General features: G+C 40.6%; 1 long non-coding RNA gene across 1 annotated transcript; it reads right to left on the reverse strand.

The window, feature by feature from the left end:
- Nucleotides 1–17,303: 17,303 nt before the first annotated feature.
- LOC124984577 (uncharacterized) lies at nt 17,304–23,692 on the reverse strand. Its single transcript, XR_007108711.1, has 3 exons — nt 23,542–23,692; nt 19,749–19,786; nt 17,304–17,511 (listed from the first exon to the last, which is right to left on the reverse strand). It is a non-coding gene; the product is annotated as an uncharacterized LOC124984577 (long non-coding RNA).
- Nucleotides 23,693–72,089: the final 48,397 nt, after the last annotated feature.

The following is a 72,089-nucleotide window of genomic DNA, read 5'->3' on the forward strand; positions in this document are numbered from 1 at the left end:
CATACATACTCTTGTATAATTTAAATCATCTCTAGATTACTATAATATCTAATACAGTATAAATGCTATGTAAATTGTTGTTACATTGTTCAGGGAATAATAAGAGAAAAAGTCTGAACATATTCAGTACAAATGTGATTTTTGTTTTCTTGGTATTGGGGATTGATCCTAGGTTGCTTAATATTTCAGCCCATTTTATTTTTATATTGATACAGGGTCTCACTAAGTTGTTTAGGAACTTGCTAAATTGCTCAGGCTGGCTTTGAATTTACCATCCTCCTGCCTCAAACTCCGGAGCCCATGTGAGCCAATGCATCAGACCAGATGTTACTTTTTTTCCAAATACTTTTATTATGCACTTGGTTGAGTAGCTGATGAATCTGTGACTACAGAGGGGTGACAAGGAGTCCCAGAGAAACTATTTTGAGAAATAGATAATTCAGACTGGCAATGTCACTTGTAGAGGAGGACTGGGAAGTTCCATTTTCTTCACTTCATCTGATATTGTGGTCAACAGAACCATAATTACCTGAAGAAGCAAGTTTCTGCAAAGCAGCCTGCTGAGGCAGGTGAAGTTTTAGAGGCAGGTTAAGATTTGTACTCTTCCTGGAGAGTGATACTTCTGTCATAGTTTTTCTCCATTTTCAGTTTTATCTTGAATATAAATTTGGACTGTTGGAAAACACAGAATCTCCTTCTTGACATTTATGTAACTGATTCTAGGTATGATCATCATCTGTGCTTTACCTATGGTGGGGGAAGACACAAAAATCTGATGCCAGTTAAATTTAATAAAGTTCATACGAGCAAGAAAACTGGGCAGCACTCAGAACTGAAGGTTGTTCAGAATGCACCAATTTTCACTGTAGCAAACTGTATTTATAACTGGGAAAACACAGAGATTAACGATTGGTGCAGTTTGGTGTTTACCTTATTTGGTCATAATTTGGTCATCTTCAGCCTGGGATTGGCTGAGAGTTCAGCTACTATGATTGGCTGAGGATCTGTTGCTTGGTTACCAGGGTACATTGTTTGTTAGGTTATCATTTGCTTGTCCCAAGAATTAAGTTGCTTTACCATGTATGGAGACCACTTGGAACAGAATTTTATCAGCCAGGTATGGAGACTGATTTATACCAAACTTAACATCTAATCTGGAGAACAATCCCACTATTCTCACTGCCTCCATTCCTACACCCCCACTCCTGTGGGGTGACAGGTACTATAGTACTCAAACTTTATTAAGCGGAAATAGGCATTGACTTGGGGAGCATGTTCATGCTTCCATGGTTTTTAATGATACTTTGATGGTGGCTGGTGAAATAAGTGTCTAAGGATCAGATATTTGATGCCACAGATGCCATCATACTCAGAGATCTCATTCAATGATTAATCAGGGCAATAGCTGCTGAGAAGTGGGAACCTTTCCCACGCAGGGTAGGCAATAACGCATCCATGAAATAAAGTCTCTAAAAGACATTGCTTGCCATTGCAGTAAGAGGGGTAATAGAGACGGCTTCTTTTTCTTCTCATAACTGTTCCTTTAGAATAACCTGCCCAGTTAAGCAGTGCCACTGGCATTGCCAGACAGAACCTTGTGCAAACATGGCTCTCAAAAGGTGAGCAGGCACCACCAAGAATGCTGAGGGCAACTTCCACATGATGAGAAACAGGCCTTCCACAGAGTCCTAGAGAAAAGTCTTGGAAATCCTCCTCCTGCTGCTGTCTCTATGACCCTCACCCTTTCCTTAATCCTTTGGCTGGAGAAACTGTAGGAAAAACCCTTCCTTCCCACAGCTCCTAGAAACCCACTTGAAGTCTGGTTCCTATCATTCCTGCAGTTCTGCCCTTCCTCTGGGAGAAACTGATTGAAGAGAGTGACCAAGAGATTTATTCTTAGGACTGAAACTAGAGATGAAGGAAAGACCTAGGAATACCATGGAGAATTAGAAGTTTCAAAATGCAACTGAATTTCACAAGTTGTATTTGTTCTTAGGTCTGGGGGGAAAGAAAAGATGCTTTTTCATTGGCTTCTGTTGCATTCAGCTGAGAAACCATACAGAGTCCCTCCTGCCTGGGGACCCAGGTAGCATACATGTCATTCACAGTCATAGAATCACCATTATACAACCACCAGCTGCCTTGAAATCTGCTTTCTATCCATCCTGTAATAAAAATATATTTTGTTCACATCAATATACAGTCTATTGAGTCTTTCCATATCTCATTCAATTAATTTACTAGGAAAAGTACCACATGAGATTCGGGGAACAAGACAGGGAATGGTAGTGAACAAGACAGGGATGGCTACCTTCTTCAGGAACTTGCAATCTAGTGAGGAAACAAGAATGAGCCAATCCAATAACTCAATGATAGTAAAATGCAGTTGTCCTTTGTTATCAGCAGGGAATTGGTTTGATATCCAACAGCTACCAAAATCCAAGGATGTTCAACTCCCTTATACAAAATGGTGTCACTTTGTGTAACCTACACATACCTTTCCATATACCTTAAATCATCTCTAGAGTACTTATAATACCTAATACAATGTAAAAACTCTGTAAACAACTGTTTGCTGTATTGTTTAGAGAACAATAACAAGAAAAAAGGTTGTGCATACTCAGTACAGATGCAACTTTTTTCTTAGTATTTCAGACCTGCACTTGGTTGAGTTCACAGATATGTACCATACAGACATGGAGGTCTGACTACAATTATACATTGTAGTAAGCATTATGAAGAAAACATGTAAAACTTGAGGTAGAGCATATTCTATTAATAATTATATTATCTGCAAATGAATATGATTCCCAAACTGAAAAGCAAGAGGGGAAATGTTGGGAGGGAGTGATTGATTTGTACATGGTCTCTTAAAAATAATGCAAAACTTTTGGAATAGTTAGAAGTGATATTTGTACAACCTGTGAATGTACTAAATGCTACTGAATTGTTCACTTTAAAATAGTTAAACTGAAGCACATTCTTTGATTGAGTTGTGTTACCAACTCTGAAGTAGGGAACTTCAGAGTCTGTAGGACACTGTTGATTAATAATGTACTGTACGATGTAAGTGATGCTTTAACTCTGATTTTACATTTTAAAGTTAAAATGTGGACATTATGTCAGCAAACTTAAGGGCATTATGTCAGCAAGTTAAAACACTTTTTCCCCTTTTGTTTTTCGTGTATGTCTACATAATCTGAGGGAGGACTTCAGGATTCAGAGAGAAATAGCTGAGGGAAAGGGGAAACATCTTGAGATGAAGCTTGTCCTTATGGTGATAGTTCAATTACAGATTAAAAAATTAGAAGAAAATTTCAGTGGATTAAGTGTATAGCTTTCATATCTACATTTCAAGAAATTACCATTGTAACTTGATAAGAGATTATTTATTTTTTACAAACATTGCAAAGCAAGGTGTAGAAGCTCAGCTAGTTTTATTACTGTGCATGAGAGTCCCTATCTCAATTATTCTTTTTCTTTTCCAATATAAAGTTTGATGAATATACAAGAAGAGTATATCACTTAGGATATAGAATTTTTTTAGGGGTTGTGGGGAGGGGCTCTGTCAGAAAATTGTTACCTGTAAACAAAGACTGTATTGATTTGATCCAAAAAAATAAAACTTGAAACTTCTTTAACATTAAAAAATTAAAATGGCTATTGTTTTAAAAAGATAGAAAATAAATAAATAAATAAAAACAGTTAAACAATGTTTTAGCTTATCTGTTCACATAACTGTGATCATCCACCATAATCACATACATTTACAAAAGAACTGCAAGTTTATGTATTGTACTACAAGATCTATTTATATTTGAAGTTAATCTGAAATCTTCTATCTTCAGTATAAATATGAAGTTTTCCTTAGGTTTCTTTTTCTCCAGGATAACTTACCCCAGTTCTTACTATCTTTTCTACCTGGTCAAGTTTCCCATCCCTTAAGCCCTCACTGTGATTCTCTCCAGAGCCCACCCCATGGTCTTCACAGAAGTCCCCTCCGGGGGCCCTGTATAGCATCCCTTCCTACAAGGGTACCCCTGGCGTACGTCAGATAGGCACTTGCACTGAGCACAGTGACTCCTCAATCATTGTTCTGCCATGATCTCTGACTCCCTCTTCTTCTGCACTCAGTCAGCACTTCTCAACTTTGGTTCTACATGTTCAATCAAGTTCCACACTTGTCTCTTATGGAATGTCTTTATTTCTGGTCTCTTCTCTGAACAAAGTACTTCAACTATTGATCCCAAAAGATACATGTCTTCCTCAGGAAGCAGACTATCTTCGTCCATTTTCTGTTGCTATAATAAAATGTCTGATACTGGGTACTGTCAAGAAAACAGGATCAATTAGCTTGAAGTTCTGGAGATTGAAGAGCATAGCACCAGCATCTGCTCAGCCTTCATGAGAACCTTGGGGCAGAGAGCATTGCACTGGTAAGAGCAAATGCAAGAGTGGCATGTGACACATGTGGAAGAGGAATTCAGGGAAGGTGCCAGGCTCCCTTAAAATAACTCATTCTCAAGGAAACTAACCTAAAGACCTGCGTTAATTCCTTCCAACAGTAGTACCCCATTACTCAATTGTCTTCTACCATCCATCCCCCACCTTTTAAAGGTCCCACCACCTCAACACCACAATAGAGACGAGGCTTCCAGCATGCAAAACTTTGGAGGCCAAGATAAAACCATATCTAAACTATAGCACAGACTCCATACAAACAATCCATCAGCAGATCATCAAGGAATTGCCCTGCATGCATCAGGGTTCCTGCCACGAGCCCCTGGCTTGAACATCTATCCTGGAGAGCCTCTTACATACCTCTATTTGATATCCCTCCTTTTATCTCCTTAATTTCTCATTTTTAGTTGACTTAATGCCCTTAGTTTCCATATCTGCTCTTCCTATTTTTTTTTAATGATCCACTGGAGGTTCTTTTCCTCGACTGAAGAATTCTTTTTTCTACATGTTTATTTCTTACCTTTACATGTTCCTCTGGTTTGAGTAAACCCTCTGGCTGCTTTGGCACATAAGAAGTTGACAGAGTTTCCTTTTCACAGAACAGTTTCATCAACTGAAGAGAGGAATTGAGTTATATACAGTCTTTGCAATATTCCAAAACAAACATGTTCGCCTAAGAAAATGAAAAAAACTCATTGATAGGTTGACCAGATCACAATGGAAGAGCTTAGAAAATGATTTCCAACAAATATTGATAGTTTGAGTTCTTCTTTACCTATTCGAATACCTTTAATTTCTAATCTCTCTGGCTAGAGTTTCAAGGACAACGTAGAACAGAAGTGATGAAAGAGGGCATCCTTGTTTTGTTCCAAATTTTAGAGGGAATGCTTTCAATTTTTATGTGTTTAGAATGATGTTGGCTTAGTATATATGGTTTAGTATATATGGCTTTAGAATGATGTTGGTTTAGTATATATGGTTAGTATATATGGCTTTTTATTCCTAGTTTTTCTAGTGTTTTGAACATGAACAGGTGCTATATTTTGTCAAATGCTTTTTCTACATCTATTGAGATGATCATTAGATTCTTGCTTTTAAGTCTATTGATATGGTGAATTACATTTATTGATTTCTGTATGTTGAACCAACCCTGCATCCCTGGAATGAACCCCACTTGATTGTAGTGCACTATCTTTTTAATATGTTTTTGTACGTGAGTTGTCAGAATTTTATTGAGAATTTTTGCATCTATGTTCATCAGGGATACTGGTCTGAAGCATTCTTTCCTTGATGTGTCTTTGTCTGGTTTTGGTATCAAGGTGATACTAACCTCATAGAATGAGTTTGGAAGAGTTCCCTCCTTTTCTATTTCATGGAGTAATTTGAGGAGTATTGGTGTGTTAACTCTTCTTTGAAGGTCTTATAAAACTCTGATGAGAATCTGTCCTGTCCTGGGATTTTCTTAATTGGTAGGCTTTTAATGGCATTTTCTATTTCATTACTTGAAGTTATTCTGTTTAAATCACACGTGACCTCCTGATTCAGTTTGGGTAGGTCATATGTCTCTAGAAATGTGTCCGTGTCTTCAATATTTTCTATTCTGAAGTATAAATTTTCAAAATAGTTTCTAATTATCTTCTACATTTCAGTTGTGTTCATTGTGATATTTCCTTTTTCATCACATATTTAGTAATTTGGGTTTTCTCTCTTTGTTAGTGTGGTAAGGGGTTTATCAATTTTATTTTTTCAAAGAACCAACTTTTTGTCAATTTTTTCTTTTGTTTCCATTTCATTGATTTCAACTCCATTTTTAATTATATCCTGTCTTCTACTATTTTTTGGTGTTTATTCTTCTTTTTCTAAGGCTTTGAGATGTAATGTTAGGTCATTGATGACTTTTTATTCTTTTTGTAAATGAGCTCAATGCAATGAACTTTCCTCTTAGCACTGCCTTCATAGTGTCCGAGAGATTTTGGCGTGTTGTATCCATATTCTCATTTACCTCTAAGTATTTTTTCATTTCATCCTTGATTTCTTCTACTATCCATTTTGTCATTCAATAGTGTATTATTTAGTCTCCATGTGTTAGAGTAACTTCTATTTTTTTATTTTATGGTTGATTTCCAATTTCAGTCCATTATGAACTGATAGAATGCAGGGTATAATCTCCATTTTTTTCTATCGACTAAGAGTTGCTTTGTGACATAAGATATGGTCTATTTTATAGAAGTATCCATGTGCTGCTGAGAAAAAAATGTATTCCCTTATTGATGGATGAAATATTCGATATATGTCTGTTAAGTCTAAATTATTGATTTTATTATTTCATTCTGTAGTCTCTTTATTTAGTTTTTGTTTAGAGGATCTGTTCAGCAGTGAGAGGGGTGTGTTAAGTCACCCAGTATTATTGTGTTGTGGTCTATTTGATTCTTGATATTGAGAAGGTTTTGTGTGTGCTGGCGGTATAGCACATCACGTAGAGTGCCTGACTCCCATGCTCAAGGCATGGGTTCGAGTCCCCAGCACTGTGGGATTGCGGAAATAACAAACAAATGAGAAGGTTTTGTTTGACATACATAGATGTTTCATTGTTTGGGGCATAAATATTCACAATTTTTATGTCTTACTGCTGTATAATTCCCTTCAGTAGAATTAAATGACCTTCTTGGTTCCTTCTGATTAACTTTGGCTTGAAGTCCCCTTTATCTGATATGAGAATGGAAACCCCTGCTTTTTTATGAAATCTGTATGAGTGAGATATTTTTTCCCTCACCTTCAGTCTGTGAATTTCTTTGCCTATGAGTTGAGTCTCTTGGAGACAGCATATTGTTGGGTCTTTTTTAAATCTAATCTCCAAGTCTATGTCTTTTGAATTCACAATGGGGGTGCAAATAGGAAAGAATAGAGTTACTTTATATTAGGTAGAAGGGAGTGGAGGGAGAGGAAGGGGTATGGGGTAGGAATGATAGTAGAGTGAAACAGACATTATTACTTCATGTATATTTATGACTACATGACCGATGTGATCCTGCAATATGAATAATCAGAAAAATTAGAGATTACACTCCATTTATGTATGATCTATTAGAATGTATAAATGCATTCTACTGTCATGTCCAAATTAGAACAAATTACAAAAAGGAAAAAAAAAAGAAAAGAAAATGGTTTCCCAGATGAATTATTATTATTTTTTAGCTGGACAAGGATGCAGACATTTCTCTCTTCTGTCCTTAAAGTTGATGACTTTCACCAGGTTCCCACAGATATGTGACCTGTACTGCGTTGGCACATGGTATCTTAAAACCCTGTGATGTGAATGGGATATTGTAACTGTTCTTTCCAACAGAGGCGAAAATAAAGGCCTGGGAAGTGAAAGGATTAGGCCTCTGTTATATAGGAATGCACGGTTATGGTTTGAGTCTGGTTGTTAGAAAATATTTTCCCAAACTTGCAAAGGCATTCTCCATTGCTCTCCATCTTCCATTGTTTTCTATCAAGTCAGCAATTCTGACCATAGTACTTTATATCTCTCCCCCCCAACCCCCATCTTAGAATCATCTTTTAATTTCTGAATGATCACAATGATGTGTTGATGTATTGGGGTATTTTTGTTGTTGGTTGTTTGTTTGCGTGTTTGAATTCATGATACTGTGGTCAGAGACTTTTCAGTCTGAAATCTCAAGGCTACTGGATCTGGGGATTTGTCAAGTATTATTTCTCCAATACTTTCCTCTCATTTGTTCTCTTGGTTGTTCATTTCTGAGGATTTTTCTTGGTTAAATATTGTTGTTCTGGATTAGTCCTCTAAGTTTTTCACCTTGTTATTCCCTATTAATCATTGTTATGTCTTTCTGTTACTCTACATATTTAGCTACCACCACATAGTAAAGTTTTTAAAAATTGTTTATTGGTTCTTTTTAGTTATACAAGATAGTAGAGTCCATTTTGACATAATTATAAAAGCATGGAATATATCTGGTTCTCAATCAGTCCCCAGCACCCCCTTTTCCCCCACTCCCTGTCATCTTCCCTTTACTCCACTGACCTTTCTGCCATTTGTCCATAGTCATTTTTTAATTAATTTCTTGTGGATGTACATGATGTGAAATTCACTGTGATTTATTCATATATGTACACAGGGAAGTTTTACTTCCCACATGGTAAAGTTTTAAAGTTTTTTCTGTTCAAGGTCTTTTTAATATCTGTTGTCTTTCCTGTTTGTTTAGTCACCGTTTTTTAGCAACTTGATTGATATACTGTGGTGAGATCCCTGACCAAGAGGAAGCAACCTGCTCTGAGTCTTGAATTCATAATTGGTTCATCCATCAGTTGAACAGCTTGAAGAAAATGAGTCAACACAAATTGTGTTTAGACAATTTCAAAACACAAAAACTAAATGTTCATGGAGAAGAGCTTCTTAGACTCCCTAGTACTCTGAAATTATTAATGATTATGAATTCCAGATCTTGTTATAATTATTTCAAAAATAAATATCTACTTAGAATCAATACTTAACTATTATTAATCTAATCACTACTTCCTATATCCCAAATCTTCCTCAATTTGTCAGTACTTTTGCTTTATTTTGCTGGAAAAGTTTCTCCTGAAATTTCTGATAGGTGTCTGATTGATAAACAGAGTAAAGGACTTAGGATAATTATTTTTATGTTGCACTTATTAATTAGAATAGAATTCTAGAATTCTAGTTCTAAATCACATATTGTAGAACTTTAAAGATACACTAACCATCTCCCCATCCATTCTAAGATCCCCAGTAAATGCCTTAAAACCTGGATAATACTGACCTTATATTCCATAGTTTCCCTTTTCCATTTTAACTAAACATTGTGGCTGTAACTTTTGCAGTCTGAAGTACAGCAGTGTGAATTCATCTTTCTTGTGCACAATTTCACAAATAAAAACTTGTCCTTACTATAGATCTTAGCAAGTCTAGCATATGACTTTTTGTTTGTATCCTTATTAAGTTAAAAACTTTTGCATTCACATTTAAAGAAAGCACTTCTCTTTGGCATGTCCACATTGCCAGCATGTCCCTCTAGTACATTAGAGGCATTATCACCTTACTAGAACACAAGCACTATGATACCATGATGGTTGATCTGAGATGTGAGATGGCTATTAAGTGCCTAGGGGGCAGGTAGAATATGTAATGGGGCACACTGAGTAAAGTGATGATTCACATAATTAATGGGGGTATAATGACAAAATGATGGGGTGGGATAAAGAAGGACCCATGAAATTCCATCATACTATTCAAAACAGTATGAAATTGAACACTTAGGAATTATTTCTGGATTTATCCATTTAGCATTTTCAGATCATGGATGACTGTGGGTAACTGAAGCCATGGAAAGCAGGGGAGACTGCTCTATATCTCTATTGCTTTCAGAGAACCTCTCCTGGTTTTCAGAAGGCTGACTCTAATCTGATGGAAATTATTTTCTGGATAATCTACATTCTCTTTATTTATTTGTTTTGTTATCTTTTAGAGCATACTTTTCATCATTGATTTTTCTGAAATATCATCATAATATGTGCATATGCTTTATCTGCTACATTTATTCTACTTAATACTCAGTGGGCTAATACAATTTGAGGGCTCCTATCTTCATTTATGAAAAATTTGTCTTCTGTTAACTTCTTTCCTTAAATTCTTTGGGTTCCCCAACACTCCACTTTTACAAGTTCAATTAGACATAATTGGAACTCTTTGATAAATCTTTTCTCACAGTGTATTTTTATCATTTTTCATCTCTTCATTCTTTGGGGCTACATTTTGGAAGAATTTTCTGTTGCCATCTTCCAGCTTACAAATACATTTTTCAGCTATGTTAATTCTGCTCTTTAACCCCCTAATTTTGTTTTATTTATCTCCAGATCTCTAAGTGTTTTGTTTTAATTTATATATAAAGTATTCTCATTTATTTCTTTGAGATTATTTTACCCTATGTTAACATGAATTATACTTATTCTAGAATTTCCTGATGCTCTCAATTTTTCCCTAAAGCAATATCATTTTCATATAATTTTTAATTTCAATGTAATTTAGCATTTTCCTCTGATGATGCTAATTTCTCTCCACTGTTTTGTTTCATGGCCATCTTCGTGTTGGTTTCTTTGACTTGGGGTGGAGGGGGGTGGAAGGAAATAGACATATTTCTGCTGGCTATGTTTGCCTCACATATCTATTGATATATATATATATGTAAACATATATATGTCTGTGTATATATATGTATTCCTACTTATATTTATGTCTTGAATGAATAAAAAAATGAGTCCTTGTCTTCTCAATACCTTATGATATCAGTGTGACCAGAAGGCAGTATCAGTATCCTGATATTTAAGTAATTTTTGGTGAGGGACTAACCAGTAACGCCAATTAATAACTCTCTGCTTTGTTTAAATTTTTGACCTCTGTGAACCTCAACTTTCCAACCTATAAAATGTGCATAACACAAGAGTACTGGGAGAATTAAGCATGACCTAGTAAATATGCATACTCATCATACCTAGCACAGAAAGCAATAACTCAAATGTTAATGTCTGTTTAGGTAGTTTAGATTAAATCCCACTAATGGAGAAATCAACACTCAAAAAAATGAGTCACTTGTGGCAGAATTAGCAATGTGAGGTGGACAAAACATTTTCATCCAGGAAATTTGAACCCTTCTCACTGCTGCCTCATGGAAACTTATCATTCTATCTGTGTCTCATATCCTGAAGGGTTTGATGGGAGGAGCCCTGAAAAACATCCCGTGTAACTCTGCAGTGTGGAGATGAGCACCGGAGGCCAGAGATGGACATGAGAACACTATACCCTTAGGAGTTTGCTGCTTTCTACAAAAGATGAGAACCTCAATGCCCCTAGGGAGTTTTCTATCCTGCAGGCCCATCTGGTCTTGTGTTCTTTATTTTGATTTCCACTGGTAGCTCTTGAGGACAGCTGAGCATCTTCTTTCTTCCTAAGAACTGAGTGAGACCTACTATAGCCAAAATCAGCAGCTGTTCTCTTAATAGGGAAACTATCTCCCAGAGCTGCCAAGGCTACATAATGGAAAGAGATTGGAGAAACTTGAGGCTCTTCCCAAGAAATAAAGAAAATTATAACACACACACACACACACACACAGACGCACACACAAAACTTTCACATGGCTCACTTCTTACCTTGGATCCTGGGTCGAGGACCCCCAACTCATTTTCCAGAAATACTGCCCAGCCATTTGTGGTGGACTATGTTGATCTGTCAGTGCACTGGGATGTTGTTTACTGCTTGTCTGTGCTCCTTCTCCATGACCACAGGCTCAATGGGACTATGTTCCAAGCTCTACTGACAGCAGTAGTGCACACTCCCCAGGCTGGACTATGACCTTTCTTAGACTTGCCATCTTTCCTACCTCTCCAGTCTCAAATCAGATCAATCTGTGGGCAATGGGTTTGCCAGACCTGGGACCTCTGGGGTCTTCTGAGAAGCAAAACAGGGAAACAGTTCTGGCGAGTTGAGCAGGTGGCCTTGAAAGTCATTTAAAACTACCTGATTGCAGCCAACCCCTCAGTTACAATTCTAGCAGATGAGAAACTAGGATAGGGCAAGTCATTTCCCCAGTCATCACATTCCAAATCCTTTTTTTAACACTCTCCCCTATTCTAACCACCCCATCCTGAAGGATTTAGCTGATCCAGATTCCCCCTGTCGGCCCCAACATCCCCCTCCAGCTGAGCAGCCAAGGGACTGTTAGGCCAGAGCAGACTTCCGACTCTGCAAGTGCTGGAGGGAGGGGAAGAGTCCAGCTGAGACCTCTACTTCTCAAGTGCTTCCAGCCCAGTCAGCCAAGACAGAGCAGGTCTACACACAGGGCGGATATGGGTCAGAAAGGAAGAGACATCTCTCTATAAACATCAACAAGACCCCCTGGAGCTGGGGCCTGAGCTGGAACCTGGCCACATTCCTCTCAGTTGTTCAAGAACAAGATCCTGAATCAGGATGAGAAGGAAGCCTCAGGACTGAGATTCTCCCCTGATTCAGGGGAGAGCCCAGGACTGCCCTGGCTGGATTCTGCTTGCCAGAGGTCAACCCTGCTTCCAAGCCAGTGCTAGTGTGACCATCCTCCCTGCTATGACCTCAACCCTGTTCCCTGGACCTTATCTTCCTATTTTCCCTTTTGGGCTTATAGAGAAGGACTTTTCCTGATAACTAGGGCATTTTCTGATGCTAATGACCATTTCAAACTCCCAACTCTAATTTTCCTCTTTGTTCCTTCCATCCAGACATCACCTCCATGCCCTCACCTGGATTTCATGAGTTTCCCAGGCTGCACTAGAGTTTCCATTTGATATCAGGTGGCAGAGAGCAGAGGAAGGAGCAAGGGCTTTGGAGTCAACACTTAGTCCAAGTCCTTGCTCTATACTACCTGAGATACCTTGAACATGTTACAACCTCTCAGAGCCCCAGGCCCCCCAGTTCTGAATGGGAGAAGGAAGCTGTGACAGTAGCTTCCATTTAGAAGCAGTAATTTCCATTCCTTCTCTGATAGGCTGGAGGAATAGGATGCTATTTTAGTTTGTTGAAGTAACAGAATATCACAAGTTACATAATTGATAAAGAAGGGAGAGATTTATTACTAAAATTCATGGAGGATGAGAGATGAAATATTGAGGTGCCTGCATCTGGTGGAGGTCATTGGGCTGCATCATAACATGATGGAGGGCATTACGTGGTGAGACAGAACAAGTATACTAATTGGGTCTCTCTTCAGCTCCATGTAAAGTGACTAACTGGGTTCCATACCCTGCACTGGGGGGAGAAAAGTCACTAATCTCATCATGAGGACCACTCTCATCTATCCTCATGACCTCATCTAACTCTGTTTATCTCTCATGGGCCCCCCTGGCAAACACCATTAACATATAAATTTGGGGATTAGGCTTCTAATACCTGAACTTTAAGAGACACATTGAAATCATAATAGATGTGCCTGAATCACTCTCTGGCATTTGCCTTAGTTCTGACTTCCAGCCAGGTGCTGATTGTGTCATGACATTCAGTTCCTTCTACTCTCAGTACCCCACTCTACAGTGTTTTGGACAAATCCGTTCATCAACAGTGCCTTCCTGATCCCAGCTCTGTCCAGGCTTTCTTGTTCTCTGAGCCAGATATGATCTCAACAGAAACTGTCCAGGGTTGGGCCTCCATGGACCACTTTTATCATAGGGCAAGTTGGTCTCCAACTGTAGGCTCCCAGAGTAGACACTGTGGTACACAGCTACATCTGAGGATTGCCTGTACATTTTATACCTTGTAGCTGCTCCATTAAGACTTGCAGGATTGACAGTAATTGGGAGGCATGGCAACATTTCAACAGCCCTGGACTGAGCATCAAGAGAACCTCAACTTCTCTCTCAAACTTTTTGCAGTCACCCAACACTCTGGCTTAAAAATGGTCTCAAAACTGTTCTTTCAGTTGTGTCTTAATAGGGAAACTCCAGCTTCCATTCGGTTATAAAGCTTTGACTTCATCTTCCACTGCATTCCTCCCTCAATCTATCATCCTTCCCGTCACCTTCTGTCATTCTCTATCATTCTCTCCCTCACCTTCTTCATTCTCCCTCTCCTTCCAACCAGTCTCTGTGTCCTTTTGCTTTTGCCTCACCATATCTCAGACTTGCTCACTCTTCTCTATGCCCATGATTTTGACCAACATCATCTCTTGTCTGGATTGTTCTAATTGTTGCTCTTTTTTCGAGGATTGCTTCATCTCCCACTCTCCACTCTCATATTCACACTTCAGTCAGAGTAGTCTTAAAACACAAATCTGAAAAAAAAAAAAAGACACAAATCTGATCATCATACTCATGTTTAAAGAACAAAAGCAAAAATGAAACTTCAGGGTCTCTCCATCACTCTATGGTGGACAACGAGCCCTTACCATGACTCCCAAGGCCACTTCCTGCCTCTGCCTACCCCACACCTCTCCCCACTTCATGTCCCCAAACCCTAGAAAGAATTTCAGTTTGGTGACCAAAGTAGAGGTCTCACACCCCTGGGCCTTCACCAATGTGATTGTCACCACCTATACCATCTCATGTCAGTAGAGATCCTGGACCTTAAAAGGGACAGTCATAGAACAATTGGTGGGATCTGCATAAGCTCTATAGTTTAGACTAGGGTGATCATGTTATTTCCCTGATTTTGCTCACTATATTTGTATGACCTAAGACTTTCACATCTGGGAAATCTTGACAAAAGGTACATGGAAATTCTTTGTACAATCTTTGGACCCTTTTCAGCAGAATAAAATTATGTAAAATACAAGTTTAGACATGAAAAAAAAATGGACGGAGTTAGAGAATATCATGCTAAGTGAAATAAGACAAACCCCAAAACCAAAGGCCAAATGTTTTCTCTGATATGCCAATGCTAATTCACAATAAGGGTGGGGGGATAGGGAAGAATAGAATTACTTTTTATTAGGTAGAGGGGAGTGAAGGGAGGCGGACGGGGCATGGGGAAAGGAATGACAGTAGAATGAAAGAGACATTATTACCTCATATACACGTACAACTGCATGACCCATGTGATCCTGCAATACGTATAATCAGAAAAATAAGAGATTACACTTTATTTATGTTTGCTCTATCGAAATGTATACATGTACTCTACTGTCATGTACAACTAATTAAAACAAATAAAAGTTTAAAAATAAGCATGCAGATTAATTAAAAAGAAAGCAAACTAACTTCAGGATTCCCTTGGAACTTGGTGTTCTTGGTAAATTCAACATCAGTTTTCATTTTCTTCTACTTTTACCTTTCCTATAAACAAAACAAAACAAAACAAAAAACCAAAACAGGATCTGTGTGTGAGGTGTAGGGAGGGATTCTTATTGCTGAGAGCCTGCTTATAAAGTTGTGATGTGAGGGTCAGCATCATCAGGTACCTGCTCAGCAACATCAGACTAGTGGATCAGCTGACAGTGGAATCAGTGAAGGTGGGCAGCATCGACTCAACCCTCCTGGTCCAAGCACCTTCAACTGATGGGGTCGGCCAAATGATTTCATCAGACTTGGGTAAACAGTGGTACTGCTTCCTACAGTGCTGGCTTAGCTTTTAACCTTCTGAGGACATTCCCTAGACATCCATGGGAATAGCTTTCACAAACAGAAAAGAACCCCAGGAAAAAAAAGCCTGACCCGGAGTATCTGTAGCTCAGAGATCATCTCTGCAGCCCCCTGCTTCTCATTCTCAGGCTAATGCGGCTCATTCTCCACCTAGTCCTTCCAGCGTAGATGAGACTGTCTGAGTCATGGGGCTGCAGTCTTTTCTTCAGATGTTAGCAGTGAAGGAGGAGTTGCAGTGAAACCCCAGCCTCATTCCAAGTTTGAGACACAAAGCTGAGCAAACAACCCCTGCGGGCCATGTTAGACCAGTGCTCTCCATGACCGCTGGTCTTCCTGCTTTCCATCTAGGCCTCAACAGCCATAAGAAGTGCTGTTGCCTCTTGCTTCTACAGCTGTAAAATCCTCCATGCTCAGAGGCTGGAAATCCAGAACTTGGATAACAATCTCCGGGAGAAGGAGAGGCAACCTTGACTTGGGCACTTGGGTGATGTGGTGACCATTTTACCATGCAGCTTAAAAAAAAAAAAAGAAAAAGAAAGAAAGAAAAGAAAAAAGAAAAAAAGAAATATTCTTTGGAAGGAAATGTAATCTGCCCCCTGCAACTTCCACCTACAGATCAAAGTTCCACCCTATGGTGATGACATAGAATTGGTTTGTTTTCTCTACCACATTGAAGTCCTTTAAACATCTGGAGAAAGCATCTTCTTCCACCCCCAAACACTTTTTCTTTCCTGCAGATTAGGCAGACCGTTCTGATTAGACAATTCTTTGAATCATCTTCATAAGTGACTTAGATCCCTGAAGATGTTAATTACTGCTTCACATATTCATTTTCAAAGTCCTTTCTACAATGCCACAGACAGAATACAATGTTCAGACAAAGTAACCAGCCCCAAAGACAACAGGACTATGATCTCCTTCCCTGATCCACACTCCATTTCTCTTGACAATGCAGCCCAATTGTCTAGTAGCAATGTGTGACATTGCTGGCTCCCATTGAAGCTGCAAGACACCAGAAACATTCACTCTCTGATATTTGTGTAATTAACTATTGAATGCGAGACATTTTATGGTAATCACTATCACTTCTTATTCTTGACTGTTGATTTTGTCTCTGCTGGTAAACACACAACTTACTGACTCTTCCTGGGATTCCCAAGAGCTTTGAAAGGTCCTTTCTAATGATAAGCACTGTTTTAATCTGTATTTTTTTTTCCCTGCTATAACAAGATCCCACAGACCGGTTGCTTTTTAAAAGAGAGATAGAGAAAATATTTATTTCTCAAAGTTCTGGAGTCTAGGTAGTCCAAGGTCAAAATTTGTGCACCTGGTTTCTGCTGAGGGCTTTCTTTCTGTGTCCTCATATAGCAGAAGAGCAAAAGGAGGAGAACCCTTTACCACCACCCTTTTTATAGAAGCATTATCCACTCATGTGATGGAGTCCTCATGACCTAATGCTTCCTATTGGGCCCCACCTCCCAGTATTGTTTCATTGGGAATTAAGCACTAATGGGAGTTTTGTAGGGTACATAAACATTCAAACCACAAGTGCTATGATGGATCCATATACATTGCTTGAGATGGAAGGACACAAAAAAAGGTAAAGTATTAATAGGGATCAACTTACTTAAAGGGCTTATTTATTCCTAATGAAATAAAGTGGAGAAGACACCAAAGCACAGGAACATGGAGATAAGGTAGTGTGAAAGCAGTGTCTGCTCAAGAGGGAATCTGAGAGGATGAGAGAGACACTGGAGGTGAAAGATACCCCTGGATATGTAGGTACTTGAAAGTCAACTGGGAACTGGCAAGTCCATGCACTGGAGGAAGGTCCTTGCAACACTGACATCCTTCCGCATCTCCATCTGCAGCAGTTAATACAAAGGCATTGCTCTGGCTTAGCTGGTTCTAGAATAAAGAAAGACAAGAAGGTGATATGATGGTATACTTAGAGGAACCAGGAAATTCCACCAGAAAACTTTTAGATCTCATAAGTGAATTCAGTAAAGTAGCGGGATATAAGATCAATGCACATAAATCGAAGGCATTTTTATATATAAGCGATGAATCTTCAGAAAGAGAAATTAGGAAAACTACCCCATTCACAATAGCTTCGAAAAAAATAAAGTATTTGGGAATCAATCTCACAAAAGAGGTGAAAGACCTCTACAATGAGAACTACAGAACACTAAAGAAAGAAATTCAAGAAAACCTTAGAAGATGGAAAGATCTCCCATGTTCTTGGATAGGAAGAATTAATATTGTCAAAATGGCCATACTACCAAAAGTGCTATACAGATTCAATGCAATTCCAATTAAAATCCCAATGATGTACCTTACAGAAATAGAGCAAGCAATTATGAAATTCATCTGGAAGAATAAAAAACCCAGAATAGCTAAAGCAATCCTTGGCAGAAAGAGTGAAGCAGGGGGTATCGCAATACCAGATCTTCAACTCTACTACAAAGCAATAGTAACAAAAACGGCATGGTATTGGTACCAAAATAGAAAGGTGGATCAATGGTACAGAATAGAGGACATGGACACAAACCCAAATAAATACAATTTTCTCATACTAGACAAAGGTTCCAACAATATGCAATGGAGAAAAGATAGCCTCTTCAACAAATGGTGCTGGGAGAATTGGAAATCCATATGCAACAGAATGAAACTAAACCCATATCTCTCACCATGCACGAAACTAAACTCAAAATGGATTAAGGATCTCGGAATCAGACCAGAGACCTTGCATCTTATAGAAGAAAAAGTAGGTCCAGAGCTTCAACATGTCGGCTTAGGACCAGACTTCCTCAACAGGACTCCCATAGCACAAGAAATAAAAGCAAGAATTAATAACTGGGATAGATTCAAACTAAAAAGCTTTCTCTCAGCAAAGGAAACTATCAGCAATGCAAAGAAAGAGCCTACAGAGTGGGAGAAAATCTTTGCCAATCATACTTCAGATAGAGCACTAATCTCCAGAATCTATAAAGAACTCAAAAAACTCTACACCAAGAATGTAAATAATCCAATCAACAAATGGGCTAAGGAAATGAATAGACACTTCACAGAAGAAGATATACAAGCAATCAACAAACATATGGAAAAATGTTCAACATCTCTAGTAATAAGAGAAATGCAAATCAAAACCACCCTAAGATTCCATCTCACCCCAATTAGAATGGCAATTATCAAGAATACAACCAACAACAGGTGTTGGCGAGGATGTGGGGAGAAAGGTACACTCTTACATTGCTGGTGGGGCTGCAAATTAGTGCAGCCACTCTGGAAAGCAGTGTGGAGATTCCTTAGAAAACTTGGAATGGAAACACCATTTGACCCAGCTATCCCACTCCTTGGCCTATACCCAAAGAACATAAAATCAGCATATTACAGAGATACAGCCACATCAATGTTCATAGCTGCTCAGTTCACAATAGCCAGATTGTGGAACCAACCTAGATGTCCTTCAATTGATGAATGGATAAAGAAAATGTGGTATATATATACAATGGAATATTACTCAGCCATAAAGAACGATAAAATTATGGCATTTGCAGGCAAATGGATGAAACTGGAGAATATCATGCTAAGTGAGATAAGCCAATCTCAAAAAACCAAAGGAAGAATGATATCGCTAATAAGTGGATGATGACACATAATGGGGGGTGGGAAGGGTTAGTGTTGGGGTTGGAGTTGGGTTTAGGGAGGGGGGCAGGAATGGAGGAAGGAAGGACTGTATAGATGGAGGGGAAGGGTGGGAGGGGAGCGGGGGAAGGGGAAAAAATGGCAGAATGAATCAAACAACATTACCCTATGTAGATTTATGATTACACAAATGGTATGCCTTTACGCCATGTACAGACAGAGAAACAACATGTATCCCATTTGTTTACAATTTTATAATAAAAAAAAAAAAGAAGATAGAATGTGCAAAGGACCTGACTTACTGCTCCTGAAACAAACACTGAAATATTCAAATATTCAAACTCCAAGAAGGGCATCTATTCACTTTAGTGCAAGACAACAACATGTCTGCTCTGGAACTTTAAGTCAAATTCTGGAGTAAATATCTCTCCCAGGAATGTGGCCCCAAGAAAATGCTCTCTACAAAAGACAAAGAATGCATTAAATAGATCACTTACAAACACATCTCAACTGGGGGTATTTCTGCAACAGCAAACTGTCAAAAAAGGAAGATAATGTGTTAGATTTCCTTTCATCACATAAAGGAAGTCTATAATGTGGAGTACTAGGATTTTACTAGCAAATTCAGCAGCAGCAGCAGACACAAGGTAACCTTGACCTCATGCAGGATTTCATAGATTTCAAAGTGTGTATGAATTGAGTCAGCTGCGGTCAAGTGGTTCTATAGTTAAGCCATCCTCGAATTAGAACATGGCTAGTCCGAGGTTCATGGGGCACAACTTCTGGGTGGTAATTAAAACAGTTTGGAGATTTAAGGTACAGCCTGTGTCTGAGAAGGTGTGTTTAGGCTCTTGGCACATACAGTACTCAGTTGTCTCACACAGACCCAAAAGCGTGGTATTTGGCAGATGTTTTACATCATTTCTGCTTTGAAGTTGTAGAAATTTGTTATTGAAGATATTCATTTTCTCTTCTCTTTTACTTTAGGTTTTTGTTGTTGTTTTCAATAATATTCAAAACTTCTTTAATCATAAATCTTGGTGCCTTGATTTTATTTTTCATTAATAAGAAAACAGCATATTTCACATAGAACAAATGTATATTACTTGGGGGCTGGGACTGTAGCTGAGTGGTAAAGCACTCAGCTAGCACATGTGAGGCACTGGGTTTGATCCTTAGCACCACATAAAAATAAATAAATAAAAGTATAAAAAAGGTATATTAATTAAAAATCTGAGGACATCCTTAATTGAAAATAGAACTTTCAAACAAAGCCAGTAAGAAAAAGAGAACCAATAAAAATTTAAGAAATATTGAAAATTTTTGGAAATAAAGAACCAATAATAATAGCACTGTTCTAAACAATATAAATATTAAATCATTTAATTTTTGGACAATTCTACAAATTTTGCTTCCTAATAGGAACCTTAGGTTGGAAAAGATTAAGTGAGTGTTTTTATGGTGACCCTTCTAGCAGTTTTAAGAGCTGAAATTTGAACACAGATCCCAAATCTTAAATAATATGCTATATTGCTTTCCCTTTGATATAAAGCATATTAAATAGAAGTCATAAAATTATATTGTATAAATAAAACTAAATATGTCACATCACTGATTACAGTGACAATTACTACATAAAAATTCACTTTTGAAAGGCATAGACTATCATCATGTCAAATCAAATGCATAGCTTACTTAATACAAAAACCACATACAGGCCAGGTACATGCCTGTAATTCCAGAGACTTGGGAGGCTGAAGCAAGAGGATCATGAGTTCAAAGCCAGCCTCAGCAATTTAGTGAGGCCTACACAACTGCAAGGGCTGGGGATGTGGCTCAGTTGTTGAGTGCCCCTGGGTTCAGTCCCCAGAATCAAAAAAAAAAAAAAAAAAATCACATACAAACACAGATTAAAGTTAAGATACACAACAGAATCAAAATTGTCATGGAGTCCTACAAGTCTTGCTTCTTACAGTTCTAGAGATATTAAGGGAGTTGTTCCAGTCATTGGTTGGTTTCCCTTTCTATTCTCTCTTGTGCAGATCTCTATCCAGGTGGGAATTGTTTAACTAATGAAATACAGAAATGATAACATCTAACATATCCCAGTAACCCTGTTGATGAGTTCCCTACATGAAAATTCAAATGGTCGGGCACAGCAGTGCAGGCCTATAACCCCAGCTAATTAGGAGGCTGAGGCAGGAAGATTGCAAGCTCTAGGACAGTCTGGGTAATTTAGCAAGACTCTGTCTCAAAAGCAAAGAACATATTAAAAAGGGCTAGAGATGTAGCTCAGTGGTAAAACAGCCCTGGGTTCAATCCTCAGTACTACCAAAAATAAAAAGGTAAGCAGGAAGGGGGGATATCTTCTACTTTCCCTTGTGTCTTATAGTACCTGTTTGTGCTTTATGACTACAGGCTTAGCACATTTCCTCTCAAAGGCCAAACTGGTGTTCTAGTCCCGTGTGACTGGCTTTCTAGTCTTTATTTAAGTAACTTGGTCATTTGAATCTATAGAACTAAGACTCTCCATTTCAGGGAAGAAGAATAAGGAAAGTTCCATTTTACTTCTAGCACAAGACTAGTTCTGAAAATAAAGCCACTGTTGTTCTTGGGATTCACTCAGTTCTCCTCACAGTGCTGATTAGGATCCCAAGAGAGAGAATGTGCATGTACTTAGCTCTCTCTAAGTGTCAAAGTCAGGGTGAGATGGTAACAAACTTACCTAGGAAATTGAGAGATCAAGAACACAAAGGATGGCATTTAAATTAAAACCCATTGTTCCATAAAATGAAAAGGCACACAACAAGATTCCTCACCATCCTTTCTTAACTGTCTTTTCAAGTCACCTCTATCTCCTTTCAGAATATATTTAACATATGTTGGGTTTTTCACATTTCATTCTCCTTTCCCATCTCTATCTCTATCACTAACTCTATCATTCTTAATTTGAGCTGTAATTTTGGGCAGTTTCCTAAGACTTATCTTTTTGTTTGCAAATTTTCTGTTTAGTCTTTTCCTAACTTACTATTTAACCTATGTATTGTAATTAAAAAATTTCAATTACCATGTTTTAATTTTTAGAAATTCATTCTGACTCTTTAAAAACTCTTCCTGGTTTTCAGTTTAACAGGGTCATTTTATTATATTTTAATTTCTTATTTTATGTTCAATAAATGTATGCATACTTAATAAAACTTAAACGTGATCATATGGCTAGAGATACAAAATAAACAAAGATACGGAGATGCTATTTCTACCAAAAACAATATCATTTTCAAAAGTGAATTGAAATTTTATAAAAATTTATTATATACTTTGCTTAATAAAGTTTCAATGAACTTGGAAGAGGAAGAATTGTAACAAGTCCAGATACAGACCAGCCCAGGGACTAAGGATAAAAAGTAGCATTTCTGACCAAAATAAGGTTAGCATTTAAAAATATAAAACAACTTGAAAATAATATTTTGATTAAAAAAGAAATAAATGGTAAAAAGTAAAGAATTTTAAAATATGATTGTAATTCAAAACATAATCAAAATCTCTGATGGATATGGTGGCATATGACTGTAATCCAAGGTACTCAGGAGCCTGAGGCAGAAGAATTGTAAATTCTAGGCTAGTCTTTGGCAACTTAGAGATACCCTGCTTCAAAATAAAATGTATTTAAAAAGGGCTGGGAATGTAGCACAGTAGTAGGGCATCCTTGGGTTCATTCCCTAGTATTAAAAAAAAAAAAAAAAAAATCTAAGATTTGGCCAAAAAAGTACTCTGAGGAAATTTTATAGCTTAAAGTGTTTTGACTTTAAAAAAAAATACTAAAAATAATAAAATAATAGTCAATTCTAAAAAGAACTCCAAAGAAAAACAAAAACAGCTGATTTTTTAAAAGCCAAGGAAGGAATTCATGAAGTTAAAATGTAATTTAATAAAGCAAGAATGATATAAAATAAGAATGAAATGAAATAAGAAGATGGTAAAATAATGAATTCTCTCTGAATGGAGGTCTCACACCTACCTCAACCCTCACAGTGTCCCCTCTGAGATGGAGGTTTCAATCTTACCAATTCACAGGAGTGCTCCCTCAAACTTAAGGTTCAGACTCACCTGACACATAACAATAGCTTGGTGTCAAGTCATGCTCTCGGATTCTGAACTCCATATCTCAGCAGCAGCTCACTCTATTTTTCCCCAACCCTACTCAGAAAGTTCTTCCTCTAAATGCCACATTTTGGCAATACTTCAAGTGGGAAAAAAAGTTGTGCATGTGGAAGAAGTAGTCTTTCTTACCTTGTGAGAATGTGACCCTCAGGCAGTGGCCACTCCAGAGCGACCAGAAAGGAGGATGCCATTCCATAGGAATTGACTTCTGGGTGCCTGATTTCCCATCAGCACAGTTCAGTGGCAACCAAAGTCATGAACATTCACCTTTCTCTGCCAACACCTTATGGAGGAAGTACCTGTGAGTTCTGAGTTCTGAGTTCTGGGTTCCCCTGTTGAGAAGAAGAAGGGACAACAACAACCAGGGTCTGCTTCTTCAGGCAAAGTCCCCACTGAAAACAACCCTACACATGGAAACTGGTCACACTCTGACCATTGATATGGCCTGTATTGTGTCTCCCAAATACAAGTTTGGCCTGCCCACTCCATTGTGACTATAATTGGAGATAAGGCCTTTAGGAGGTAAACAAGATTAAATAAGGTCATAAGGATGAGGCTCTAATCAAATGCAACTGGTGTGCAATAAGAACAGGAAGAGACAACAGAAGTGCATGTGCACAGAGCAAAGGTCCTGTGAGGATATAGCAAGAAGGCGGCCATCTGCAAGCCAAGAAGAGAGGCCTTACAGAAACCAATTCCAACCACATCTTGATCTTGGACTTCAGAACTGTGAGAAAACAGATATCTGTTGTTGAAGCCACCACATCTGTGATACTTTGAGCAGATTAATACAGGTAAATGAATGCATAACAAAACACAAAAACTTCTTCTAAAATATTCAAGATTTTTCTCTTTGCATATCATTTTTTAAAAAAATAAAAAAGAGATTTGATGGGCTCATACCATCTCAAAGCTAACGAAAAACTGTATTGACCTTTTAAATTGTAACTTGTGCTCAGCAAGTCTAAAAGACTATAACTCACAGAATGTCAAAGTTAAAGAGAATGGTCAAAGACATCAGATAGGGACCCTCACTGGATACCTGAAGCCTGAATGGGAAGGAAGATCTGACCCAAGGTGATGCCACAATAGGTGAGCCGTAGCACTGATCCCAGCTCACCACCTTTCCAGGCAAACCATGTCTTCCATGGGTTTGTAGAATCCAGTTTTTGTGGAAGTCACTCCAGGGTTTATACTTTTTGAGAACAGTGACATCTCCCTCATTCCTCTTGATCCACATGCCTGACACTGTATGGTTCTCAGGAGCTAGCAAGGCCCTGAGAGAACTGCCTAGAAAGAGGATCCTCAGTTCCAAATCAACACAGGGCATGTATGAAACCAGAGGGAACCCCATCCAGATGAGCAGCAGAGCAGCCCCTCAGATAGTGTTGGCCCAGTCCAAGAGGACAGTTCAGGCATGAGGATCAGGGAGAATAGGGCCACCCAAAACTGAGCTCAGGTGCTCTCCCTGCTGCCTGGTCCAATGATCCCTTCACAAAGCAAGTAGAACCTTCTCTGTGTGGTGAATGTATCACTGGGCCCATCACTTAACAGTGTAAGCAGTGACTACTTCTGTCTGAACCTCCATTCTCACCTCATTCAACAAATGTTTGAGCAGTTATTTGATGACAGATCCTGCAGATTTGACACATATTTTTCCTTTGCTAATATAGTATATCTTACATGTGTGCACACACACACGCACACACACACACACACAAAACCTCCATCAAATGAGTGTTAATTCTGAAAGATCTGGCAATACGCACACTCTAAATTGTTAGCAGTGGTGATTTCTGCAGAGGGAAGTCAGATTAGGAGGATAGGTAGAAAAAAGGGTTTGGGATCAATGATCAGACTAACCAAGGCTTTTGGTCTTGCTGGAAGAAGAAAAGCCTTGGCCCCTGTCATCTTTGGGGTCTCCAGTGCTGTGATTCTGTGCTTCCATATTGTGATCTTATAGTCCCACCTGCCCAACAGCCCTGCAGACAACACCAAGGGGTTGCAGGACTTTGGCCTCATTAGGGGAGGAGGACTCTGGCCTCCGTAAGTATCTGTGCTTTCTCTGCTCTCTTCACAGGAAGAATGGGACTACATTTAGCTGCTAAAGACTCTTCCCCCATGAGCTGAACATTAAGAGATGAAGTCCAGCTAGATAAATAAACCAAGTCCCTGCAGCAGAGACCCTCACCAGCTTCCATAGTCAAGAGAAGTTTCCCATACATGGACAGCTCTGCAGGGCAGCTGAGAGGCCTCCTCATGTTTCAAATTTTGGGGGAGGTGGGGCCACAAAGGACAAAGTATGATCAGTCCTGTATCATATCCCAAATCACCATTTCTCACTGTGCTAAAACCACAGGAGACCTGGGGATTCTCATTTGCAAAGGAGGACAAGTGTTTGCTCACAGCTGGCTGGATCCTGAAGAATGGGAGAGGAGGAGGCAGAGGATCAACCCATGTGGAGACCCTAAGAGGCCCCGAGCAGAGGCCACAGGAAGGCCAAAGCCTGGCTCTGTTACTAATGTGCATACAGAGCTGTTGGGGAAAGACAGACCTGTCTCAGGGGAGGACAATATCTCAGCAAAGGAGACAACATATTATGTCTCTCTTGGCTCCTGACTGTCTGACAAGGGAAAGAAACTGAAGGGGAGGGTCAAGGTCATATCTTGGTATAAAATGATGGCTTTGTCAGATGTGTGTGCCATCATTTCTTAAGATGGGGACAGGTGGCAAAATAAGCACCATTTAAGAATGAGCCTCAATCCAAGTTCTCATTGTGCTCTGCAATATGCACACTCTAAATTGTTAGCAGTGGTGATTTCTGCAGAGGGAAGTCAGATTAGGAGGATAGGTAGAAAAAAGGGCTTGGGATCAATGATCAGACTAACCAAGGCTTTTGGTCTTACTGGAAGAAGAAAAGCCATGTCCTCCTTCCAGAGGCCAAGCATGGTGGGTTTGTGCCACAGACCTGCTAGGAGGCAGAATACATCCAGGTTCTGTGAGAATCAGGAAAAAACAAAATTGTCAGCTTTCTGCATTACCCCAGGACCCTGGTGGGTGCCACTTAGTTGGAAATATTATCAGGAAAGACAGGCAGATGGAAAAATGGAACAAAAACAACAGAGAAATATGGAATACACGATTAGAAACAAGAATGGCTTACAAACCCTGTTCAAATATATTGAATTTATACTCCTACTCTGGGCCCCATGATAAAGCTAAGGAGCTGCTTCCTGAACTAAATCTCCATGCCCAATGTCTCAGCAAGGTCTGCATCCTCTGCTCCTACAGTGAACTCACACCACTTTCTCCAGGTTGTTCTTCGCATGAAGGCAGGGACCTGCTTGCAGTCTTCACTGGTCCAGTGCCTGGAACACAGAAGACCCCAGTGAATACTGGTTAGAATGAATTAATCTGGACAACTATGGTAAAGGACAAGAACAGTATCCCCATTTTTGGATAAATAAACCAAGGCTATGATTTTTTTTTTCCAATCATAACTATAAAAACGGAAGTGGTAGATCTTCTTATTCTAAATGTCTTTCGTGTACTACATTTTCAAAGGTAAGTCAGATCCTAAATTGGGTAAGTCTTCCTTGATCACTTTTGATTGGTCCACACCAGAAGTATGAGGTATGAGGTATGTTCTGGTTCTGCACCAAACAACAGCAAAAGGAGTGAATACCCTGCTGAGAGCTCTTCGGATGGGGCAGTCCATGGTCCTAGCTCCTCAGCACTTGTGAGTGTAAGCTAGGAGCTATGAGGTTTCATGGCATTTTGAAACATTGGATAAGAACCTGGAGGATCCACATTCACTATGTGCAGAGCATCCTTCGGTGCACTTGACAAATGGTAAAAAGATAAACTGAGGTTGAAATTCTAGAATTTAATTGAACATATAGCAATTCATAAATCAGGCAGCTCCAGGTCAGAAGTGGCTCAGGATCTCCACTGGGGGAAGTAGAGATGAGGAGGTTTTCATGAGACAAACACAGAAATAAAGCAAAGAAAACAACTAATTGGTTAGATATATGGTTTCCTTATTTGGTCTAGCCTACTCAAAATACCCTAGTTATATAAATTTATTGGATGCTTCTGACTGGTTGAATTTAAGGTCTGTTTTTCTTTAATGCAGGCATTTACAAGAAATAGCTCAGGATTCGTTTCACCAATATGCAAAGCAAACAAGGTTAAAGTCACTTACAAGGAATAACTGGCTTTGCCTGCTCAGGAAGTCTTCAGGCCTGGTGCCCATTTTCTTTAAGAGGAGATTGTGGTAGCTGCCTCTGAGATGACCCCTATGATCCTCTCTCCATGTGTCAGGGTTTGACTTCTGATGCTACCTTATCAGAGACATCTCTGCTTCTCCTTCCTCGCACAGTTGTTGACTCACGGGGGTGGAAGGCTGATGCTATTCTAGGACTACACTCAGGCAGACCATTGAGAGACCCCTGTACAACTTGCCAACCACATGAATGCACCACATGGAAGAGGAGGCCAACATTTCTGCAACAACACGAGACATATAAAGCAAGAATGCCCTGCTGAGCTTTGCCCTGTTCTCTGACCAACAGAAATCATGAAAGTTCATAAAGTTACTCTTGATATTTTAAAACCACTAAATTTAGGGTATTTTTTATGCAGCAATAGATAACAAATGCACATTAGTAAATGATCTAATCATCATAAAAAATAGGATAGACATATATTATCCCTTGATAAATAAAGAAATTGGGGCAAAAGGCCAACATACATTTGAATGAGCCAAGTTTGGGATCCATATGATTTGTTTCTCATAGGGCTACCCAAGACAGTAGTCAAAATTCTTTTAAAATTTTTTTAAATGAGAAGTTCAGTTTATTAGTCACACTCAAACATTTAGTGTGGTAGAGGTCACCATGGTAAAAAGAATGAGTATAGGAAATTTCCATCACTGCAGAAATTTTGACTTGACATATCTTGTATAGAGCATGTGCTATCAATCAGTAACCTACCAACTAAAAATCACTTGAGATACTTGCTTGACTTGACTGACAGGTTTACCATTGTTAGTTGATCCGGGAAGTGTACCCAGCTGGACATTACAGAGAGGCCTCTGGGCATTGAAAGTTTCATTCCCCAATATGGATTCATTAAGATGGACAAAACACACACCTCATGGAGACCCTCCACCTCGTTTCCATCATTCCTTGAGTTCTCTGGCTTTTTTCTTGTCATACAACCTACTAAAGCTCAGTATGGCAAAGACCAACCACATGCTGGGGCACTTTTCTCTCAAGCCCTTCTGTTCTTGGTTTTATGTCCATTGAGTACAAAGCCCCAGATGGAGCCCTCACTCAATCCATGTTCAGTGGTGCTGTCATGCAGACACCAAGGAAAATAAGATGGAGCCTCTTGCTTCACGGACTTCATAGTCCATTAGGAGGTTCCCGCAAGGTGGTACCATGTTCTGAGATTGAGGAATCTCCAAGGAACTATGGAAAGACAAAGACTGGATCATGAAACTAGCATCTGCCTAAAATTTTTCAGAAGAGCACATCAGAAGATGCCATTTAAACTGGTAGACCATTCCAGAAGCACTAGAAAACAGTAGAGAAATGTGGGAGCATTTTCCACACAAGAAATGACTACATAGAATACAGTTCATTCCAAAAGCAATGATGATTCTGAGATGTCACAATGATGAGATAGAAAAGGAGACTGATACCAGTCTACTGGAGTACCAACACACATTAAGAAATATGGACTTAGTATAGGAAATAGGCAAGTCACTTTTGTATTTGTCTTCATTGAGGGACTGCATTCTGGGTCTAACAGATACCTGGTAATCAATACACAGGGCAATTGAGGTGGCCAGCATTATTTTGATGTGTTTTTTTCACTCTCCGTCTTGCAGGACTAGGACAAGGATTGTCAACCTGAATGTAGATGGACTTTGGTAAACTTACAGAGGAGCTCTAGGTCAGTTCACTGAAAATACATCTGCCAAAAGTCAATTCACAAATTGTCAGATGAGTATGTTAAACAGGGGAAGGTAGATTGCTGTTTTGCTGACAGAGGCAAAAGGGTAGAAGTCTGGGCAAAGGCAGCACCAACTGCAGAGCCAGGAAATAGATGCACAGAGGACACAATAGCAAACTGCCTTCAAGGGAAATCTCACCATTCCAGAGCATATGCAAAATGCAGAGGGAACTAAATCTTAGAATAAGATCTTCTTTGAATAATTGAGTAGACCATTCAGTGATATGAAGTTTCAGTCCCTTGATTCTCAATGCGCTAGTCATTGGCAAGATGTTTTTCAGTGAATTGATCTGCTTCCCAGAAAAAATCCCCAAGCAGAGAAATAACTATACTGTAGCTTCCTGAGCAAATGCATCTACCCAGGTGTAAGAAAAAATTTAAAGAAAACTGAATGCATTTGCCTTTCCAAACTTCCTCTCTTTTCTCACCTCATGGCTCAAATTCTCTGAAGGGAAAGCTGAGGTCACTTTCCATGGCATGTTTCAAGTTTTTTTTCCATCTTCAGTAAAAATGTCCTTTCTTCGGGATTCTTTCTCTCATTCCCTTGCTCTTACCCTCTCTCTTCTGCTCGCTTCTGCTCTTTCTTCCTATAAACAATGATATAAATCACCACTTAGCTTGAACTGCTTAGAGTATTCCCTGTTCTTTGTGGAGACGGCATGCTCCTAATGGATCGCCTTTGTGCAAAAGAGCAATCCCAGTAATCAGGAGCACTTTGATGGGCAGCCCAAGCTCTATAACTCAGAAGATCATAAGCATTTTTACTCTGGTGAAGTTCAGTTTAATGCAAAAGAAACATGTGTTTCCTGTCCCTTATTCTAAATCGATTGAGCCATTTGTCTAATTTAAACACTCTATAAATTACACACATCCTCCAAAGATAGGGATGAGGTTGAGGTACTTGATATATGCTTTTTCACATGGCTTGAATCCATCACTGTCTCCTGCAAGGCCCCTTGGCTTTCTCCTGAGTGGATGGAGGCCCCATAATTCTCTGATCTACTCTATTTTCTCTGACACCCCTTAGAATCCTGTTCAGACAATTTGGCTAGAGAATTATAGCTGGTTTTCTGAAGGCCTGGGTTGAAAGCTAAACTCTATACTGCCTTCAAGGGAAATCTCCACTATCCTACTTGTTCTTAGCACAACCAGGGAATTCTTCCCAATTTCTCTTCTGACCTAGTCCATTCTTGTAAGAGATTTGACAAGTGAAAATTCAAAGTGGATAGGTCAGGTATGGTACTTGTGACATGCAATTATGCACCATTATTGATCAATTTAGTGCAACTGAGTATTAGAGAGAAAATACTCTCTTGTTTCAGTCATCACTTTCTGGTACATCAGACTTCAAGAAGGGTAAAGACCTCTTTAGCATCTCTTGACTTCACAGATCAAAGTTCTCTTGGCTTCTCAAATCTTGCTAGAGAAAAATGTAGTCTATCAATTAGACTACATTATATTATCAATCAATCAGACTCCATTTCTCAAAGTAAATATTTCTTTGCTCTCATGCTCATCTGTTCAATTATATCTTAATAGAATATTTGAACTGAAAGAGAAATTAGAGCTCAAAAAATTCATGCCTCTTGTTTAATAAATAGGCAGAAAATGGCAAGAGGTGGAAACTAAGATGGAAATAGAACTAAGATCCTTGAATGCCAGTTCAGCATGTAGACAACATAACCAAGTGAGAAATAAGACAATTCTCTAATCAGTGCTACCCTGTGGCATTGCCTGGAGGCTTTAGCCAGTGCAGTCAGAAGAATCAAATCTGTGATTCTGAACACAGCCAGAAAAATATATTTCCAAGTTGAAAAGGTCAGGTACTTAGAATACAAAAGAAATAACTAAATATTAAAACTATACTAGGGCTGGGGAGATAACTCAGCTGGTAGAGTGCTTGCCTTGCAAGTACAAGGCCCTGAGTTCGATCCCCAGTACCAAATAAATAAATAAATAAATAAATAAATAAAACTATACTAGCATTCAGTAAGGTGGGTTTTAACAATATCATAGAGAAGTCAACCATTTTTATTTAAAAATATAAGAAAAACCCTCTTTTAAAAATTCACGATTCTAAAAATCACCAACAAGAAATGTGCATGGCATATATAAATAAAGCAATCATATATTATTGAAAATTATCCAACACCTGAGTCAGTATAAGACAACCATGTTTCTAGCAGAAAAAGAAATTCATACTATAAAATTATCAATTCTGCCAAATCCATTTGGAGATTCAATACAAATAAATAAAAATTCTCACAGGATTTTGTCATGAAATGTGACAAGCCGATTCTGAAGTTCTTCTAGAGTAGAGAACATAGGTAGAAACAAAACAACTTTGAAAAGAACAGTTATGAAGAGACATTTGCTATTTCAGGGACCAAAATATATTCTGAATCATTTCTAATACAGGTATTGCTCATTAACCAATGAAGCAGAAAAAGAGAAGAAATGGATCCATGTTCACTGTATTATAAATATAGTATTTCCAAACAGTGAGAAAAGAATTAACTTTGGTTAATGATAAATGAACACATTTCTATACAACCAGCAGTCCAATTTTGGGGAAAAAAAAGTGAACACATTTTTGACACTATTTGCAAATGTAAATTGCAGCTTAAATAAGAAGATAAACATAAAACTATCAGTAAAATTAAAGTATATGTAGGAGATTTTTAAAATAAATTTTGGTGGAGGGATTCTTGAGCAAGGCACATAATCACAAAGAATGAAAGATTTTGTTATATAAACTTTAAAATTTCTGTAAGGCAGAAGATACTCAAAATAAAGTAAAAAGACAAGTAATGGAGTTATAGAAAGGAGGGATATTTGCAATATTATTACCAATGTACACTCATAATTCCAAGAAGAGAGACGGAATACATACAAAAAAGAAGAAACAATGTGATATAAACATGTACTGCAAGCAAAACCTCTGAATATCAAATTCATAGTAAAAGGTACTAATGGCCAATAAACATATGAAAAATATAGTATTGGAGTAAATTTTAATGAAAATAATGTAAATAATGACCTAGAGGTAGAAAACAGGAGTGAAAAATTTTTAAAAAAAACTGTATTAGTGTTGAGACAAAATATCATCCACAAATGGAATCTTCAGTACCAGTGTCCCTTGATTTATGATGGGTTACATCCTGGTAATACATTGGTAAGCTGCAAATATCCTAAACTAAAAATGTATTTTACACACCCACCTAACCTATCAGATATCATAGCTTAGCAACACAGGACATGTTCAGCACAACTGTGAGTCTTTGATTTTCTCCATTGTCTTTTCTGCATCCTTCTCCCTCCACCAGGTGAACATCTCAGACCTTTAGTCCTCTTGACTGGTGTAAAAGCCTTGAACCCAACTTCCATGGGTGGGAAAGCCTGCTGTTGCCTTATCTATCTGCAGGTCCCTTCGACTTTACCTGAAAGGGCGTGTGGGCTCCACCTCTGGCATTTGCTCTCCTAGACTGAGAAATCTCTCATCCAAGAGATTACACATTAGAAACTACATTCTCTGTTTCTTACACTTCACTCTGGCCACTTCACACAGCTCTGGTCTCTAGTTGATTCTCTAGTTTTGCTAGCTGTCTAATGAATGCTGCTTCAAATTTCTTATCCAGTCTTCCTGGCTGTGAGAACAAATGACACCTCTACAGATGCATGCTAACATTGCTGTCCTCCAGAAACAGAAACTTTCAGAATTTTAGGTCCATGTGCATCAGTTCCACTTAAATATATCATTAGTGCCATGATGCCAAACTCTCTCAGAGCTTTTCATCCTTAAAGGTAGAAGATACCCAAAGTAAAGTAATGGTATGGGTGATGGGTATTTACTGGGTATCTTCTCCTTTGCCTCAGAAAAAGAAACTGCCTTTAATAAATTGGGAGATTGAATATGGTGAAAATATTAACCCCCCAATCCATGTCTGTGGCTATTTACTGGAAAAATTCCAATGGATTAACCAATGGCCTGATAAAGAAACTACTGCGACAAAAACCACCCCAAAATACTGGAACTCATCTTGGATTCCCTACAACCTAATGACTCCCAGAGGTAGGTTGTAACCAGCACTTGAGAATGAGAGCAGCACCAGTAATTGGGGCAAGCCAGGGGTCTCTCAGTAGGTGTGGATCATCTCTCAGAAATGAGAGATGCCTCGCTGTTTCTGTTTTAACTTCTTATGCATCTAACTGGAAAGCAAAGTTTGGAAAGTAAAAATCCACTTTCCTAAACTCTCTCACAGCTGGTATTCTGGATGATTTAGTTTCTGTTAACCAAATGAACTTTCATAGGACTCCAATTTGAAAAGAGCAAAGTAGTATCAAGAGGAAAAAAATACAGAGATTGGCAGAGTAAATTTTAAAATATAACTCAAATATATGTTGTCTGTAAGAAACTCACCTCATAAAAAGATAGGAAACTTGAAATTAAAATGATGGAAATATATGTGTGTGTATAATGCAAGCATTAATAAGCAAAAACAGGTTCCAAGATGGCGGCCTAGAGGGAGACTGCACCCCCTGTCGCTCCAGAACCCAGGAGTTAAGAAGGGGAGGCATTGAGAGACTCGGACTGAAATAGAGCCACGGGTGAGTCTGCCCACTGGGTAAAGCTCGGCCCGGGGGGCAGGCCCAGATAGAGGTGGCTTATCGGAGCCGGGCAGGGCAGCTAGAGTCATCCACAAGCAGCCCTGCGCACTCCGGCGGTGGGCCCCGCCCACACAGCCAGCTTCTCCAGGTTCTCGGAAAGGAACTGGCCCGCTGGTGAGAGCCTTTCCGACCAGAACAAGCTCCGAGTCCCGGAGCCAGTGCAGCTCAGCGTACTCTGGCACGCAAGCAGATTCAGGGTCCAGACAGGGCAGCCAGAGACTTCCCCAAGTAGTCTGGACCCCTGCGGTGGGAGGTGCCGTTCAAGGCTAGCCTCTCGGAGCTGACCGCCCAGTGAGAGACTTTCTACATAGAACCAGCCACAAGCCCCCGAACCAACGGAGAGCCTCGATCCGCAAACAGCCTCTGGGATCAGGGCAGGGCAGCCAGACACCTCTTCAGGCGGCTCTGCCCACTCCGGCTGCAGGCTCTCTTCTCGGGGCGATCCAAGATGGCGGCCTAGAGGGAGACTGCACCCCCTGTCGCTCCAGAACCCAGGAGTTAAGAAGGGGAGGCATTGAGAGACTGGGACTGAAATAGAGCCACGGGTGAGTCTGCCCACTGGGTAAAGCTCGGCCCGGGGGGCAGGCCCAGATAGAGGTGGCTTATCGGAGCTGGGCAGGGCAGCTAGAGTCATCCACAGGCAGCCCTGCGCACTCCGGCGGTGGGCCCCGCCCACACAGCCAGCTTCTCCAGGTTCTCGGAACGGAACTGGCCCGCTGGTGAGAGCCTTTCCGACCAGAACAAGCTCCGAGTCCCGGAGCCAGTGCAGCTCAGCGTACTCTGGCACGCAAGCAGATTCAGGGTCCAGACAGGGCAGCCAGAGACTTCCCCAAGTAGTCTGGACCCCTGCGGTGGGAGGTGCCGTTCAAGGCTAGCCTCTCGGAGCTGACCGCCCAGTGAGAGACTTTCTACATAGAACCAGCCACAAGCCCCCGAACCAACGGAGAGCCTCGATCCGCAAACAGCCTCTGGGATCAGGGCAGGGCAGCCAGACACCTCTTCAGGCGGCTCTGCCCACTCCGGCTGCAGGCTCTCTTCTCGGGGCGATCCAAGATGGCGGCCTAGAGGGAGACTGCACCCCCTGTCGCTCCAGAACCCAGGAGTTAAGAAGGGGAGGCATTGAGAGACTGGGACTGAAATAGAGCCACGGGTGAGTCTGCCCACTGGGTAAAGCTCGGCCCGGGGGGCAGGCCCAGATAGAGGTGGCTTATCGGAGCTGGGCAGGGCAGCTAGAGTCATCCACAGGCAGCCCTGCGCACTCCGGCGGTGGGCCCCGCCCACACAGCCAGCTTCTCCAGGTTCTCGGAACGGAACTGGCCCGCTGGTGAGAGCCTTTCCGACCAGAACAAGCTCCGAGTCCCGGAGCCAGTGCAGCTCAGCGTACTCTGGCACGCAAGCAGATTCAGGGTCCAGACAGGGCAGCCAGAGACTTCCCCAAGTAGTCTGGACCCCTGCAGTGGGAGGTGCCGTTCAAGGCTAGCCTCTCGGAGCTGACCGCCCAGTGAGAGACTTTCTACATAGAACCAGCCACAAGCCCCCGAACCAAGGGGAGAGCCTCGATCCGCAAACAGCCTCTGGGATCAGGGGAGGGCAGCCAGACACCTCTTCAGGCGGCTCTGCCCACTCCGGCTGCAGGCTCTCTTCTCGGGGCGATCCAAGATGGTGGCCTAGAGGGAGACTGCACCCCCAGTCGCTCCAGAACCCAGGAGTTAAGAAGGGGAGGCATTGAGAGACTTGGACTGAAATAGAGCCACGGGTGAGTCTGCCCACTGGGTAAAGCTCGGCCCGGGGGGCAGGCCCAGATAGAGGTGGCTTATTGGAGCCGGGCAGGGCAGCTAGAGTCTTCCCAAGGTAGCTTTCCACACTCCGGCAGTGAGCTCCTTCCACACGGCCAGCTGCACGGTGCAGGCCCACAGTGAGAGCATTTCAGCACAGAGCCAGTTCCAAATCGTGGAACCAGTAGGGGGCTAGGGGCAGTTTTCTTCGGATACGCTGCTTTATCTGATTCCTCCAAGACATCAGGCTACTGAAGGCTGGGAGGTGATACACTGGAAATCTACCGGGACACTATAAGCCAATAGCGGAAAACTGCAATATCTCAGGGTCCCATTGACAACTGACCAATATGAGAAAACAAGGGAAGAAAATGTCCCAAACAAACCTAGATACTACATCAATAAAACCCAATGACAGCACAGCAGAAGAAATGTCAGAAAGGGAGTTCAGAATGTACGTAATTAAAACGATCAGGGAAGCAAATGAGGAGATGAAAGAGCAAATGCAGGCATTGAAGGAGGAGATGAAAGAGCAAATGCAGGCATTAAATGATCGCACCAATCAACAGTTAAAAGACCAAATACGGGAAGCAAGAGATCATTTCAATAAAGAGTTAGAGATACTGAAAAAAAAACAAACTGAAATACTTGAAATGAAGGAAACAATAAACCAAGTTAAAAACTCCATAGAAAGCATAACCAATAGAATGGAGCACCTGGAAGACAGAACCTCAGACATTGAAGACAAATTATTTAATCTTGAAAGCAAAGTTGGCCAAACAGAAAAGATGGTAAGAAATCATGAACAGAATCTACAAGAATTAATGGATATCATGAAAAGGCCAAATTTAAGAATTATTGGGATTGAGGAAGGCTTAGAGAAACAAACCAAAGGAATGAACAATCTATTCAATGAAATAATATCAGAAAATTTCCCAAATCTGAAGAATGAAATGGAAAACCAAATACAAGAGGCTTATAGAACTCCAAACATACAAAATTACACCAGACCCACACCAAGGCACATTATTATGAAAATACCTAACATACAAAATAAAGACAGAATTTTAAAGTCCACGAGAGAAAAGAATCAAATTACATTCAGAGGGAAACCAATAAGAATATCAGCAGATTTTTCAATCCAGACACTAAAAGCCAGAAGGGCCTGGAACAACATATACCAAGCCCTGAAAGAAAACGGATGCCAACCAAGAATCTTATACCCAGCAAAACTTACCTTCAAATTTGACGATGAAATAAGATCCTTCCATGATAAACAAAAGCTAAAGGAATTTACAAAAAGAAAGCCAGCATTACAGAACATTCTGAGCAAAATATTCCATGAGGAAGAGATGAAAAACAACGATGCAAATCAGCAACAGGAGGCGCTAGCCTAAAGGAATAGCCAAATAAAGGAGAAACCAAATCATGTCAAAAACAAATATGAGTCAATTGACTGGGAATACAAATCATATCACAATAATAACCCTGAATGTTAATGGCCTGAATTCATCAATCAAAAGACACAGACTGGCAGATTGGATTAAAAAGAAAAATCCAACAATATGCTGCCTGCAAGAGACTCACCTCATAGAAAGAGACACCCATAGACTAAAGGTGAAAGGATGGGGAAAAACATACCATGCACACGGACACAGCAAAAAGCTGGAGTATCCATCCTCATCTCAGATAATGTGGACTTCAAACCAAAACTAGTCAGAAGGGATAAAGAAGGACATTACATGCTGCTTAAGGGAAGCATAAATCAGCAAGACATAACAATCATAAATATCTATGCCCCGAACATTGGCTCATCCACGTACGTCAAACAAATCCTTCTCAATTATAGAATTCAAATAGACCACAACACAATCATACTAGGCGATTTTAACACACCTCTCTCACCACTGGATAGATCGTCCAAACAAAAATTGAATAAAGAAACCATAGATCTCAATGACACAATCAACAATTTGGACTTAACAGACATATATAGAATATACCATCCAACAAAGAACGAATACACTTTCTTCTCAACAGCACATGGATCCTTCTCTAAAATAGACCATATTTTATGCCACAAAGCTACTGTTAGCAAATATAAGAAGATAGAGATACTACCTTGTACTCTATCAGATCATAATGGATTGAAATTAGAAATAAATGACAGAATAAAAAACAGAAACTTCTCCAATACTTGGAGACTAAATAATACACTATTATATGATGAATGGATAACAGAAGACATCAGGAGGGAAATAAAAAAATTCTTAGAAGTAAACGAGAACAAAGACACATCATATCAAAATCTCTGGGACACTATGAAAGCAGTACTTAGAGGAAGATTTATTTCATGGGGTGCATTCAAAAAAAGAAGTAGAAATCAACAAATAAACGAGTTAACACTACAGCTCAAAGCACTAGAAAAAGAAGAGCAGACCAATACCAAAAGTAGTAGAAGACAGGAAATAGTTAAAATCAGAGCCGAAATCAACGAAATCGAAACAAAAGAAACAATCGGAAAAATTAACAAAATAAATAGTTGGTTCTTTGAAAAAATAAATAAAATTGATAAACCCTTAGCCACACTAACAAAGAGAAAGAGGGAGAAAACTCAAATTACTAAAATTCGGAATGAACAAGGAAACATCACAACAGACACGAGTGAAATACAAAACATAATTAGAAGCTATTTCGAGAATCTATACTCCAACAAAACAGAAAACCTCAAAGACATCAACAAATTTCTAGAGACATATGAATTACCTAAACTGAACGAGGAGGACATACACAACCTAAATAAACCAATTTCAAGCAATGAAATAGAAGAGGTCATCAAAAGCCTACCAACAAAGAAAAGTCCAGGACCAGATGGGTTCTCAGCCGAGTTCTACAAAACCTTTAAAGAAGAGCTCATTCCAATACTCCTCAAACTATTCCATGAAATAGAAGAGGAGGGAACCCTCCCAAACTTGTTCTATGAAGCCAATATCACCCTGATACCTAAACCAGACAGAGACACATCAAGGAAGGAAAATTTCAGACCAATATCCTTAATGAACATCGATGCAAAAATTCTCAACAAAATTTTAGCAAATCGCATACAAATATATATTAAAAAGATAGTGCACCACGATCAAGTGGGTTTTATCCCAGGGATGCAAGTTTGGTTCAACATTCGGAAATCAATAAATGTCATTCACCATATCAACAGACTTAAAGTTAAGAATCACATGATTATTTCAATAGATGCAGAAAAAGCATTTGATAAAATACAGCATCCCTTCATGCTCAAAACACTAGAAAAAATTGGGGTAGTGGGAACATTCCTAAACATTATAAAGGCAATCTACGCTAAGCCCATGGCTAATATCATTCTAAATGGTGAAAAACTGAAAGCGTTCCCCCTAAAAACTGGAACAAGGCAGGGATGCCCTCTTTCACCGCTTCTATTCAACATCGTCCTTGAGACTCTAGCCAGAGCAATCAGACAAACCAAAGAAATTAAAGGGATACGAATAGGAAAAGAAGTACTCAAACTATCCCTGTTCGCTGATGACATGATTATATATTTAGAGGAACCTGGAAATTCCACCAGAAAACTTTTAGAACTCATAAGTGAATTCAGTAAAGTAGCAGGTTACAAGATCAATGCTCATAAATCCAATGCATTTTTATACATAAGTGATGAATCTTCAGAAAGAGAAATTAGGAAAACTACCCCATTCACAATAGCATCGAAAAAAATAAAATACTTGGGAATCAATCTCACAAAAGAGGTGAAAGACCTCTACAATGAGAACTACAGAACACTAAAGAAAGAAATTCAAGAAAACCTTAGAAGATGGAAAGATCTCCCATGTTCCTGGATAGGCAGAATTAATATCGTCAAAATGGCTATACTACCTAAAGTGCTATACAGATTCAATGCAATTCCAATTAAAATCCCAATGATGTACCTTGCAGAAATAGAGCAAGCAATTATGAAATTCATCTGGAAGAATAAAAAACCTAGAATAGCTAAAGCAATCCTCAGTAGCAAGAGCGAAGCAGGGGGCATTGCAATACCAGATCTTCAACTCTACTACAAAGCAATAGTAACAAAAACGGCATGGTATTGGTACCAAAATAGACAGGTAAATCAATGGTACAGAATAGAGGACATGGACACAAACCCAAATAAATACAATTTTCTCATACTAGACAAAGGTTCCAAAAATATGCAATGGAGAAAAGATAGCCTCTTCAACAAATGGTGCTGGGAAAACTGGAAAACCATATGCAATAGAATGAAATTAAACCCCTATCTCTCACCCTACACAAAACTCAACTCAAGATGGATCAAGGACCTCGGAATCAGACGAGAGACCCTGCATCTTATAGAAGAAAAAGTAGGTCCAAATCTTCAACTTGTTGGCTTAGGATCAGACTTCCTTAACAGGACTCCCATAGCACAAGAAATAAAAGCAAGAATCAACAACTGGGATAGATTCAAACTAAAAAGCTTTCTCTCAGCAAAGGAAACTATCAGAAATGTGAAGAGAGAGCCTACAGAGTGGGAGAATATTTTTGCCAACCATACCTCAGATAGAGCGCTAATTTCCAGAATCTATAAAGAACTCAAAAAACTCTACACGAAGAATACAAATAATCCAATCAACAAATGGCCTAAGGAAATGAACAGACACTTCACAGAAGAAGATGTACAAGTAATCAACAGATATATGAAAAAATGTTCAACATCCCTAGTAATAAGGGAAATGCAAATCCAAACTACCCTAAGATTTCATCTCACCCCAATTAGAATGGTGATTATCAAGAACACAAGCAACAATAGGTGTTGGCGAGGATGTGGTGAAAAAGGAACACTCATACATTGCTGGTGGGGTTGCAAATTAGTGCAGCCACTCTGGAAAGCAGTGTGGAGATTCCTCAGAAAGCTTGGAATGGAAACACCATTTGACCCAGCTATCCCACTCCTTGGTCTATACCCAAAGGACTTAAAATCAGCATACTACAGAGATACAGCCACATCAATGTTCATTGCTGCTCAATTCACCATAGCCAGATTGTGGAACCAACCTAGATGCCCTTCAGTTGATGAATGGATAAAGAAACTGTGGCATATTTATACAATGGAATATTACTCCGCAATGAAGAATGATAAAATTATGGCATTTGTAGGCAAATGGTCGAAATTGGAGAATATCATGCTAAGTGAGATAAGCCAATCTCCAAAAACTAAAGGACGAATGATCTCGCTGATAAGCGGATGAGGACATATAATGGGGGTGGGAGGGGTTAGCATTAGGTTTAGGGTTAGGTTTAGAGTTAGGCTAAGGAGAGCGGTAAGAATGAAGGAAAGAAGGACTGTATAAAGGGAAAAGGGTGGGAGGGGTGGGGGGGAAGGGAAAAAAAAGAAACATCATTACCTATGTAAATGTAAAAAAAAAAAAAAAAAATAGTAAGTTATTCTTTCATTTCCTTGGATTCTACTGGAAATTTTTTAATTAAACAATAGTTCTTCTGGAAAAAAAAAATAAGCAAAAACAGAACTAGTATAATGTCAGAGTTCAGAGAAAAAAAATAATAACCAAGACAGACACATTATATAATGATAAAAGGATCAGTTCACTAAGACATAGGAATGCTAAAGATATATGCACCAAATGACAGAGTTACAAAATGTGTGAGGCAAAAACAGGTAAAAGTGAATATAGAAATAGATAAAAAAAGAAAACCCTCTCCCCCAAACCGATAGAAACAATTAAAAAATCATTAAAGGATATGCCATGACACAACGGGAACCACTAACACATATAGAACACTCAACACCCGAATCCACATTGTGTTCAAGTTTTCCCCAGAACATATGCCCAGAAAGACACTATTCTTAGGCTACTCTTACTGGGTAGTAACTGGAATAGGTAGTCATTCTGGGTGTGCCTTTGTGGGTATATATATTTTGTTCCTGGTGAGCCGAGCATGGTCTCTCTCTGCTTCCTGGTGCCATATCCTAGGCTGCTTTCCTCTGCCAGGTCCTTCACCCATGATTTTATGCCTCACTTTGGGCCCAGAGTAATGGAGTTGAATGTCTATGGGCTCTGACCTCTAAAAGTGTGAGCCCCCAAATAAACTTATCCTCCTCTAAAATTGTTCTAGTCAGGTCTTTTGGTCACAGTGTCAAAAAGTGATAACTAAAACAACTACTAAGGATATTTATGATTTAAAATTGCCCCAAATAAATATTCAGGCCCAGAATTCTACCAAATTCTCCAATTCCACAGGAGAATTCTACCAAATATTTAAGGAAGAATTCAAACTAACTCTACATAATGTTTTTAGAATACAGGAAAGGACACTTGATCAAAATTAAAAACGTTTGTTAAGAGCCACAGAATGTGATAAGTTAGTTGCAAACCACACATTCAACAAAAGGCTAATATCTAGAATATATATATATATATATATATATATATATATATATATATATGCTTTAAAATCCAACAGCCAAAAAAAAAAATCCAGCTAGGAAATGCATAAGACACAAAGAAACATTTCAACATAGAGATTATAAAATTGTAAATAAGCACTTGAAATGATACGTATTAGCCCTTAAAGAAGTGCAATTTTAAAAAAATGAGATATTATGATATACCTATAAGAATGACTAAATTAAAAAAGTAAGAACAACACAAAATCCTGTCATGGATGCAGAGAGACCAGATCACTCATACTTTGATGGTAGGAATTTGAAATCATTCAACTGCTCTGTAAAACATTTGGGCAATTTTTAAAAAAACTAACCATGAAACTACTACATGATTCAGTGATTACACTCCTGGGTATTTATACCAGAGCAATGAAGACACAATCACATAAAAACATGTTCTTAGATATTTGTAGCAGTTCATTTCTAACAGTTAAAAAAATGAAACAATTCTTATGTCCTTCAACAGGTAAATGGTTAACACAGATTGGGTATAACCATACCATAAAACAGTATTCATCAGTAAAACATAAACTATTGGCATACCCATTAACCTAAAGGGATCTCCAGAGAATGATGCTGAGAGAAAAAAGCCATTCCCACAAGATTACACATGGAATGATTCCATTTACATCACATTCTCAAAATGACAAACTTATAGACTTGGAGATCAAATTTCAGGAGTTAAGCAGGATAAGCAGGAGAGAAAGTGGGTGTGCCCCCAAAGGCAGCATGAAGGATCCTGTGGAGAAGAAATTGTTCTGATCTTGAACATGTCAAGGTCAATATCCTGATGCTGTTTTGTACTGATGTGGTATCATGAATTCATTAGAATTGGTTTAAATATTGAAGGAAACCCGGTAAAGAATATGTGGGGTCTCTGTGTAACATTTCTGATAACTGTGTATGAATGTACAATTATCTCAAAATAACAAAAGATAATTTTAAAAAAGGAAAAACTATTTTAATCTAAATTTTTAATACCATTGGCAGATAGAAACAGAAAAAAACTTTAATGAATAAGTGAATACTCTGTTCATTCTTTTGGCTTACAAATAGTCCTTTGTGAACTCTTCAGGTTCCTTCCTGAATGGAAATTTCTAATTTTAGCCAAATAATTCACTTCTTACACTGAAGATGGAATCAAGGTGAAGTTATCACCATCTTAATATACCACACGCTGTACAATCCACCTCTACCTATGCCGAGGACAACCAATGTGTGATCTCAAAAGCTCTGTGCCAATGTGACTTCAGGCATATCATTTCACTACTGATCACTAAAATAATAAACTCCATGAAAACTTAATTGGAAGCAAAATATAATGTTTGATATTATTTGTTGAAACCTCTACACAAGATTGCCAATTGAAAGTAAGAAGGAACAGTCTCTCAGCAACTCAATGTTCCAAAATAAAACTTACTTCACTTTCACGCTTGTCTGAATAGGATTCAGCTCTCCTCATGCTCAGGTTCCACATCCATAGATTCAACCATGAATCAAAAATATCCCAAGAAAATTGTACCTGTGCTAAATATGTGCACATGCTTTTTTTAATCATTATTACACAAACAATATAGTGTAACTATTTAGTATAACAATTTACATAGCGCTTACATTGTATTAAGTATTGTAAGTAATGTAAAGATGCTTTAAAGCATACAGGAGGCTGCATATAAGGTTATATGTAAACACTACAAATATTTCATATAAAGGACTTGAGTATTGATTTGAGTTAGACTCCAGGGGTGTCCTGGAGTCTATTCCCCAAGGAATTAAACCTGATTCAGGTTTTGGACACACTGTATGTGTGTCCATGTACCACAGCAAATTTAAAAATTGATCTATATTCCCACTTTCTGCTGATGACAAGAACCATCAGAGACCTACGAAAACAGCTGAACCTGTGGGCTAACTATGCTTAGAAAGAAGAGTAAAGCATTAATCTGGCTGAAGCCTTTCTATTGCTCCTGGCAGACATTCCATAGGCTCCTATTCAGTGAATCAGTGGTTTCCATATGGGGTGTCTTTGCAGTCCACAGAACCTGTCAATCCTAGTTAGAGACAAAAATCAGAAATCCTAATAGGGCCAGTCAGTTAATGAATTCAAACCTTAAAACTTCAGATTGATATCATGTCTTCTAAGCTCTGTGGATACAATGCCTTGATTCTCAATCAAGTACTTGGCTATTCATTTGAGTTAACTTCAAAGTTCTTCCCCCAGAAACTATCTTTCATTAACCTGGAGGCCCCACAATGGCCTGCTTCCCTGCAGTGGTGGACCTGTTTCCATTTGGAGATGAATCTGTCAAAATTAATAATTTCCAAAACAATAAATTAGACCCCTGAAGGTGAAAATGTTAATGGGCAGGTCGAACCCTGAGTCTAGAGTCAATGACAATGAGGCATGGCAGGTATTTCAGTATCAGCTCCCCCAGCTGAAAGGTGCTGCCTTAGGGTCCTAAGCATTAGGCCCCTAAGACCCAATCCAGCACCTGCCTAGCCATTGTGTTGCACTCACCACCAAGTATGTCCACCAAGACTGGGTTTCTGGTCTGCCTCTCATTTGATATTCTAGTTCCCAATCGGCTGTGACGCACTTTTTCTGGCCTGTCCACACCCCTCTTTTGCCAATAGCTGAAATCTGATTCCTTTACCTCCCAGTTTCTGACAACTCAAGATGTTATCACTCACCTCAGTTTCACTTTTTCCAGTTCTCAAAGATTCCAGATCATGTTTCTAGGTCAACATAAGACAGAAACTCCTGATTTTTCCACATTCAATTAACCAGACCCATCCAAAAAGAAAGTGAGAGACTAGTTCTGAATCAGATGCATCTAAACAATCAGGATAGTCAATACAATTTCATTCAATAAAAATGTCTTGAGTTCCTCCATGTGTCTGGCACTTTTTCAGCTGTTGGAATTACAGAGGCTAATATGACATAGTTCCTGTTCACCTGTATATTTTGGGAAAATATACATAAAAACCCAGATCTAAAATCTAACATGATCACTAATGACATGGCTGAATGACCTAACAGAATATTAGAGTAGGACTTACATCCTCCCAGAGAAAAATAGGAGAGTTCAAGGGAGAAGGGAAGCAGTGAGAGAGAGCATCCTTAAAAAGGATTTAGCAGGTGTGAGTATGTAAGTAGTGGGCACTTGCACTAAATCACTTGCAGCACCCTGGGAGGTAATAGGATCTCTGAGGAGACTGCTTGCACCCAGGCTTGCAGAAATGTGACTCAAAACTGATTTTAATCTATTTTATAAAAATAAAGCTCTATGGCTAGTTCCCCCCTCCCACCTCTCTTTCTCAGATAAAAAACCCTCTATGATGATAAGCAAAAGACACAGAAGAAATACAGAGTAGAGCACTGAATATATTCATGAAATAATTGTCCAGTGAAATATTTACAGAGAAGTTGATGAGTAAACTGAGTCTTGAAGAATGAGTTGAAAGTAATGAGGTAAAGATGTAGCATAAAGGGGAGCCAAGTGAAGCAAAGCGTGAGTGGGCAGAGGGTTATCTTAGGAGATGAAGAAAGGACCATCAGCCAATTTGCCTCTGGATCCATGTAGATCCATGTCTATAGTCCTCTTAGGTTTGACCTGGGCCCCCAACTTCTATTTGCAAACAGCCCCTTATACCTTATTATATGTGCCTGGCTTACTCTGATCCTCTGTTTTCTATTCAAGAACTACCCCAAAACTATAAACAGCAACATTTCCACTTGCTTTACCATTCATTCCACCTTCATAGTCTTTTATCACCACTAGGATGATAGAACGTACATAAATGGCAGCTTAGCAATGACTTATCTCAAAATCATCTTATTGCAGATGGGTAAACTGAATGCCAGAGAATGGAAATGACCTATTAGTTGACATGTTCTAGAAAGTGATGGAACTAAACTCTGCCTCCAGTTTCTAGGTCTTTGCTGGAGGATTAGCAGCTTCTTTGTATAATTGGAGGGGGGAAATATTCACCCTGTATCCTACGGATGGGCTCCTCAGTTGATTGTATGAGTTATGTGGTGGGAGGGTCCTGAGTTCTGATTGCACTGTACCACACAAAAGGTAGCAGACACTGGTCATGAATCACAGCAGCTTCTTTAAGGCAATCATGCCTGCCATATTGGACATTCATGAGAATGTGCTGCAAAGTTCACCTCAGGGGTTGAAAGTGCCCAGTGTCAGGTGAACAGCAAGTGACCTCAGAAGTGAGCTTAGCAGGGCAAAGAATCAGAGATGACTCTGTTTCTAACAACAGCCTCCCTCTCCACCCCTTACCCTGTCCAATTCTCTGCTACTGCCATCTAGAGGCCATGAGTCAGCAATGCACATGCAGAAGACCACAGGATATAAGCCAAGGACAGAAAATGTGATTCTTTTTCACCAAAAAAAGCATAGGCCCAGAGAGGAGAGGCCCTTTAACTGCTTCCTGGGCACAGTTGACAGCCAGCACCCCTGGACAGAAGAGGTTGCCCCCAGATGGCAAAGATCACAGTTGTGCAATGGTTGACTGAAGAACCATTTTAAAAAATGCACTTTTCGTAAGAAGGGGAAGCTTGAGAGGCATAGACTGTTGGAAAGTAATGAAAACCTTCTTGACAGAGAAGCTGATAAAAAGGAGAAGGAAGATATGTGAACAATGAGGAGGGGTTCAGTCCCAGAGTCCAAGTCAGGCTAGAGATTTCCAGCCAAGCATGCCTTCTAGCTCAGTGAGGAAAGGAGGCTTTGTGACAACTCATTTATATTTGGGTCAGAGCCACTTTGGGTAGTCTTCAAAGAAAAGTAAAAAGTGGGCTAGTCTGCCTTTTGCCAACTGGAGATTTCCCGAAATGGACCTTGTAGATACTCCTCAAATCAGATCTTTTTGACCTGAACCAGTTTTATGCTAAAGTCAAAGACTTGCTGCTGTCCTCAGATGGTCATGATTTCCTGTTCTGTCTAGTGTGTGTATTGGTTTAGGCAGCACAGCCAGCAGGGTAGGATTGCAGGGAAGTCTGGGACTCACAGCTGCCCACCACTGCAGGGCCTGGCCTATGATCTCTGCAGAAGTGAAAGGAAGGGACTTGGAAAGTGTTGGCATCAAAGCATGTCCACAAGAATTCTTTGACACTCCTCCTGTCAAAAGGTGGAAGCTATTCCCCCTCCCCTCCAAAATGGGCCAGTCTTAGTAACTTGTTTTTAACTAACAGAGTGCACCACAAGTAATTTGAAAGGCTAGATCATAAATGGTGATAGCTTTGCACCTTCCAGCTGGTGTTCTCTCCCCTTCCCCCTTCTTCTCCCTCTTCATCAGGATGCTGGACTTGGTACCCAACACCATCTTGTGAGGAAGCCAGACAGATGTCTGGAAAAGCCACATAGCCACATGGGGGTGTGAAGGAGTGAGCATTCTAGCTGTTGAGCTCTCCCACATGCTGCCAAGTAGGATAGAGATGAGCTATCTCTACCCGAATATCAGATTCCTATGCAAATTAAACATTGTCATTGATTTAAGCTACTACCTGATGTTGGGAGTGTGCTGTGACATATCAGAAGATAACTAGATCATAAGATTGATTGTTCAATCTTCTCAGTTGTATATTTAGAAACCGAGGCCTGTTGAAGGCCAGGGGAGAAGACAAGATGGGGCATGATCTGAAATGCAGTGGAGCTCCTGCTCAGGTTGACTTTTAACCTCCAAGACTGTGATGATTTGGGTATTAACTTGACTGAACTAATGGATACCCAGATGGCTGGTAAAGCATCATTCTCAGTGCTTCAGGAGGTACTGAGCAGGTCTCTCTTTTGCTGAAATAGAAATCCAGGTGTTTTCCTTCTTAATAAAAATAATTGGGATGTGCCAGGTGTCTGTGAGGCTGTTTCTGGAGAAAAGTAGTTTTTAAGTTAGGAGACCAAGTGTGGAAGATCTGCCCTTAAGGTGGGTGGGCAACTTCCAATCAGCTGGGGCCCAATGGAACAAAAGGATGGAAGCAAATTCCTGTTCTTTCTCTTCTGGAGCTTAGATGCCTTTGTTCTCCTGCTCTTGGATGTCAGAACTCCAGGTTATGCAGTCTTTGGACTCTGGGACTTGCACCAGGCATCCCCAGCCCACTCCAGGCTCGTGTACCTTCTACCTCTGAATGAATTCCCCCATCTGCCTTCTTGGTTCTTAAACCTTCATGCATTTTCAGAGCCGGCTACCATCTCCCCTGGTTCCCTGGATTTGCAGATGACCTATCACTTCTCAGCCTCCATACTCTAGGGAGCCAATTCCCCTACTAAATCCCTACTCACACGTGGTCATGCATCACTTATCAACAGGGATAGGTTCTGAGAAGTGTGTCCTGAGGTGATTTTATCATTGTGGAAACACAGTGTACTTCACAGACATAGATGGGCTAGCCTCCTACACACCTAGACCACCTGGAGTAGCTTCTTGCTCCTAGGGCCACAGGATTAAATAAACACAGAAGAATAAGGCATTCAAGAGACCAAAGATATATGAGGCTGCTGCAGGCACAATGTGGCATACTGTTTCACAGTAAATGATTTTGTTAACTGTAAAATAAGAATAAAAATTACAGTATAGTAAACATATAAATCAGTCATGTAATTTTTACTATCATTATCAAGCATGTACAGGATACAATTGCATGTGCACTACTTTTATAGGATAGGCAGCTCAGCTGGTTTGTTTACACTAGCATTGCCACAAATATGAGCAATGGGTTGCATTATGGCTTTATAACAGCTGTGATGTCACTAGGCAATAGGTATTTTTCAGCTCCATTATAACTTTATGAGACCCCACCATTGGATACATGTTGTCGACTGTTATGGTTTGAATGTGAGGCGTCCCCCAAAAGCTCACATGTGAGCTTTTGCAAGAGTGTTCAGAGGGGAAATGATTGAGTTATGACAGCCTTAACCCAATCAGTGATATAATCACCTGATGGGATTAATTAGCGGTAATTGAAGGCAGATGAGGTGTTGCTGGAGAAGGTGGGGCATTGGGGGCATGGCTTTGGGATATATATTTGTATCTGATAAGTGGAGTCTCTCTCTTTGCTTCCTGATTTTCATCTGAGCTGCTTCCCTCTGCCACACTCTTCTGCCATGTTGTTCAGCCTTACCTTGAGGCCCGAGGAATGGAGTCTGCTGCCTGTGGATTGAGACCTTTGAAACCATGAGCCCCCAAATAAACTTTCTCTCCTCTACAGTTGTTTTGACCAGGCCCCTTTGTCACAACAGTGAAAAAGCTGACTAAAACATCATTATGAAGAATGTGACTATGTCTCTCCATATTTCTCCTATCAGTCTGGTCTCTCTGGAGGGCTCCAACTAAAATACCACCCAATGCCACTATCTTTAACTCACTGGTGGCTACATGATCTGTACTCCAGAGTGCTCCCAGAAGAAGGGGGAAGAGGAAGCAGCTTGGAAAAATTAGGCTATGTGCATTATGCAGTGGTCAAGTGGACACTGCCCTCACAGGGCAGGGAAAAGGTAGGGAGGCACAAGGTGGAGAGGAGGGACAGGTCTGAAGGTGATACAGCAGAGACTCAGGGAAAAGTTTTTGCACATCATCTGTGTGCAGAGCTCTGGTCTGAACCCATTGCTCTCCCACAGACCCCACATTCTTGGCAGAAAAAGACCTAAGATCTGATCCCACCAGGCCCTCACCCTCTCTGCCCATCCATGTGCCTTCAAGTCAAAGGCACAGATCTTTATCCCTTTCAGAGTTTTCGCAGGTCTAGATTAAGTTCTGGATCTACTCTAGCTAACTGAAAGGCTCTGAAAGTCATCAAGAGTTCTCAGTAGATGAAGCAAGACATACCCACAGTCCAGTGCAGGGCTCACAAGGCTCTGCATAGTCAGGTGGTGAGTGATGGACCACAGGAACATCATGTGAGCCCAAAGGAGAGAAAGAGCACCTCTTATCAGGCTGTAGGGAGATGTACTGGAGGGAGGTGCATGGGACACACTCCACAAGAGATCTATAGGATTGGAAGGGCTGACAAATTATAGGAGACTGGCTACAAATCTAGGCATATCCAGTCTAAAAGAGGCTCTAAGATGAGAGACCACCTGGAGTCATTAAGTCAGAGAAGAGCACATTGCTTTTGGAGTGGGAAGAGAGTCTCAATGTCTATACCAGCCTACTCAGGCTGCCATAACCAAGTACACAGAGGGATGGCTTAACCAGAAAAGCCTTTGCTCATAGTAATGGAGACCGAAAGTCTGAGATTAAGGTCTCAGCAGGGCTGGTTTCTCCTGAGGCCTGTCTCCTGGGTTTGCAGACAGTAGTCTTCTCCCTGTGTCTTCCCATGGTCATCCCTATGTCCTAATCACCTTTTCTTATAAGGATGTCAGTTCTATTGGATTAGCACCCACCCAAGTGACCTGATTTTAACTCATTCACTTCTTTAAAAGTCCCATCTCCAAATATGTCACCTTCTCAGGTGCTGGGAATCAGGGTTTCAACTTAGGGATTTGGGGGGACATGATTCAACCTATACCCGTTCTCCTCAGAGTGGCCCAGAGAAGAGGTGATGCAGAGCTGGGCCCTGCCTGGAACTTTGGAAAGCAGGGTAGGGAAGGTTAGCCAGTATTTCTCTGGAAGGTGCCCTGACACAATGGCCATGGCTGTACTGCTGGGGGAAAATGCTGGGAGAGAGATTCCCTGGCCTGGGCCTGAGTCTGGCCTACCTGCTGTGATAGCCTGCACTGGGGAGGTTGACCCTGCCCTGGAGCAGCTGCATGGGTCTTAATGGGGTTCCCCAGAGATGAGGATCATATCTATGTCAATAACTAAAGGTGTATTCCAAGGAGCCTGAGTGGGGAGATTGGAAAGGACGGGAGGAAGACAGCTTGGGATGTGATTGCAGACCAAGGATCCTGTCTCCACCAGACACAAAGGGGTGCAAAATCCCCCAGTCTCTTTCTACTCACCCAAGTTCAAGCAGCTCCAGTGCCCATGAATCCTCCTAGGAAAAGCCCCAGCCTCCTGGTGCTAAAATCACACCGATATAGGAGTGCAGGGAATGAGTGAGTGAAGAGAAACAATAGAAACAATGGTAAGAGCACTTAGAGGTCCAGGTGAGCATGAAGATCATCTGGTGTACAAATAAAGAAAGGTGCTCTGAGCAGCAAGAAACAGAAAGTCCAACACAGAGGCTCAAACAAAATGGGTTTTATTAATTTACCTGACAAGAGGTCTGAGGTCTGCTGTTTATGAGGTTGGATCAAAGATATTTTGAATAATTCAAGTTCTTTCAACTGTTTCATTCTGATATTCCCAGTCTAATGACTTCTTAAATTTGTTGCCTCAAGATCATCAAACAGCTGTTACAGTCACTGAATCACACGTACAGTCCTAGACATGAAAAGATTCAAAGAACAAATATGAATTCTCACTCTTTCAAAAATACTATACATAAACTTCCTTCCAGAGCGCTCATATTTCAATAACCAGGGTTATATCTCTGCCCAGTAGTAAATCAATCACTAGCCACAAAAATGGAATTGTTGTGATTAGTAGCCTAGAATCAGTCCTTCAGCCTTGAGTGTGGAGGAGCCCAGAATATTCTATGCAAATGATAGCCTGAGTGCTTTATACCTAAAAACAAATAATTTTTTGAGTTAATAAGACAGGAAGAGAGAATGGCATTGATAGGATCTGCCACAAGAGCCAGTACCTTAAGCTGAAAGAGAGCAATGGCTACAGTGAAGTTATAGGCATGTGTGGACCTGGAATGTGGTTGTTTGGCTTCTCTAAAAATCCTGAAATAGCAACATGTTTTTGACAAATTCTTCTCAGCTTTGTTGCCAGGCTCTTACTGGACTTGCAGGTCTTCTACACTCTTACCTTTAACCCCTGCCACACTGGGATGCTAAAAGGGAGGGATTTGCTTCTGTTGCATAGCAGTCTCCAAAACTTGGGTACAGCCAGCTTATGATGTACACCACCCTGTTCCTGCATATCTGTACAGTTTACCAAGCATGAGTCCAACACATTACCCCAACCCTGTGCCTGTGTCAGCACTTACCCCCAAACCAGGAGTGTGTAGGAGACCAGAGGGGCCATCTACCCACACCTTGCACACAGCCTGTCACCTGATCTTCCCAGGGAGCTCATGAAGAGTGAGGAGGGTGAGCACTGGGAAGACACTGTGCAGATGCATCTTTTACCATATAATTAGCCTCAGAAGACTCCTGTGGAATAACAGGATGGACAGGGGAGGCTGTCTAAGGCCTCCCCACTTCCTAGCTTGAGTTTCTCATTCATAAGATGGGGTCAGCCCTCCAACTCCATATGGCTCCAGCAGGACCCCTGGGGCTAGATGTGGTCTCTGAGCACTGGGGTCTCTTCACATGAAGCAGAGGATATCTTGCCCATGAGAAGAGAAGTTCCAACCTCCCAGTTCTCCAGGTGTGTAAGCACCCTTAAAGCCTTTGGGTAAAAATTAAGTTGAGATGATGACTTTCCAGGGCACCAAGTGGTGAGGGGCAGCCTAAAGGAGGGTATCCAAGAGCTGGAGTTGGCCTTTTGGGGCTCCCTGCTCTGGTCTTTCTAACAGCTCATCCCAATGACTGATGAGAAGAGCCATAGAAGAGCCATGTTTAGGAGTATGTTGCAGCTTGGACCCCCACACATACCTAAGGTCCCCCAATCCTTCTCACATGCCACTCCTCTCCAGGAGTTTGCTCTGAGTTCTGAACAGGGGGCAAAGGACAAACCAGTGTATTGAGCCTTGCACTACTTTACTGTGCTTGGATGACCAACTGCTTGGTCTTTACAGGACTGCCAGATGCTCAATTCTTCATGAAGTCTTCATCTTTTTAAAAAATTCTTGCTTTGTCATTTAAATTTCATGGCACTATGACAGGCAAGGGTGGGGTGTGGCAACCTGTACACAGCTTCTCCTGTATGGTCCATGTCACTCATTCTGGAGTTTGCTTCCTCATCTCCTGGGATCGCACTACACCCCCTGGGATGTTACAGGATGAGATCCTTCTCACAGATAAAGAAATCAAGGTTAGAAAAGAGAGGAAACTCAAAAGTCCCATTCAGATGTGAATGATTTGCCTATTCGAACTATACGATTCCAAAGTTGGATTTTCTCAGACTTGGTGTAACTACCTGGAGAATAAAAGAATGAAGATGGATTGGTCCACATGCTCCTCCCCCACCACACACTTCTGTCTCCAATCTAAAAGCCATAGCCAAAAGCAAACAAAATTTGTCTTAGAGTTGTACCCTCTTCCTTCTAATGTGAATTCTGCAAGAAAGGCAAAATCTGCAGACAAGCATCTTCCACGGAGGGAGAGAGGCAATCCTGGTGGCAGGAGTGCCCGCTTGCTTGGGGGAAGAGCTCTCCTGCCTCCCTCACAGCACTCACCCAGAAGAAGCAGGAGGGAGAGGGTCACCAGCAGCCACCTGCCCTGAATGGAAAGAGGGAATCCGAAACCAGGCAACTAGAGCCTTGGGGGTAAAGAAAATAGAATGGGGCTGCCAACTCTGCACCATAGGGCCAAGCTTCTCCCACGGGGCCTGCTGTAGAAGAGGAGGGGGGTACAGGGAGTCAGAGCCCCCAGGGCTGCAGCTGCTGCTACAATAGAGGCATTGAGACTGGTGTGGGCAGGAGCAGGCAGGGAAGAGGAGCAGAGAGGGAGGGGCTGCCAGAAGATCCACATGAGAGGGTCTGATGTCCAGTCCTAGGAGCTGTAAGGAAGGAACTCCATTCTGGGGGAAGGGCCTGCTGACATTTAAGTCTGCCCTTGGTGCCAGAAAGGGGGGGGGGGGGCAACTGGACTGCAAACAGCCCCCACCCCTCATGCCTGCATCTCATTATCTGCCCTGACCCCAGAGGCATCAAGCACCCGGTTGTTCTCAGATTCTCTACCCTGCTGCCTTCAGCATCCTTTCCTGAAACATGTATTATAGGCTTTGTGAAAGACAGAGCAGGCCTGAGTGAAGACTCCCACCCTGCTCGCCTCCTCCACTCTTCCTCACCTTTCCCAAGGCCTCTAAGCAGAGCCTCGGGTGTTCCATACCACCAGAGACTGAGTGCCCTCTTCTCCCCAGAGCAAGCCCCATCACCCTGAGCCAGTTGCCCTGACCATAAATGGGTATTGTTATGAGACCCTACTCTGGTTTGAATGTGTTCCCAAAGTTCATGTGTGAAAACATAATCTCCAATGTAAATATGTTGAGAAGTAGGACCTAAAAGAGGAAATTAGACCAGTTAATGTCATTATAGCAGGAGAGGGGTTGTTATAAAAGCATATTCAACAATTGTCTACACGTGTTTTCTCTCTTTCTCTCTCTTTCTCTCTCTCTCTCTCTCTCTCTCTCTCTCTCTCTCTCTCTCTCTCTTTCTCTCATCCTTCATCTTCCACCATCAGATGTCATGATAAGAAATTCCTTACCAGATGCCAATACCCAGATATTGGACTTTACAGTCAAAAGTTTCATGTGCCAGGGCTGGGGATATAGCTTAGTTGGTAGAGTGCTTGTCTCGCAAGCATAAGGCCCTGGGTTTGATCCCCAGCACCACCCCAAAAAAAAACTTAAAAAGTTTCACGTGCCAAGTAAACTTCTCTTGCTTATAAATTACCCGGACTGTCATATTCTGTTCTAGTAACACAAAATGGCCTAAAACAGGGCACCAGATGGTTAGTTAGTTTACATCTTCCTAGGTCCTGGCTCTGTATTTAAAGCCTCACTTCACCCTCGGACCTGCAGGCCCATTTCTTATATGGCAAGGAGGTTGGGATATGAATCAGGACCAGCATTGTCTCTTGTCAGTTGATTATTTGCATTCAGCTGAACAGATCCTCTGGCAGGCGCAGGTTTGTGGTTTTAACCTTCTAAACATCTCTCACATTTCTCTACTCCGTCCCCCTTTACCACCTAAATCCTAGCCACACCATCCTTGCCTGGACCAATACTCTCCAGGTCTCCAGACCCAGAAACCCCCCTCTAATTCATTCACTTTAAAAATTGAAAGTCCAATTGTATCACTCACCTCCTTAAATCTTTTCAAAAACATTCCATTGCTTTAAAGTTAAACATCCTAATCTACCTCATGGCCCACAAGGCTTGCCTGGTCTAGTCTCACCTCTAAACCTTCTCTTTCCTCCTTTTCTTCCCTGCTCTCCCAGCAGACAGAAATATCCCAGGTCAGGACCACATCTGGTTTTGCCCATCAGATCATCTCCAGCTTGGATTATTGTTCTGAGTTCAACTAGTATAAATGAACACAAGATCAGAGGGGCAGTTTTCTTTCTAGGAGGTAAAGAGGACAATATCCCTTGCCCATGGAATCCCCCATTAGATGGATACATGATGTCCCACCATCAGAATTCAAACTAGATTCCTCCCAGATCCACCTCCACCAAGTCTTTGTTACAAGAGTCCTGATGTATGTTTACAAGACTCATGCAGTCTACTCATGCTGCCACCATGATACAGCTTCCTTCCACTGCACATCTTTAAAGTGAAAAGTACTCTGTATTTGGGTGTTTGGGGCAGAGCTCCTGAACAACACTGTGCTCACATTCAGATGTGTGGAACTGGGCAATGTCCTGCTCCAACTACACATTGCAATGACCTGGATGGAACCATTTTCCTACCAAACAAAATTGAATGATGTATCTTTCTGCCTTGAGATAAATCAAATCATAAGAGATGCAGGTTCCTTGAGAAAGATGGTCAACTAAGTTTCTCTAGCCAAGAAGACAGTCAGTTGCCTATAAAAGCCAGGGATATTAGTGATGTTCCAACATCTATAAGGTCAGGGTCTGTACTATGGTCTGGGTGTGTGTTCCCTTTAAAACTCATATTGAAACTTAACTTCCAAAGTGATGTTAATGGTATATGGAGGTGGGGCCTTTGGGAGGTAATTAGGATTAGATGAGGTCATCAGGGTGTGGTCCCCAGGAAGGCATCAGTGGCTTTAGAAGATCATGGTTGCTTGCTCTGTCTTGCCATGTGACACCCTCCACCACGCTAGGACGAAGTGAGAAGGCCCCATCAGATTCTGATCAGTTTCAGTGCCATGCTCTTGGACTTTCCAGCCTCTAGAACCAGGAGCTAAATAAACTCCTTTGTAAATTACCAGTCTGTTTTATTCAGATGTAGCAACAGAAAACAGACTAAGACAGTCTTGATGTGGCCATCACCCCTGATCCTATACCAGCTGTAGGAATTACCAGGATGTCACAAATTATATTGTGGCTCCATGAGAGAAAAGTTCTGTGGCCAGAAGTCAATAGCCCTTTCCAGCCTTTGTCAACACAAGGCCATGGAGGCTCATTTAGCACCAGGGAGGTGGGCCAAGTCAAAAGAACCTAGGCCAGAATCAGAGGAACCAGACTCTGAGGGAGTTGAGGGATGGTAGAATCCAGGAGTTCTTACACATGCTTTCATTGAACTGCACAGAGCCATGTACAGCTGCTGATGGCCAAGGCCAGGATGAGGACTATGAGTTGGGGCACCATGCCTGCAAGGGTGAGCTGTGATGCTCCTGGAGCCAGATACAACCAGACCAGGAAGTGATGACACTTTTCCTGAGCATGTTCTGTTGGGGAGGCAGTGTCTTTATATGTATTTTATGTGTACTAATCCATTATCTTCTCTTTGCAGCCTATATAGCAGACTATGTTTTTCTTGCTAATGAGGAGACTGATGCACAGACTGACAGCCTCAGTCTTTCAAGACTAGTTTATGTGGTTTACCTGGTCCTTGGTACACATTTGTCCTCCAAAAATAAATCCATGAACAAACTGATCTGCTCTCATTTTGAGACCATCTGTGTGATCTTGAGCAACAATTTTTTTCAGTCTGAAATCCATTTCCCTCACCTGTATAATGGGTAAGGCTACCCTTCTCTAGGACAACTCTAGAGATGAAGTGAGCAGGTATATCAAATGTCTCCCACAAGACTTGCACATGACAGGTGATAAAGAAATGCTCATCCCCTTCCTGACTCCTTGGTTCTCTGGGCACAGTTTACCCCTGTACCAACAGCCCATTAGACTAGATGCTTTGTCCAAGCCCTTTGGATTCTGACCCCTCATGATTGTGTAAGAAAGTCCATGGGTCTTGTCAAGCCGGGTGTGGACAGGGAAGTCGATGTTGAGCCAGTAGACACAGAAGAGTCTTTATTCATTAAGACTCTTGATCCTTCACTCTGACTAGACCCATTGGTACATTTGAAGTGGATTGGGAAGGGGGGGGGGTGAATGAAAAGAAAGGTCTTAAGGAATGCAGGGAAAGGAAGAGAAGCCAAGTGTCTGGATGGTATGACCTCAGGCGGCAGTACTACAGTGACTCTCAAAATATTCCTCTTTATCAGGAAATCGGAATGCGAGTCACACTCTGTGTGCTCCCTGCAAGGATTTCTTTGCTGAGCAAGGCTACAAATTATTCAGCTAATTAGACTGCATTCTGACCTCAGCCTTAGTCCTGAGCTGGCCTCCTGCACAGGGGTGCCACAGGACGAAGGAGGGACCTGCAGGGATTGCTGCCACCTAGAGTCAGGAGACAGAATTACAGAGTGGGAGGAGGCAGAGGTGAAGGAAGGGGGCACTCAGCCTCTCCTTGTTGCCAGCCAGAGACTGTGAATAAAAACACAAATGGTCCTAGTATTAAGCAATTTACAAAGAACTTTCTATCTTCAGTCATTGGGTCCTTATAACAATCCTGTGAAATCAGCAGGGTAATATTTTAGTATCATTGCTGGGCATGGAAAGACACTGAGCAATGTGCATAGCTGGTGGTGGGGTCTGGGGACTTTATACAGTCTGTGGTAGAGGTTGTGGGCAGACTGTGGGAATTCTTCCTGAGTTTTTTTAAAAGCTACCATTGGTCTAATTTAGATTGTAAATATTCCTGTAAAGAATGGGTAGAGTTAATGAGTTGTGGAGTTATGGTCACTGTACTAAAGGCCAAAAGAATTGATGGATTAAAAGATGCTACAGGGTCATTGGCTTCAGAGCCCCTCATTTGGGTCTCCATTCTCTGCCAGGAGATGACTGCTGTCCCACCTTCCTCAAACATTGGCCAACCCAGGTAACAGAACTTCAGTCTCAAAGGAGGATATCAGAAAGAAATGTGATTTCGTGTATTTATTTCTGTTTCTGGTACATGAATGCTTTGGCTGAATGTGTGTGTCCCCAGTTCCTTGCCAATTCCCCAGAATTTCTAATCCTCCATGTGATGGTATTTGGAGGTGAGCCCTTTGAGAGGTGATTAGTCATGAATGTAGAGTCCTTGTGATGGGATTAGGGCCCATATAAGAAGAGATAAGAGAGATCTTTTCTCTTTCTTCTTTCTATCATGCGAGGCCACAGCAAGAAGACAGCCATTTGAAGCCAAGAAGAGAGCCCTCACAAGACCCCGAATCTAACAGCACCTTGATCTTGGACTTCCAGCCTCCAGAACGATGAGAAATTTATTTCTGTTGTTGAAGCCACCCAGTCTGCAGGGTGTATTTGTCTTAGCAGCCAACCCAACAAAAGCAATGAACACCTTGCTGCAAGGAGCATCAGGAGAGATGTTAAGAGGAACACAAGGGAATGAAATACTGCATACTCAGTTTTTCACTCCCAAATTGAGTCCTGAAACTTGTATATTAAACAATAATAAGAAAATTCAAAACTTTTTATATGCATGAGCCAAATTGTGGTAAGACAACCTGGGACTCTAAACGGAACTCCCCCAACTCCCCTGCCACCCTAACTGGGAAGCTGGAATAACTTTTTTCTATTTTTTGTAATGGATTAGGAAGAGAGCAAAAGGTGATACTGAGCCAGAGTCTGGGGGAAAGAGATTAGCATCATCCTCCTGGGGCCCAGAGGACCATGCACAGAGGACTAAGTGCTGAAAGACTTCTAAGGACCTTCCATCCTGGCACTTGGGTGTCACTGAATCAGTCACCACCATTGGGTGGTCCTACATATCACCTGTAGGAGACGCTGAGTGAGCTGCTGTCAAGAGGATCCACTCAGGCTCAACTGTCTGTGTGTAGCACCCAGACTGTCTTGCAGACGTGATACCTGCCAACATGGAGGCTTGACAGCTTCCCATCAGACTCTATCATCTACCAAGTACCAGTTCTCAAAAGTCCTCTGGAACAACAGCTGCTGTCTGGGTCACCAAAGGGGCGAAAATAAGATAAAACAGAAAGCTCATAGCACCTGAACATAGAGAACCTGCCTAGGAGCCACTTGCTTCCTTGTCTTCAACTGAATAGAAGTCACAGTGGTTAGGTCCCTGAAGCTCACATATGAAATAAATTCAACAATTGAACTAAGTCATACCCAGCTTGAGTTGTGTCGCACCTACCACACAGACATGCCAAGGAGACCTGGTGGGAGTCGATGACTTTGTTTCCTATCACAAGCACTCAAACACCAGTTCCAGGTATGGGTCTGACTCAGGAAACAGGAGAATAGTATTATGGTCTGGATGTGAGGTATCCCCCAAAAGCTCCTTGGTGAGACAATGCAAGAAGATTCAGAGGAGAAATGATTGGGTCATAAGATTCTTAACCCAATAAATTATCTGACTCCTTGATAGGAATTAACCAGTGGTAACTGAAGTGGTAAGGTGTGGCTGGGGTGTTGCGTCTCTGGGGTATATTTTTGTTTCCGGCAAGTTGAGTCTCTCTCTCTCTGCTTCCTGATCAAAATGTAAGCTGCTTCTCTTGGCCACATTCTTCTGCCATGATGTCCTTCCTCACCTTGAGCCCCGAGGAAAGGAGTCAGCTGTCCATGAACTTAGACCTCTGAAACAGTAAGCCTCTAAATAAACTCTTCCTCCTCTACAGTTGTTCTGGTCAGATCCTTTCGTCACAGCAGCAGAAGGGCTGACTAAAACAGGAGGGCAGGCAAGTTCTCTGCAGACCTCTCTGAGTGTCCCTCCGGGTGGCTGGGAGGGAGAGGAGGTGATGGATAGTCACATATTCCCTGTATTCGTTCACCATCTTCTCATGAGGGCCTAGGTAACTTTCTGGAATCAAGTTTATAAGTACAAGTCAAATAGATCCTTCCCTAGGGCAGAAGACCTGCTGATAAAAGATTTAGCATAAGACATGAACCACTTAATTGAGGTGGAGAAAGAATACCAAGGTAACTGTGCTTATACTTGACTAGATGATCCTTGAAAATTAAAAACTAAAAGGAATATTGAAATTTGAGAGACACACAGGGAGTAAAGGAGGGCAAGTGACACTTGACTGTCCTGACAGCCTCTGTATAGTCACTCTTGGCCCAACTTCTTCTTATCTTCCCTTGAAGGGAACCCATGCTGAATCAGGATGCACCGACCAGGGTTGGAATCCAGGATAAAGTGGAAAGAAGGGAGCAGGTAACTCTTCTAATGGCCGAGCTCCACTCCTCTTCTGAGCAGGCACCCAGTGCAGAGAGGGTGAATGAATCAAGAAGGAGCCAGATGGCCATGCCAAGTCTCTCCTCTCAAGCCTTGGGAGGCTATAACCACTGTGAGACTAGTACTGCCCTTGTCACTGGGCACTTTCCCTTGATCAGGCTGCTTATAGAACCACAAGAAAGTATCACACACATGCTCAGGCTCCGTCTGGAGACAGTCAACATCTGTAACCTCCTGAGAACACACTAAACCTGATCCAGTATTCTCCATGCGCACCCCTTCATTTAACTATCAAAATATCATGATAAGTCAATAATTCGCAGATGAGGAATAAAAGGCTAGGAGCCTGACTTTGGTGGACATTTCAGGAAGATACATTTTAGTTCACTGGTTAATCAGGAGTCTCCAAAGAAATAGAAACAATGGATAAACAGGTGATTGATGGATAAATGGATATATGGAAAGATGATAAGTAGGTAGGTAGGTAGGTAGGTAGATAAATAGATAGATTGATTGACTGATTTTAGGAGAATTGGCTCATGGTATTATGGAAGCCAATACAATCTACTATCTGCAAGCTACAAAACCAAGAGAGCCAGTGGTATAATTCTGTGTGAGTATGCAGGTTCCAGAGACAGGAGTACTAATGTCTAAGGACAGGAGAAGGTAGATGCTTCATTATCAAAAGAGAAGACTTATCCATCCTTTCTTGGCCTTATTGTTCTATCCTGGGCCTCAACAAACTGAATGAGGTCTGCCCACCTTGGTGAGGGTGAATCTTTTTAGTCTACCTACAGATCAAGTGCTCTCCTGAAATTATCCTCACAGACAACCCATTCTACTAGCTCTCTGGGGATCCCTTAGGCCAGTCCAGTTGGTACCTGAAATTTACCATAACACTCCTTAGGCAGATAGGCCATTCAAGCCCTTTACAAGTTTGAGATTCTGTGATTCTGTCTGTTTTCTTTCTGTGTGTGTGTGTGTGTGTGTGTGTGTGTGTGCGCGTGCACACACACATGCACAAGTGTGTCTGAGTTTCTGAATATGTAGAAAAGAACACTTACCTGATTACAAAATGTCAGTGAAATCCCAAACACAGTGGCTTAATTATCAAACTCATTCAATAAAGTTTCCAATAAGATGGTAAAGGAACATTGCATAAACAGAAGACTAGTTTTGTCAGAGAGGTATCTGATGTATTTGCATGTTTAATTTCTAATCCTTAACAGGGTAGAAGGCTGATTTATCCTGCATACACATGGGGATGTGCACATAAATGCACTCACACAAAGTACTATACCAGGCTACTTCTGACCTACTCACATTCTTTCCTACTGAACAATCCCCCTGCCCCCTGTTTCCTCCAGGCTGATTATCTTCTAGGATTCATGAATGCTTCAAAGACCCAGGAATTCTGCAGATGGGCCTTTGAAGAGGCTAAGCAATGTCCCAGCTGACCTCAGGATGAGTTTAAGAGCAGGCAAATAAGAAAGTGCACGGAAGCACCTGCAGGGTGACTGATGCTTCACCCACAGCCAGTCTGCCACATCCAAGCCCTCTGACTCAGCAGCTGTACAACCTTGAGCAGGTGACTTACCCTTTCTGAACTTTGGTTTCTTGATTTTTAACTTGAGATAATAATATCAGCTATTTCTGAGAGTTGGTGTGGTGATTAAATAATTAAGACAGTGTTAAGAACAGTGCCTTTTGCAAAGGAGAACAGCAACTACAGACATTAGTCCTCGGAGGCTCAGCCCCTTGGGGTGCATGCTCAGGCACTATCAGAACTTCATGCCCCCCAGCAGCTGCACTCTTGAGTCTGTTTTCTGGACTTTTAGTTTCTTTGTAGTTAGACCCCTGGGTGCTGGTTCCTTTTTCAGTTTTCCAAGTCAAAGTTTCCTGTGGGGCTGCTGAATCTTAGATCCCTGCCTCTACAGCTGCCCTGTCCATGGGGCTCTATCCCATTCCTCCCCTGCGGGGTAGTCTTCCCACCACACACTTGTACCATTTCACTGCTACCATCTCCTAGAGAAGGAGTGCAACTCTGGCTCCTGAGGCCGCATGTCAGCCCCCTCCCAACATTGAGAAGGAAGTAAGCCAGGAGGGAACAGGTCCAGCAACCTCCTGGAAACTGTTCAGAGACAACATATTATTCCACTGGAACTCTACTGGACAGAGTCTGGGGAGAGGCAATTTCTCCTTGGACCAAAGTGGGAGGAATTATCCCACCCACCCCGCAGGCATCACACCCGTGGCCCATTGGAATGTGTTGAGATTCACAATAACTTGATAAAGATGTGGGGGTTGAGAGTCCCAGGAGGATGTGCTCTGAGCCTGACCCTGACCCAACCCCGGTGGTCCTGGCCACAGAGCAAGTCAACTTGGAGCCACATGGCCATTGTTCCTAGTGACACCCAAAAGCTACTGCAACTTGTTAAAAAAGATGAGCACATTCCTGTCCTGTTTCTAAAATCCTTTGTCTTCAACTTTCTTTTTAATACACAATGGCAAAATAGCTCCATCAATAATACAACCAGGAATCATTGAGAACTATGTGAAACGTACATGCAAAGAACTTTACCTATGTTACCTTGTCTAGTTTTTATAAGACCCATGAAGTCATCACCACTTTACAAGCAAAGGAAACCAACACCTGGAGACAGGCACACAGCCAGCAAGCAGTGAAGACAGAACATAAGCTCAGTTTCTTCTCTCAAACCTATTTTTGATGGATTATCCATTGTTGCCAGCATCTCCTGGTAACTGCCACACTGTCTTCTGCTCAACAAGTATATGCCTGAGCACAGGCAGGATCACTGCTCCCTCTGGGTACAGGTTAGACTCAGTTGGTGAGCTGCCAGAGCTGGGAACAAGAGGGAGTTAAAGGAGAAATAAGCATGTTTTCAGGTCCTGCCTCCATTGGTCATTGGTGGTACTTTCTTGGGCTTCTTGGGAACCACTGCTTTGGTACTGTAGCTTCTGGGTATCTGGTGAGCATCTTCCTTCAATTTCTCTTCTCAGTTTCCTGAAGCAATCTTTCACATTCCAAGTCCTTCCCATGCTTGGAAAAGCCCCTGGCTCTCCCCATGGTAAATATCTCTCTATTCAAAACACGTGGAGTGTTTCTGCTTTCCCAGGAAACCCTGACCAGAGCGCCACAGCTACCACTCACACTGTTGGATCTGGAGGCACTTCACATTCCCCTCTGCACTTCTCTGCAAGTGGCTCCTCACCCCCATGCTTCACCTACCTCCTGTCTGGGGCCCTGTCAACCTTTTCTTTTTTACATAATAATTTTTTATTTGTTCTAATTAGTTATGCATGATAGTAGAATGCATTTTGACACATCATACGAAAATGGAGTAGGGCTAGGGATATAGCTCAGTTGGCAGAATGCTTGCCTCGTGAGCACAAGGCCCTGGGTTGAATCCTCAGCACTGCAAAAAAAAAAAAAAAAAAGGGAGTATAACTTCACTTCCTTCTGATTATACCTGAGGTAGAGTTACATTGGTCTTGTAATCCTATATGCACATAGGATAATAAAGTATGATTCACTCTACTACCTTTCCTACCTCTATACCCACTCCCCTCCCTTCACTCCCCTCTGCCTAATCCAAAGTACCTCTGTTTTTCCCTAGCCCCCTTTATTGTGAATTTGCAACTGCATATCAGAGAAACATTTTTTTAGTTCTTTATATATCCTGTAGATTAATGCTCTATCTGAGGTGCATGTGGTAAAGATTTTCTCTCACTCTGTAGGCTTTGATTTTTTGGGATTGGCTTATTTCCCTTAGCATGATATTCTCCAGCTTCATTCATTTACTTGCAAATGTCATCATTTCATTCTTCTTTAAGGTTGAATTATAATCCATTGTGTATATATACCACATTGTTTTATTTATTCATCTATTGAAGGGAATCTAGGTTGGTTCCACAGTTTAGCTGTTGTGAATTGATCTGCTATAAAACATTGATGTGGCTATATCTCTGTAGTATGCTGATTTTAAGTCCTTTGGGTATAGACTGAGGAGTGGGATAGCTGGGTCAAATGGCGTTTCCATTCCAAGTTTTCTAAGGACTCTCCATACTGCTTTCTAAAGTGGTTGCACCAATATGCTATACAATATGGTTGTACTGTTTCCCCCATATCCTTGTCAACACTTATTATTGTGTGTATTCTTGATAATTGCCATTCTGACTGGAGTGAGATGAAATCTTAGTTTTGATTTGCATTTCTCTAATTGCAGGATATGATGAATATTTTTTCATATATTTGTTGATTGATTGTATAACTTCTGTGAAGTGTCTGTTCCATTCCTTAACTCATTTATTTATTAGGTTATTTGTTTTTGTGGTGTTGAGTTTTTTCAGTTCTTTATATATCCTGTAGATTAATGCTCTATCCGAGGTGCATGTGGTGAAGATTTTCTCCCACTCTGTAGGCTCTCTCTTCATGTTATTGTTTCCTTTGCTGAGAAGAAACATTTTGTTTGAATTCATCCCATTTAATGATTCTTGATTTTACTTCTTGCACTTTAGGAGTCTTGTTAAGAAAGTCAGTTCCTAAGCCGACATCCTTTTGGCCTTTTGGCCTTTTGGCCTTTCAAACTAAGTACCCATTTCTCTAGAAAATCTTTCTTGACCTGAGGATGCAGCCAGGTCTCCTGGCTTCATGCCTCCTATATCCTGAATCTATCTTCCTGCATGACATTAAGTACTATGGCAATTATGTTTGATATGTTATGCTTGTGTGGTACCCAGCATAGGATTTTAAAACACATTTTTTTCTTCAATGGACAAATAAATTTAAAAAAACTTGAAAAGTCTTGGAGATCAGGATATTGTGGGTATAGGGAAAGAAAATATGCAACACCAAGACTTGTCATATTTGCGTATAACCTACATATATACTCCCATATATTTAAATCATCTCTGAATTATTTATATTTTATAAAATATAAATGCTATATAAACACTATATTGTTTAGGAAATACAAGAAGAAGTCTATGAATGTTCATATAGATAAATTTGTTTTCATCTGTAATTTCAATTCAAATCCTTGGATATGGAGGGGCAGTTAAATGCAGCTCAAATCCATTACATTTGATTAAAAATGCATATTGACCCATAGGTGGGTTTCATCAGTCACTAAGAAGAGCCCACCTGGAGCCCAGTTTCTAGGATCTAAACAAGTGTATGGTGCATGTAAGACAGTCTGGTGGTCCCATACAAGCTGCATTCTCTTAAAGCTCTGGTGACTTCGGGGGCATTTGGTCCTCTAGTTTCTTTATTTGTGCTGCATGTAAAGGAAGAGTCAAGAAGCAGGCTGCACCCAGATGTCAGAAAGCCTGCCTCTGTATTTAACAATGACTTCTTTTTTCCAAACTCAAGAACTTTCTACAAGAGTAACCAGTTGATACCAATTCCCTGAACAGACTACTTAGAAAAGGTGTTTATGGCATTGAACCATTTTAGATATTTCAGCAAAGTCTATGAAAGAAAGTTTTTGCTCTTTTTCGCAGAAAGCAGATAAACTGCCTTTCCTTGCTGTCATTGGGACTGTGGAGGGAGAGGTTGCTAATGAAGCACTTAATTGCCAAACCAGGCTAAAGCTGCACCCAGATCTTAACTTGTGACTTGTCTGTGAACTTGTTTTTAAAGCCTATTCAACTTGTACCCGTTAGGAAGAGAAAAGGGAGAGCAAGCTTTTCTGTACCCACCATGCAGCCCCTGTGCATGGCCTGCCAGAGCTGCCCTTCTACTCACCTTGCTGGGGGACATTGTACCTGCTGCACTCTCCAGAGAATACCTGGGGTTTGTGGTGTGTGAGGATGCAACTAAGGAGTTTTTAGAAAACTATTAAAAGAAAACTATTGATAGAAAACTATTAAAAGTAATGAAATGAATTAAACCTATGGTGCTAATGCTTCTTTGATTATTTTTCTTTTAAGCATCATTTCAGCATTGTATGATTTAAAATCATCAACTAACTTTGACGAATATAATAACCCTGAATTGTTTTAAAAACAAAGAAAGCCTGCTCCAAATGCAACATGCTTTCTAACTGACATATGTCTTCCTGCCTCTTCCCCCAAACACTGGAAAGTTCATTTTTCCACACTCTATCTCATTTTCTTGCACAGCTCTCAAATTTTAAGAATTTCCTCCTTCTGAAAGCACTTCTTAGCCTGCTTTGGTTAAGGTTGATGATCCTACTTTGTGCTCTTTGTTTCTCTCTGAAAGAAATGCTGATGCTATATGGCATTTATTGGCTTTTTTTTTTTTTTCTCCATAGGAAAGAATACATTTTTTATATCTTTTTGGTAGTTATTCAATCCTAGCATAATGCCTGGTCGATCATTTATCCATTTTGAGAAAATGAACTAGGCTGTGTTTTCAAATGAGTCAGACCCCAACTTCCACCACCCTTGTTTTGCAGGGCAGAGACTACAAAACCTTGGTGCCCATGGGCTATGTCAGCTTCAGCACAGTGAGCATTTAGAGCAAGAATCATCTGTCAGCTACTGTCCTAGGTTTCAGTGCTCCCCACCCTGGATTCTGAGCTCTTTTGTTTCTGCTGATATCTTGAATACTAATGGTAGGGTCCCTAACATATACTTCAGCTGCTGTTCCAAACTGGCATGGGTGTGGTTTGAGGGAGTTTGTCTCATCCCAGTCCCAGGGGTAAGTTCCCACTAGCTTGCACTAATTAGAAAAATCTCATTCTGTTTAGTACACTCATGATTTCTGGAATGATTATTTGAGCCAAGTCAGCCCTTCCTGCAGCAAGTGGCAGCTATGGGGTTTGGGTGAGACCTTAGCATGTGTCCCATAGTGAATCCAATCTAATGAAGCAGGACTCCTACTTGATGATTTGGGAAAGAGGCTTTCTCTCGTTTTAAAGGGTATGAATTGTGAGGCTGAAATCACAGCGGCCATCTGAGCAACCATAAGGTATGCCAGCTTAAAAGCACAGCCAAATCAGAAAGGAGACAGAGCCAAAAGAAAATAAGCTCAAGTCTGCAACAAGCTTGAAATCTGACTTTACACGTCTCCTCTACTACAGAGTTGGTACAACTTCTATTCTCTGTTACAACAGAAAGCATTGAGAAGTGTCCCAGTACACCATTAAAGAGGCAAACTTGTGGGGCAACCAAGCTGAGAGCTAAGAAATCGGCCAGTGTGGAGACAAAAGCAGTGACAGCATAGGAGCCAAGAACAAGTATCCAGGGAAAGAGGCCATAAGGAAAAGGCCAGGGGGTTACCCAAACAATACTAGACCTCTGGCGCCCCCTAGCAGGCACTGTTGGTACCACACCCTTTACTACCAGAGCACTAAAGTGAAAGTGCACTGTGAAGCTAGGCTCCACTGCCGACTTCACCACTTCACAGGGAGACCCTAGGAAGTTATTTAAAGCAGTTGTATGTGAACAATTGTTCATCTGCAAAGAAGAATAATAGTACCAAGAGGTTCAAATAGCCAAGATGGAGTAAGAGGACCAGAGTTGTCCCTCACCCAAAGAACTGAGAGGAGAAACTGAAAGTTACTGAAATAACAGTTTTCAAAACACAGTATAAAGAACAATGATTCCGATAATTGACCCATCAAGTTGCACAGAGTTTTCAGGCCATGACACAAGAGAGTGTGGGGGTCCTGGTAGAGCTAGGCAGACTGTGTTAAGTTAAGAAGACAAAGCCAAGAGTCAACCAGGGCAGATATAGAATACCTGAAAGAAGAAAGCTGCTCGGAGACAACTTCAGAGAACTGCAAAAGGTCCCCTGTAAGCTCAGGGCTTGCCCCTCAGGAAATTACCAGAGTTCCAGAAATAGCCAGCTCACAGAATTGGAGGGAAGAATAGCCTGCATTCAACCCCACAAGAGTAGAATAACAGGGCAGGAGTGGTATCTCTGCCCTGCAGCCAGATTGAAAACCCTGAGACATTCAGCAGAGTCTTACTTCAGAATTCTGATTCCACCTAAGAAATTTTAAAAGAAGAAACTGAATGGATCAAACTGTTACTATGTAACTTAACTGAATCCCAAAACAAAGCTCAAAAGTACATATATGAAAACAAAAATATCCAGGACAAAGAATGAAAAAAGTAACAATGTCTAGCATCCAATAAAAAATAATTACCATACAGGAAAAGAAGTTGGAAAATGATCCATAATGGAAAAAAAAATTTCACTCAATGAACTAATTGCCAAAAACACAATATATCCAAATTTGTGGGAAACAATTCTTGGAGGGAAAATCATAGTGCTAAATTAGATGAGAATGGAAGAATGACCTCAAATCCATGGCCTCAGATTCTACCCTAAAAAACTAGAAGAATAAATCAAATCCAGTGTAAGCAGAAGAAAAGAAACAATGCATACCAGAACTTAAATCAATGGAATAAAAAATATAAAGACAAGAATAAAAATCAGTGAAATTGAAAGTTGGAGTTTTGTTTGTTTTTAGAAGATAATAGAATTGATAAATCCCTGTTCGGATTGATCATTATAAGAAGAGAAAAAAGACTCAACTTATTAATGTAGGAGTGGGAATTGTGAGGTCACTGTAGATTCTTCAGGTGTTAAAAAGAAAATAAAGAATATTAGGAAAAATTGGAGGACAATACACTTGACAATTTCTTGAAAGACACAATCAATAGTTACTGAAAATGAAACAGATAACCTGAAAGACATGTCTATTTTTTTACACTGAATTTGTACTTTAAAATTTCCTTATCAAGAAAACACCAAGACAAGATGGCTCCATTACCTGACCTTTAAGGAAAAATTAATTCCAGTTCTTTACAATCTTCTATAAAATTGTAAAGGACAGAATATATCTCACATCATTCTAAGAGGACAGTTTTACCCTGATACCACAACCAAAGACATTACAAGAAATCTACAAACTAATGTCCTTATAAACATGACTGTAAACACACACACATACACACACAACACAAAAATTTAGCAAACTGATACTGATATTAATGTGATAATATATCATGACCAAGTAGAGTACTTCCCAAGAATGTGAGATTGTTTTATAAATTGAAAAATCAATGTGCTTCACCATATTTTTAAACTAAAAAAGAAAAAAAGTAAGAATCACAATAGACACAGTAAAGACATTTTTAACATTCATTCTGAATATGGCAAACTAGAATAGAAAGAACTTGTTTAACCTGACAAACGACCTCATCAAAAAACACTTCTGTTCACATTACAATTAATTGTGGAAGACTGAATACTTTTCCCCTAAGATGAGAATAAGATACAAATGTCTACTTTTATGATTCCTATTCAATATTTTGCTGGAAATTCTAGAAAATACAAGGCAAGAGAAAGAAAGTTTTTGATATTAACAGGAAGAAGGACAATATTCTTTATTCATAGTTGACATGAGCATTTATGTTGAATATCCAGTTCTGTCTATTTAAAAGAACACTAGAATTAATAAGTGAATTTGACAAGGTTACAAGAAAGAGGATCAATATACAATTGTTTCATATTTATGTTAGCAATGAACAATCAGAAAATAGAATTTTAAAACAACACCATTTATACTAACATCAAGAATGTTAAACGGGAATAAATCTGACAAAAGGTGTTCAACATTGCTCAGAAATATTGCTCATATAAAATTTTAAAACCTCAAAAAATGTACTCTTAGATCAGAAAACATAGTATCACTAAAATACCAGTTTTCTAAATTTATCTATAGATTCAAGTAATCCAAATATAAATCCAAAAACCAGGGGTATTTGTAGAAACTGATAAGATTATTCTAAATTTCAGATGTACCTAAATAAGAACAGCTAAACATGAGATGCACACAATAAGAACAGCTAAGATTTGACAAACTTACAAAGGTAATTCAAAGTGCCAAAAAGAGTCCATTCACAAATGGTGCTCAGAGAATTCTCTATCTATATTTAAAAAGGAAGTCAAATTCATACATTTCAGCATCTATAAAATTAAGTTAAAATAAAACTGTTAAACTTATAGGGGAAAATATGGTGATAAATTAACTCTGGTGTATTCTTTCAATGACTACCAAGCAACAACTTGGATAAACCTGAGAATTAAGCTGAATGCATGTAGAAAAGCGAAAAAAAAAATTTATATAAAAAAAAGTTTATTTACATAAAATCCCAGAAAACTAGTCTGCACTGATGGGAAGAAAACAACCTGTTTAAGAATTCCCCATGTGAGGAGAGGAGGTGAGCAGGAATGGGGAATTACAAAGGAGGAAATGTTTGGGGTGGTAGGGTCACTGTATGGATTGTGGTGGTGATTTCATAGTGCATACACATGTCAAGATTTATCAGATTGTGTGCTTTACATATATGCAATATTTTCCATGTCATTTACACCTCAGTAAAGCTGTAAAACTACATGCGTGCAGAAGGAAGACAAAGAGGAAGTAAAGAAGTAATGGCACAGGAAGGATTGGAACCCAGATTCATAGAGCAAATACTTAGTAAGTTTTGCTATTCTTGTTATTCACTCCCTTTCATCGTTTGTTCAGATGAACAGTGAATAATGTTATTGAGTGGCTGTCCTTCACTAAAGCTTTTTCCACTTGACCTTTGGGACACAACACTTCTGTGGTTTTCTTGGTACTTTTATGGCTGCTCTTCCTTGTTCCTTCAAAACTATCCCAACTTCTTAACTTGCAGCATCCTTAAGCTCACTCCTCTGACCTCTTTTCTCTAAGTCAACTGCCTTTGTGCGCTCACTCAATTTCAGAGCTTGTCTATTATATATACACTGATAGCTAACTGCCCAATGCCTATTTCTAGCTCCAACCTCCTCCCTTCACCTTGGACTCCTTTCTCCCTCCTGGCATTTACATTGCAAAACTAATAAAGATCTTAAATTTAGCATTTTCAGAACTGACTCTGACTTTTCCAAACACACTGTTCATCATGTTGTGCCCCCATTTTAGTAATTCCCACAGGTATGAGTTAAACACATATACACAAAAGAAAATGAAAAAAAAAAGGAATATGGAATTCCCCTTGATATCTCTCTTTTCCTCCTTCCTCACTTCCAAATCCTTAACAAAATTGCCAACACTCCCTTCAAAATTTACCCAAAATTCAACTGCCTCTCACCATAGATAGCTATCACTCTGGCCCAAGCTGGGATTATTTAGTCTCCTGTCTGATCTCCCAGTCACAGCCTTGCCTTCCTCTGGACTCCTAGTAGAACATAGAGAATCTCTATTCCACACCAACTCCTCTCTCTCTCTCTCTCTCTCTCTCTCTCTCTCTCTCTCTCTCTCTCACTGCATTGGCCATAACTTTTAACACTATGTCAAACA

This window comes from Sciurus carolinensis, chromosome 5 (assembly GCF_902686445.1).
Source record: "Sciurus carolinensis chromosome 5, mSciCar1.2, whole genome shotgun sequence".
Classification (NCBI taxonomy): domain Eukaryota; kingdom Metazoa; phylum Chordata; class Mammalia; order Rodentia; family Sciuridae; genus Sciurus; species Sciurus carolinensis.